Source organism: Atractosteus spatula, chromosome 10 (genome assembly GCF_055471065.1).
Source record: "Atractosteus spatula isolate fAtrSpa1 chromosome 10, fAtrSpa1.hap1, whole genome shotgun sequence".
In the NCBI taxonomy this organism is placed as follows: Eukaryota; Metazoa; Chordata; class Actinopteri; order Semionotiformes; family Lepisosteidae; genus Atractosteus; species Atractosteus spatula.
The window spans coordinates 8,657,577-8,729,603 of record NC_142715.1 but is presented as its reverse complement, the minus strand read 5'-3'; the positions used below and the strand labels follow the sequence as shown (position 1 = coordinate 8,729,603).

The 72,027-nt window shown below is 41.0% G+C and overlaps 4 non-coding genes across 4 annotated transcripts; 3 read left to right on the top strand and 1 right to left on the bottom strand.

Moving 5' to 3' along the window:
- The first annotated feature begins 7,623 nt into the window (after positions 1–7,623).
- On the top strand, positions 7,624–7,695 carry trnat-cgu (transfer RNA threonine (anticodon CGU)). Its single transcript has one exon. It is a non-coding gene; the product is annotated as a tRNA-Thr (tRNA).
- Positions 7,696–11,336: 3,641 nt separating this feature from the next.
- trnar-ucu (transfer RNA arginine (anticodon UCU)) lies at positions 11,337–11,430 on the top strand. The gene is made up of 2 exons: positions 11,337–11,374; positions 11,395–11,430. It is a non-coding gene; the product is annotated as a tRNA-Arg (tRNA).
- Positions 11,431–21,623: 10,193 nt separating this feature from the next.
- trnar-ucu (transfer RNA arginine (anticodon UCU)) lies at positions 21,624–21,716 on the top strand. Its single transcript has 2 exons — positions 21,624–21,660; positions 21,681–21,716. It is a non-coding gene; the product is annotated as a tRNA-Arg (tRNA).
- A 22,376-nt stretch (positions 21,717–44,092) lies between these two features.
- On the bottom strand, positions 44,093–44,205 carry trnal-caa (transfer RNA leucine (anticodon CAA)). The gene is made up of 2 exons: positions 44,168–44,205; positions 44,093–44,138 (listed from the first exon to the last, which is right to left on the bottom strand). It is a non-coding gene; the product is annotated as a tRNA-Leu (tRNA).
- Between the last annotated feature and the right edge of the window lie 27,822 nt (positions 44,206–72,027).

The window sequence follows — 72,027 nt, the reverse complement described above, 5'->3', positions numbered from 1 at the left end:
CTTGTGTACGTGTTATCTTGTGTTATCTACGTGTAGAAATGTGACAAGAACACATTGAACTTTTTCCATATGTGAAGAAAAATGCTAAAGAGCCTGAAAACTTTGAACATTTAAGTTTGCGTGCTTTATATACTGTATATTCTTTACTTTATATACTTGGGGTGGAGCAGTGGCTCTGTGGCTAACGATCTGCGCCAGTGGCTAGAAGGTTGCTTGCTCAAATCCCTTTGCCGGCGGAGGAATCCTACACCGTTGAGCCTCTGAGCAAGGCCTTTCACCCCATCTGCTCCAGGGCACCATACAATAGCAGACCCTGTGCTCTGACCCCAGGCTCTCTCCTTATCTGTGTGTCTCATGGAGAGCAAGCTGGGGTATGTGAAAAGATAATTCCTAATAAATTGTAAAGGGTTAATAAAGTGATGTTATTATTATTCCTTACAGCAGAGCAAGCAAATTGTTACAAAAAACACCAGCTAATGTCCACCAGCGGAATTAACATTAATATACTGTAAGGTGCTGTTACTTGGGAGTGTTAATCTACAGATAAATTAAACAAATGGCATTTATAGCTCTAAAGTGGTTAACATAGACGTCTGTAACAGATCTTTTCAGTTCATTGCTGTTCCTCTGACTTGGTGAGCCTTTGGAATTTTAACAGCGTTTTGCTTGCCTCTCATGTGGTCTGTGTACCAGTCCATTAAGAGCCGCACTATCACTGTGTCATGTGTGGTCCTACACAACTACACAGCTATCTACTGGAGTCGTCTTCTGTCCGTTGGTAGTTGAGAACAGATTTAATACGGAGCTGCGCAGAAATTTCTGTGGCAAATATCGCTGCAGAACTAGCCCGTGAACAACAACGAAGAGAAAAAGAAATACCACAGGGTTGCCCATAAGAGGGAAAAATAGAAATCAATTGTTCAAACAATTACAACAGTCTTCCTCTTACAGTGGTCTCATGTTATTTTTCTTGCCATAAGAACAGTGTGATTGTTCAACTGTATTGTTCCCCAAATGGTTGAATAATAATAATGATAATAATACTGGTGGTAGCTGATCGTTCTTGTCCGTGGCAGAGTGACCTGTGCGAATAAAGTATGTTGATTTATTCTCCACAAGGCATCGCTTTAGCGTGGGTTTTAACCCATTCAGAGCTTATTTCAACTAATGCCACGTTCCTTTTTCTAGGTCTTCAAATAGTTTACAATGTAGAGGTATCTTTAGTAATAAGAAAAAAGCTGCACCTCGGAGATCCATCTCACAAAAGCAAAGACTTCTTAAAGTGCACTTATGAGCTGTAGAACCTGAAGGAGTTCTCTCTCCTAGATATTAAACGTGCAGATAATGAAATCAGTGATTTACGATTTCCGCAACCTTCCAATAAATACATCTAAGACATGTAACAATCCCATTGTGCAGTTGCAGTGGTGCATTTGGTCAGCGTGGAGTGGAGAGTGGAGTCATGCTGAGGTTGTGAGTTCAAGCCTCACCTGTGGCAGTTTTGCCTGTGATTTCAGCTGCTGAAACTTGCTGTTGGATCTAGGTTGGTTCTTCTGTTACTTTTTCCGCTCGTTGGAGCTTTATTAATGCAGGCACACCTGCTTCCTCTGCATTTTATTTTATCGCTGCTCACAAACCAACATACTGCAGACACCTCTGATACTGTTAATGCTTGTGGGCCACGTGTTCCTGCTCTCAGCCTACTATACCATGTTCATGCGCGTCTAGAAACATTACTGCTCTAGTACAGGAGCGAAAGACTAAGCGAAATCACACCCACTTTGAAAATATCACGTTTGACAAAGCATAGGATGATGAGAATGGGATTCTTTGGATGTTTGAGTACATAAATCAAAGACACTGCGTTCAGCATATTCACATCAGGCACTCGGACAGAGATAAACCCAGAGAAAATCTTCTCACATTTTAATCTGTAACTGCAGGAATCAACAAATTGTTAATTATCTCAACTTCACTTACAATTTTTAAACAATTTACAAAGCCCACAGTGGACGACATTTGGCTCCGGCACACATCAGTTGCTTGGAATATCATTGTAATATTTAATTTGCTTTCCCGTCACACCACTTTTATTAATAATGAAGTTTATCAATACACGTTTATTTAAAACATGTCATTTATTATTGATACAGTTTCATTCTGTCTTTATTAGGAGCTGTATCACAGCTAATGCATGTAAAGCCTTCAGGATGCAATGGTGAGAGTTCAGTTATCCCAGGGAGTGAAGAGAACTGAAATTTAGTAAACCCATATTTTAATAGAGTGTAAATCTTCAAAGTGTTCTGTCACTTCAAAAGCATATCACAGGAGTAGGGATTGAACCCACTCAGACATTTGCTCATTGGGCCTTAAGTTTAACACCTTAACCACTCAGCCATCCTGAGCAACAGTTCAGCTGTTCAATTGCTCAGCCATCCTGGTTTCACCTCTCCAGCTCTGTGTTACACAGAATATATTTGTTCATTGAATATTTTAATTTAATATATTTGTTATATTTTTTAATGGAATGAGACTGTGCACTGGTGGTTCCCAGGGGAAAACAGGGTTATTGAGCCATGGGGTATTCTGAGAATAAATTGGGTGGGTGAATGTAACCGTGCGGTAAAGTAAAACAGTCCTCTTAGATGAAGCGCTACAGATGCAGCCCCTGAAAGTGTATAAGACTTACATTTATAGTACTGCTGACACAAATGGAGCCTCTACATCAGACCAAAATAGCGATGTGTTCGCTTAATTGTGCGTAGGATCTCCTCATGAATCTGTCTCATTCATCAGTGGAAATAGAAGCCATTACAATACGATACATGTTCACCTTCAACCCCGCAGCTGTCGGATGTGCTTGTTTTGGTACTATTTGCAATGAGCACCGAATTAAGAGTTAGGTGTCCATACTGGTATCTTTTAAACTGTGAGGGACATTGGGTTATATACAAACGGGACAGAGACACAGTAATACTCCTATATTAACATGTCCTGCATTTTAATTTACTGATCGGTTTGTGCTAATTATAACCACAACAATACCCCTGTGTCCTGAGCACCACACTGAGCACACGTTAAGCTGGTTCTCTGACTTTGTTCAGCACGACTGCTTGTTGCAGTTGAGCTCAGAGCTGGAGATGATCTCCATATTCTACTGCACTAACTAGTCCGAAACTTAGTACACAGTACACACTTTCTAAATGAAGTCAGGTTGTTAAAAAATTAAACCAGCGCCCTGTCAAAGAAACGTACCCCGGTCTCTCGCGCGACAAGCGACGTTGCTCAGCACTGTACTAACGAGGAGCGCTTGTCTGCAGCTGAGTGTGAGCTCAGTTTACTGTCAGTAGACATTTCCTCTTTTCCAAAGACTTTTTCACCTGCTCTCAGCTTTTAAAGACGGTCATAAACGCTCAAGAAGTAATTCATGTCAGTTTGAAGTCTGTTTCTGTTGTCTCAGCTCTTGATAAAGAAAAGCCGTGCGTGGGAGACTCCCTCTCTGAAGAAGTTTGCAGTCACCCTGCAAGGGAGAAGAGCCATCAATCACCGAGGCAACCACTGAGACAGTTAACATTAAACACGTGAAATGCGAGATGTTGTGATTTTTTTCCCGCTTAAGGCTTCTATCGTTTCCACTCTAACGAGAAAGACCTCTTTATTAGAAGTGAGATTTTAACAAACGTCTCCAGGGTTAACTGCGACCTGAACGCAACGCCTTAGACCACCAGCCATCTTGCCTGTGGTACTTAGAGCAGCGCTCAATAAAAATGATCAGAAACCGAAAGCGCTTCTTATGCGGATCAGTATATTCCGATACCACTGGTTCTGCAGAAGAAATAAGAAAAGCTGAACTCAAAGCAGTGTGTTGCCATTACGGGTACTCTGTCTGCAGCTGCTTTAAGATCTACTCACACCGTGTTGCCATTAAGGCTACCTAGTTAAAAAAAAACGTATCGTCACCTTTTTGAGCGTGATTATTAGACACCCGTTAAATCTCAACCGAGGTTTCTTGAGAGATCGTTCAGCGAGCGAGTAATAAAAAACTACTTCGCTTCCAACCTCTGCTGTCACTGTAAACTCGGACTTGATGTTCTGCAGATGTGCAGTGTGCCTTTCCTCTCGTCGTATTCAAGAGTACTCACTGTGTGAGCTCCTCACTGCGTGTTCTGTACTCTACTGTGATTTAATTTAGATGATTACGTGGAGTAGAGTGACAAGATCTACTTGAACATTTTCGGTTTGTGAAATGAAACACTAAATACACTACTGTAAATACAAGTAATGGACATTTAAAATAACCACAGTACAGCTAGAAGAGTGAAAGATAAAAGACTATTTAGAATGACAGTCACAATAGACTTAAGAACAACACAACCGCCCGCACAGGGACTTGAACCCTGGGCCCTCAGATTAAAAGTCTAATGCTCTACCGACTGAGCTATCAGGGCTCTGAAAAAAAGTCGACACTGTCGGGATCCTCGCAAGTCACGTGTTGCTTGTGCCGAAGAGCAGTCATACCTGACCCATCTGGAACGACCACTGACAGGCTTTATCCAGAAGCGACGGCACCACTCCCAGTAGAATGAGAGAGAAATACAGCATGACATGGGTAGTTAAGGGGCTCCCACAATCCATCTTTCCTCACATTACTGATTTTTTCCAATAGCATTTTGACCTTTTTTCACATTCAGATTTTTTTCACATTTAATAAAATCTTTTAATCAACAACATTAAGAAAGAAAACAAATGGAACATTTTTTGGAACAATAATTAAAAAATAAACTTTCAATGCCTTGGTTGTATACGTGTGCACACCCTTTATAAAGGGAGATGCAACTGTGCTGAAATTTAAAGAGCATTTCTGTAGAGAAAACAGCATTTTTCTGCCTTGATGTTAAGCTTAGGGAGCCTGTCTTTTAGAAATTCTATTTCTTAACACCTTGCACAGCCTCCCCACAGACTAACAAATATTTTTTGGAGAAATTGGCTCACACACCGGAAGACACTAACGTTTATCTACGTTAGAGTATGTGAATAACAGTTTAACCGAAAAAGTTTGCAATTGTGATTTTGTTAAAATTCAATAAATCGTCTATCAACAGTTAGAAATTATTAAGAAATTGTTTTATTTCATAAACTATAAGACAATTAAGAGAGTTTATAGGCCATATCCGTCGCTTATGTTCTTTTAACTCTAGCGTTCAGGATCCAAACCCAGGTGCGGACGGTTGTGTTTCTTGAATCTCTTGTAATCATCAAAAGTCGATGTGTAGTCCTTCAGTACTTTCTCGAGTTGTGCCATGGATATTTTATACGATCAATACTTGTCATGCTCTTTTGCATTTTCCTTAACAAACGGAAAAAGTTCAAAGTGTGTTTATGGCTGTGCTTCACATCTACACGAGAGCACTTGTACTGTAACAGTACAGGACACGCAGTGAGGAGTTCGTGAAGCTTTCAGTTTAGTGCGGAGTTCAGAAGGAGGATTCGATCGTTGAATGAGCTCTCAAGAAATCCCGGGTGAGATTCAATAGGTGTTTTCTGCAACAGCCACAACAAGTGTGAAGCAATCTCTGGGTTTCCTGAATTTGAACTAAATTATTAGTTCAATTAATTTAGGATTTAACAGTACTAAATGAGGTACATTTAAAACAGCAGCGCAACTCTCTAGCACGTCGAGTGTGCCTGCATTTAATTGTGTAAACCTGGCTCTCTCTGAACACGAGCAAAGAGTTCTCACTCAACAGAAGATTGCGATGTGAGTACTGTAATATAAAGCACCTGGAGGAGGCAAGGATTGATCGCGGGATCTCATACGTGCGATGCGCTCTACCACTGAGCTACATCCCCGATGGAAAAGTTTATGGAACAGATTTAGAGATGTGCAGAGAATGCCTGCAGTTTCCCACTTTCGCGTTTCCTCTACTGAAGAGTAAATTCATGTGAATGAAGGAAAGAATGAAGGAAGGAAAAATAATCCCATCGAAGCTTCAAGAGACTGGGCAAAAATTAATCTGTTATTTTTGTATCCAGTCACACGTGCGACGATGGTTGATTCCCAGACGGGAGAGAGCTTTTTTTCTACCTCCTTACTCGACTGTCTTTCAATTCTGTTTTAATTGAAAGCTTTTTGCATCTTTTAAGTGCTCTTAATTAAACTATGCATAGAAAAACAGCAGTACTGGTGATTTTCATGGACCGATGCACACTTGTTCTGTACAACTCGAGTGATAAAGCCCTGTCTGCAAATATTGTAGAAAAACGTAAAAGGGTGAAACAACGCCCCAACCGCAGGAATGGTAACAGGAAGGATCGTGTTGTTATGTGATAAGTCCTTTTGAGATATCTTGTCGATGCACACAGGCGGTAGAGCTGAATAATTTACTTTTAGTGGTGTTTTTAAACAAAGATGGAACATGTTATTTCTGTACCAGGAAGAAAGGAGCAGACTTTAACTTTAAGAGGCAAAAACGACACCTTATCAAAGCTAATATTAATTAAAATGACATCACAACAAAAGAGTGGAGCCTTGAGTGAATAAAGCCTTGAGTGGAGCCTTGAGTTTTCATTGGACGTCTGTGTCTCCATAACTTTGTAGGTGAGAGAGAGGATTGTGATAATTTGCAGGTGCTTCTCGGAAGTGCGTTGGTGGTACAGGCGCCTTCCAAAAAATTGAGTGGGGTTTGAATCCCAGCCATTGCAAACCCAAATCTTTTCAAGATAATCTGTGGTCCGCTAACACATCTTTTGAAACACTACAACAGGTAACACCCCGTGTGAAACATCATGAGCATCTGTTAAACCTCTCTACCTACCCGTTCCTCACAGAGACATGACGGGGGTCTAAAGGGACATTATGAGCCGTAGAATCATTTTATCATTCCGTACTTTCCTGTGCAGTCAGGCCAGTTCCACTTCAACTGCGCCCGACAACGGAGGTCGTTTTGAAAACAACGAGAGTAAAGGGACACTGCACGTCTGCAGAACATCACGTCCGAGTTTAAGGACAGCAACATCAGAGATTGGAAGCTAGGGAGTTTCAGGTCTGTGTTTTTATTAAAGTTTAAGTAAATCTGAATACCTTTTCAAGAAGTATTTCAGAATCCCAGTCAAATCCAGTACGAATGCCGCATAGATCTGCATTGTACAATTAGTATACTGTTTGTCCGTTGAATCAAACACGCCTTATGAAGCATTTCTAAAACAGGAGAGATCGTTAGGGAATGCGTCTTCCTGTAAAAATAAAATGACTTCAAGGGCACTATAAGCAGAATAGCTTATAGCTCTACAGAAGAACTATAGCCAGAGATGCCAAAGAGGTCGAGATTTCACCACGTGAGAGAAAGCATCTGAGAAAACGAAGTTGCGGTCGTTTCCACGCGTTATAAAACCACTAGGTCAAACAACAAGAGCTGAAGAGCCGCTGTTGAGAGTAACGCGGCCGAGCGCTCTGAGGAGCTGGCTTAAACCTCCAGCCTCTTCAGGAGCATCTGTTGGAGTCGCACTGCTACAGCGTATCTCCTTGTTAGGTATCCCTTTTATTGTTGTTGCTGCCTCCAGGCGATGTAAACCAGATTCAGAAAAAAAATAATTTGAACAACATTAGTCCTATGTTTGCTTGAAGGCGCGGTGGCCAAGTGGTAAGGTGTCGGTCTCGTGAACCGAAGATCGTGGGTTCAAACCCCACCTGTGCCTGTTTCATTTGTCACTGCTTTCCTTTAGTTTCAAAGTCTTCAAAAAACTCGCAATGTAGGAGTCTCAATAGGAAGAGAACATAACTGTCGCCAGTGATTAGTATTCTTGCATATCCTGCCTTGTTTTTTAGTCGACAAAGCTTGTCTCTCTTCACACCCATCTTCCGAATGATCGCCTCAGCATTTGGGAAGGAACGTGCGCTTGGTACAGCCCCCGCTCCATAGTCTGATCACAAACAGATCGGGTGAGCTGTCAGTCCAGGTTGGAAGTAACGTTCGAAAGCACTAAAAATCTGACTTAGGAACGAGAAGACCGTGTTTTTTTAAACGAGTAAACGATAAAATAATATACTGCCTGCATAACTATGTCAAGTTCAAGTTCAAGTTTATTGTCATTATACTTATACACAGGTATATGGTATAACGAAATGCTATTTAGCTAGCTCTCGGACATAAGTAGCACAAAGAAAAAAACACAACAACACAACAACAATACAATTGTATTACAAAAGAAAGACAGAGACAACAGCCGATGTGCAAAAAACAACAACAGGCAGTGTGCAAAACAACAAAAAGGTAACAGGTTATGTGCAAAAACATGCATCAAAAGAATGAAATAAAGGGATAGAAATTATGGGGAATGAGCTTTTGACATGTATGGTAGAGGTAGATTTTCAATGTGTGTTTGGGTTTTTGGTAAGAAAGAAGGCACTGTGAGGTTCAGATCATAGGTGAGAGTGAGAGAGGCTGGGAGTTTAATAGTTTGATAGTGCGGGGGTAAAAACTGTTTCTGAGTCTGGTAGTCCGGACCCGAATGCTCCGGTACCGTTTTCCATGTCATACTAAACGCCACAAATTGTGTTCGTCCAGTCGTATCAATCGTGCTAAAGTTACGGAAAATCGGATGCAACTGGTGCAAACAGCACCCATTTCTTCAGGATAGTCGAGCGGTTTAGAACAGCAAATTCACAGCTTCGTGTCTTTTAAGCTTTGTGTTTCGCTCTCCAAATAGAAGCACGGGTTCAAATCCCACTCCCGACAGTCAGGCGTTTTACTTTGTCTTTTTTACCTGCCTTTATACTGTTTCAGTCTTCTTGAGCTCGCTGACAATCACAGTACGAGGAAAACGGAGAAACTACTTAGCAGAAACATAACGGACAGAAAAAAGCTTCGTAAACACGTGAATGTGATTAGCAGCAGTAAGGTATGCATTCAAATGTTTAAGGCTGATTTATAAAAGCAGCAGAAGAAAGGTGCAGCACAATGCAATTTGTGAGAGTTCGCTGTTTTTTATGCTGCTTGGATTTCTTTCAAGCCTATGAAGTGACCCCCGTTTTATTTTCATTTTCAAACTTCAGAACCGAATAACAAAAAGGTTTCATGTGTGACAGCATTCCGTTGCAAATACCGTTTCCACGATGTATTCAGCGACGGGAATGAAATATTTTAGTGCTGGCTCAAATGCGAGGAATTTCCGAAAAGCCTGGAAAAGCAACGCTTGCAGTAAATGACAAATTTAAAGCGTATAGTCAGCATGAACAGAACAACGCAATGCTCTGTAAAAACGATCTGAAGCCGCAATTACTCTTTTATCTCGGGCAGTTCATTCCGATACGATGTTTCCGCAGTATAAATGAAATGCCGAACTCCAAACATGTTGTTGCCATTATTGTTACTCCTGCTGCTGTAGTTTTAAGCTTTAATCAGTGGGTATGTAATGTTGTAAAGGGGCTGGACTACTTTGTTCATTCCAAATTCCATTTATGCTTTTTTAATATAAGCATTAACAATACAATGCGTGCTCAAAAACCATTACTTATTAGCTTAAGAAGCGGCAGTGTTTTGACAAAGTGTGGTATTCGAACAGTAAATGCTGAAGTGTTTAATACTTGCTTGTGAGCAGATCTCCCTCGATTTAAACAAACTCTTGTTTGGCCGATGATTTCAGATGAAAATCTCAATCAAGTGGAAAGAAAGCTGAATTACGCAAAGGTCATATAAGGCACTGGGTATCACTGTTACGCCATCAGGTCATGCTAGGAGGATTGGGGGGATCAAATTGACACAGAGGGACCCAATGTGGGGGCTGAACCCACAGTTCTGAGATTAAGAGATTCATGCTCTATTGACTGCGCCTATATAACTCTTGTGCTACAGCAGTAATGTTTCTGGGTGTGGATGGACATGACATAATAGGCTGACAGCAGGAACACGTGGCCCACAGGCAGTGACAGTATCGCTATATTTGGCTGCAGTATATTGTGTTGAGAGCAGCAATAACTTTCCTGCGGAGGTGGGAGTGCCTTTAATACAGCTCTTTCAATCGGACAGAGTAACAGGAACTGACCTAAAGTTTCGGCTGTGGATCCATCTCCACATGGGGGAAAGAGACAGTAAAATAGCGATGAAGAAACAGAAAGATTTGTGCTCGCTGCAAAGTAGGAAAGAGGTGGTCAGACACATAAAACAGCTTGGTGATAATTTGCAGCGACAGTTTTATGTTATTTAGTACAAGGATTTCTCTTCATGTGACATAAGATGTGTAATCTGGGGATCAACTGTATGAGAACAGTTTCTTCTAAAGTCCTGTCAATTGACAGTGGAGAGCTAGCTGGTTCACATCTTCAAGAGGACTCTTTTCAAGGTGATTACAAGTTTCTCGAACAAATCTGTGTCATATTTTTAGCTACTTTTAGCTGTGTCATATAGTTTAGCTAATGAGCAACGAGAGTCTAAATGAATTCTCCCACCCTCCATTCGAAGATAAAACTCCATGTGCGAGTCTAAGTTTCCTTGAAGCTACTGATGTTCGTCATTATTGGACATTCCCGGTGATAATGACTAAGGAGCTCAATTTTTACGTGTTGTAGTTCAACATGTGCAAAACATTCGTATCCCCTGCAAATATCGGCAAGGTCAGTGATATTTTCAACAATTTATGCCATTGCAATTCGTGCAATTCATGCCATACTTTTTCGAAATGTATTCTGAAATGCCAGGATCAGAGGGTCATATTATAAAAAATTGGTGAATTAAAATTTCTTGTACTTCAGAGTCTGTTACATTGTCTTTCACACATCAGTGTCAGAACTGTGAGACATTTTCATAACCGGGGGGAAGGCCGTAGCAATAAGCAGAAAGTGCAATCACCTTTTCCCAGTGTAAGTCCGTGTTATGGTGAGTTTTTACATTGAAATTGAAGCCATTTCTCATGCTTTCTCTCAGTGTCAGGGCTGCAATTGCGTGTAAAGGAGGCGACTTGAAAATGAAACGTGTAATCACCTTACAGAGGGTCTTCACGACGGGGTGCATCAGCTAGTTCTCCATTATTGTCAATTTACTGGACTTCTGAAGAAACCTATCTACAACAAAAATACAAACTGCACAGTTTAAGGCACATGAAGAGAAATCTGTGTGCTGATTGACTCAAAAAATGTCGCTACAAATAATCTGCCAGGCTGATTTACTTGTCTGACCACCTCCCTCCGTCCCCTTTTGCTGTTAGTACAATTCGTTCAGTTTCTTTTCTTGTATTTTCCTTGCTATTTTACTGTTCCCCATGTGGAGATGGATCCACAACCGAAACCGTTTTCACCCTGTGTTTCTGCACCGTCAGTCTGTATGAGGAGCATAACTTGCACGGCTCCAGTGGTGCAATCGGTCAGCGTGCAGCACTTCTACAGCAATGCACAGTGGAGTCATGCTGAGGTTGTGAGTTTGAGTCTCATCTGGAGCAGTGTACTTAGCTACTGAAAGCACCTGTTGAGTTAAGATACTCCTAGGTACTTGATGGAGATAAATTAACATCAAATGAACAAGTAAAAGTTTACTTTGAGTCACAATCGAATAAGGCTCCACAGATGAAACATTGTGTTTGCTTCTTTTTTCAGCATGGAATAAACCTTGACTTTTTCCTTTGAAGCCCATGCATGCTGACGCAGCTCCCTACTTAAATTACCATCAGCTGTGTACCTCCAGCTGACCTGTACACAAATATATGAGAGAGGTCTACTGAGACGAGAGGAGGACTGAAGACTTGAAAAAGCTCTCGCATTAGACTCTGTGTTTTTGTTGATCCCCAGTTTTGTAATGTTCTTCTTCTTTTGAAGTTGTTGCGTTTGGTTGTTTTTTTTTCATAGTTGTTAGACTAATACAGGGATTTACCTAGGTTCCCGGAAGACTTCTCGTTTTGTGTTTGTTGTGTTTTCGGGTTACAACAATTTTTTTTCTATTGATAGGACCCCACGCATTACTATGGGAGTAGTTAACTTTAGTTCTTACATTGTACAGTACCTGAAATTACCACATAAACTACTACTCTGTTTCCCTTTTTTTAAAAGGCACAAGTGAAGTTTGTTTTTTCTTGGTGCTGATTGGTAGCTACAATGGGTCAATTGCAATAAACTTATATACAATAAACTCCGCTGAAATTTGTCAGCAGCTCTGTACTACACCTGTTCTCAATTGCAACAAACCTAAAATAACAGCTGCTGCCCATTAGATGTTACTGCATTAGGAGTCTAGCTTAAACCACCTCTTCATAGGTTTTAAGCAACTCGGTAGCGGACTAAGCAGAACAATTGATCACATTAGAACTGTCTTGAATGTAATGGAAATAATGTACTCATTAAGTAACAAGCTTATGCACCACTTGTGTCACGGACGTCCAAAGGGACTAACCGTGGGGAGCAGGAGAGCGGAAAAAGACCCATATGCGTGGCGGCGAGACGGGAAAAAGGCCCGGGCTCATAGTGCAAAGAGTTCAGGAATGCCGTATAGAAACCTATGCCCTCAGGGAGCGGACGTGGGGCGCCCTGGTGCTAGGCGGGTCTCAGGACATCCGAACGTCAATGCTGAGCGAGGACAGAGTGCAAGACCCGGAAATATATAGCCCAAGGGAAAGAGAGGGACAGGAAGGACAGCAGACCGGAAACCAGGGACAGGTCAGAGAAGGAGCGCCCTCTGGCTGCAGAGGGCGTGACAGTACCCCCCCCTTCATGGGCGGCTCCCGACGCCCATACAAGTAAATGAGCTGCCCAGCACTGGGGGGAGAAAAAACCTCATTTAACTGAAAGGAAACCTCCGGGAATCCACGGCTGAGAGCTACCCCTTCCTCCGGGGTATAAACCTTTATTGGGTGGAGGAAGGGGGGGTAGAGAAGAGCTCCAGAGACTTAAACAAAAAAGTACACAAGCACAAACACAACAGACAAAAACCTGGGAAAGACCAGGGAGACAAACCACACAAAACAGATAGGACCCAAAAACAGGTAGGAACCAAAGTTCCGAGACACAGGGAGCAGGGAGGAACAAAAAGGAGGGGAAACCAGGAAGAAAAAAAAATCAAAACAAAAGGCAAAAAACAAGAAAAAACAGCAAAAAACCCCGGGGAAAAATACCTCAGACTGGGCAAAAGGCACGTTCACATTCTAACGCTGATATCGGAGTGGACAACCTGAGGAAAGCCAGACCGAAGTCCGCTCACAGACACAGATGCCCGGAGTGATATCCAGCGAAAAGAATGGAGGAACAGCAGAAAGCTTACCATTCTATCACTGATATCGGAGAGAGCAAGACCAGGAAGAGCCAGGCACGAAAACCCGCTCCAGACACAGAAGCTCGGAGTGATATCCAGTAATAAGAATAGGAAAGCCAGCTCAACATTCAATCACTGATATCGGAGTGATCTACCCGAGGAAAGCCAGGTGCAGGACCCGCTCACAGGCACGGAAGATCGGAGTGATATCCAGCGATTAGAATAGAGGAACTGAAAAAAAAAACAGCCCAGAGAAAAAGAAAAAACTGCGGCAAAACAAAAAGTGCCGCTCGCGGGGTCAGTAAGTGACTCAGCATTCTGTCACGGACGTCCAAAGGGACTAACCGTGGGGAGCAGGAGAGCGGAAAAAGACCCATATGCGTGGCGGCGAGACGGAAAAAAGGCCCGGGCTCATAGTGCAAAGAGTTCAGGAGTGCTGTATAGAAACCTATGCCCTCAGGGAGCGGACGTGGGGCGCCCTGGTGCTAGGCGGGTCTCAGGACATCCGAACGTCAATGCTGAGCGAGGAGAGAGTGCAAGACCCGGAAATATATAGCCCAAGGGAAAGAGAGGGACAGGAAGGACAGCAGACCGGAAACCATGGACAGGTCAGAGAAGGAGCGCCCTCTGGCTGCAGAGGGCGTGACAACTTGCTTGAAAATTATTATATTTTAACTAAAATTGCTTTCCAGATACCACAAGTATTGACAATGAATGTTATCAATACTCGTTTTTATTAATAAAAGTGTTATTTACTAATAATTAAGTTCCATGTATATCTTTATTAGTAGCTGTATTACAAGTAATGCATATATAGTCTTTATTATAGTTAGTTTTCAGTTATCCTGGGGAGGGAAGAGAATGGAAATTAAGGAAATCAAAATGTAAAGGGCTTAAGTCTTCAATGTGTTCTGTCATAGCTGTGTGTTGTCATATCTGTCATATCTGGGTGTTAATTTAGTATATTTGATGTATTATTTATTGTGATTTGACACTACACTTGTATTTGACACTACACTACACTTCTCAGGAGAAAGCAGTAAGATTTTTTTTTATTTGAGGGTACAGAAAATTGTATTGTATGGCCAAATGTAAGGTTACGTTAAGAAACCCTTATTGTTACCTTTTGCATTGTTATTTATTTAAGACGGTTCTTCAGAATAGTGTCCCTTACGTATCTGTGACTGTGGTCCAACAATAACGGTGGTGAAATAGCCGGAATGTGCGGGAAGAAGATGGAGATGGAACAGGAAGAACACACTGCGGTTATGGTATTGGGTTTAAGAGCATTACGATCCTACAGTCTCCTGATCCGTAATCAGATGCATTATCCAATGCGCCACTGGCCCTTGTACCGCTTTCCTCAAGTGCACCACTGTGAGCTTGCGCCGCTACAATAATACATCGCCCCAGTCCAAATTTTCTCAATTAGGTGCACGTTTTCTATGTGTATTTAGTTAATAAGTCTTTCATTTTGTCTGTTTTAAAAATTGCATCTCTTTAAAACAAACGAGTTTATGTGTCGCGCTGAAATTCACACATGAGGGAATTCAAACGAAAGAAATCACAGAAAAGATTTCGCGCTTAAAAAGAAATCCAGAGTGGAGACGCTGGTGATAGAAAACAGAGCTTCATACGATGCATGAGATGCTTTACCTCTGAACTAAACTCGGCTCTTTAATCGTGTTAGGAAGAGTGAATAGCCAACAGTGTACATTTTAAAAATCAAAGCAAGACAATGAGACACGAAGAGAATTCGGAACACGAGCCTCTCCTTCATTGTTTAACGAGCTTTTGATGAACGCCTAAGTGAAAGACAAATTCACTATTTTCACTTTGTGATTAAAAAACACTTTTATCACACATTAAGCACTCCTGATGGTGTCGAATAGTTCTCTTTTCTACCCTCATCATTTGAGGATCCCCAGCTAAAGTATCTTTTTAAACTACAACAAAATTGCAATATTTTGAATACTATTTAAGTTTACATAGTCACATTCCCGGTGATATTGACTTAGGCGCTCAATTAGTAACTTCTTGTAGTTTGACTTGTGCCAAAAGTTTGAAATCTGTGCAACTATCAGGATGCTTAAGGACATCCAAAGAAACCGCATCACATTTAGGGGAGACGGTGTTGAGGTCGGATTATTTTGAAATGCGTCTCTGGGGACTTTTGATTTACCAATGTTATGTTTAACTGAAGGATACGCTGACTGACTGTGCCATAGAAACTAACGCACGTCACCTTTTTTCTACATTCACAGGTTTTTGGCTAAAGACAAAAAAATCGTTTTCGTTTCCTTGCCAGCTGGCAGTAATTCCTCTGCACTGACAAAACAGATGAGTATTTTATCTTTCGCAATTTGTATGGATTTTTTTAAAAATAAGTTGTTACAAAAATTAAATGAGCACTTCCATTAAATTTAATGTAGAAGCATGTTGCTGTCCATAATGATAAACTGTGCGGCAAGACAGGAAGAAAGGCACCAGTGGGATTCAAACCCATGGTCTTCTGTTTACTAGGCAGGTGCTTTAACCAACTAAGCCACAGCATTCTCTCACCCTCCTGTTAACCCCGAATCAGCAGGGTCAGCTTGTTGGCACGCCTGTCTCCATTTGGTGGTTTGAGCTGACGCTGCCATGACGTTCCCATTAAATGCGACCGAGAATACTCCAACCGGCGCGCCGCTTCGCCTGCTGTCGGAGAACTAAGCCATGGCACTGGCATCAGATATCCCTTTTACAGCCACTTGGACACATCTCAATTGCTCTGAGACACCTGCATTCAGTGTGCGCTGAGCCTGCTCGCTGAACAAGTGACGAGAAATGGCTTATGTCCAAGGAGCTCAATTTGCTTTTTATGTTCAACGGGGTGTCCACTACAGCCGGCACTGAAGTGCAGCACAGGATCTGTGGTTTGACATCTCCCAAGGTAAATGTTGAAATTGTAGGTGGAAGAGGAAAATTACCCTCGTGTATGGGGAAAGAAGCCAACTCATGTCCGGAAGGAGCTAAAGTGTGTATGGAGGTGGCCTAGTGGTTAAAGCAATAACTTCTTAATACATTATACTCTGCACAAGTAGGTTTGAACCCCATCCTCGTCGAGGAAGGGCTTTGACACATTTTGACCTTTTTAAACTTGGTGTGCTTTCGTTTCGTTTGGTCGCTAATATACTGTAACAGTAATATTTCTAGATGTGCATGAACATGGTAGGCTGACAGCAGGAACATGTGGTCCACAAGCAGTGACAATATCAGAGGTGTCTGCAGTGTGTTGGTTTGTGAGCAACAATAAAATAACTTGACGTGGAAGCAGGTGTGCCTGCATTAACACAGCTCCATCGAGCCGAAAAAGTAACACAAGAACCGACTTAAATTCAACAGCGAGTTTCTGTAGCTGAAAACAGAAACTACTCCACGTGATGAGTGAACTCACAACCTCGGCATAACTCCGCTTTAAAAGCACCCCAACCTGACCAATCACGCTACTGGAGCAACACAGCACAGTAGTACATTTTCCTCAGTGCTTATTCCCTAGCCTACCAGCTTCAAGACTTTTTTAAATCGATCGAAGATTCATTGGAAAAGGTTTGTCGATTGATTAGGTGGGAATCACACCCGGATTCACTGCTTGCAAGGCAGTTATGTTCATCATTATACCCAGGACTGGCGCCAGGGGAATGATCTGTAGCGGGGGGGGGGTCTGAAATCCTGAGGGGGGCAGTGATATTTTGGTTTAAACGGAGCCATTGCAACCATCCAAGTGAATTCTCGCAAGCATGCCACTGATTAGTATTTCATGTCAGAAGATAACGACAAGCAATCTGGTATTTAGCGATGAAGAACAGTTCCACGTTCATCAGAACTCACATGATTATTTTTGCCTGGAGCATCAACCATATGTGTTCATTTTTGCAACAACATCAACAGTAACGAGGTTCTGAATCATTAAGAAATCATTGTAAAACCAACAGAAAGTACAACAGTCCTAGTTATATAACAATTGTAAGTATAAGGATAAACTACTGCAAGGCATTGGTCCACCTGAGCAAATAAGGTCGTAATAATGTTGACACCCCAAAACACAGACACTATGTAACATGCTGTTCCTGGACGGATAGTCCTCCTGCACATCAAACAGTCCGATGTAGTAACTGTGAATTTGGGGTTAGTGTAGTTATCTGACCATTGACAAAGTACAACTATTTTTTACGGCGCAAGTTAAGTAAGTGAAAGTGTTCAAAAACTTTTTATCCAAACCTTTTATCCAAAACTGAGGGGGGTGGGACTGTTCAGTTGAGGGGGCGATTTTGGCATGCCAGTAACATTTTCACAAAACGTCCTAGAGTTACAAAAACACTTACTTTGTGTATAAAGTGCATTGTGTACACACTGTAAGGAATATCAGGGCTGTAGGGGGTCAGATCTACAGTATAGATGTAGTAAACACATTAGTGGAGACGGTGTGTCTGCTCTCTGTATGAGAGCCGGACAGGAAGAATAATCTGGTCTGGGAATAAGAGACCCTCGTTGGAAGAGCGGCGCTTCTCACAGGAGAGAATGAAAAAAAAATATTTTTCAGGGATGCTGATTTTTCTCCTTGGGGGAATTAAAAGCACTTATGGGGACTGACCTCGTGGTGCAACGGTAGTGCATCTGATACCCCATCAAAAAAGTGTGTGTTCAAATCATGTTGAGATCAGCTGATGTATGTTCAGGTTCAGCTGGTGCTGAACCCAGAAATTACACCGTGCAGTCCTGTTTTATCTGTACACCACATAGATAATCTAAATGAAATAACAGAGCAGTACAGAACACGCATTCAGGAAATTACACAGCAAGTCATTTTGAACACGACAAGAGAAAGGGCACACTGCACATCCGTGAAACATCACGTCCGACTTTAGAGACAGTTACATCACAGAATGGAAGTTTCAGGCCCCTTTTTCATTACAGGTTCAAACTAACTTGAAAGTTACAGAGTTTTAGGTCACTTTTGTATTGTAAAAGTGTCTGAAGCCTGTAAATATAATTTGCCCTTTTTTAAATTGTGGATGAAATCCAATCCCATGTACCAAGACCTTACAGTATATTCATGTTAATTAAAATGACTAACGCTATTGGACATTAGCTGGTGCTTTTTGTAACGATTTGCTATTTCATGCTGGAAAGAAGGAAACCCGACCAACGTTTGCTTTCAGGTGCGGTTCATTCACATAATGGACATCAATTTCTGAGTAGCCTGATTTAAAATCACACGAACCCGGTAGAAGTCGAACCTACAATCTCATGATGCAAAATCAGACGCGTTATCCATTAAACCACTGGCCAATCATGTAACTGAATTGCACCATGGTGAGTTCAGCGCTGCAACTAGTAATACACCATCCCATCTAAAATTTCTAAGTGAGAAACGTGTTTTCTACATTTTTATCAGTTTTAAAATATCATCTCTTTAATACAGACAAAGGGTTTGTGTGTCACTTTGAAATTCTGATTGACTTAGAATTCAAAGAAAAAGATGTTTTCTTCAACAACGCAGTGAAATTATGACATCTTTCACTCTACTTCTCTCTTGTAGTAAAGCAGACCTTGCAGTGTGAGCATTTACTCCAGTAAATTAGGTCATGTATCATGTTAAATCACTTCTTCAAAACAAAACATTTCCTGGTGCACGTTTTCTCCATGAAAAAAAATACATTTTTCCCTTACATGATTTCTCTTTTTTTTTTCCATCAGAGTACAGAAAGAAGAAAAAAGGGAAAAGCAGTGTCGCAAAAAAACTCCATCGCCCTTTGGAGATGTCAAGCTCATCGGATATGAAAAGTGCCCAATAAAAGCAATTTCTCTTCATTTATCTTAGCGTCGGGGCTGCTATTGTGTGTAGAGGAAGCAACTTGCTCAGCCAGCAGACTCACTGCTTACTGAATACAGGTATGTTTTGAGTGTCATGCTGATCGTCTTATAAATGCAAAAGAAACTTTTAAAGCTGATAAAGTTTTCCATTGTAATTTGCATGTAGCTACTGTACAACGTCCCTGGAAGAGAGATTTTATCAGTTGCACGTAATCGGTATTTTTTACTTTTTGTTTAGTACTGGAAATATATATTTTTTTATTTTTCTAAAGAAGATCTCAAGAAGTATTGCCAGGACCTACCTTTAGCACTCAATAGTGATATTAATGGAGTAGAAATGTAAGATAAATTGATGATCTGAGCTAAAATAGTCCTTACATGCCTCCTGTAACAGTGTTCGTATTCATAGCAAGTAATATTCTTTTTCAACCCTAAACGTTGCTATTGCATTAAGCTTTGTGCGACCATTAGAGGTTTCGGTAGCTTCTGGAGAGCGCACTTTTCCAAACTGAAACCTATAAGAACATTGTTCAAGGTACAGCATGTCCCAGAATCGTTCATCGGGACTAGGATTAATATCAATGGAAAGTACTTCAAGATTTAACTGAAATATTAAAAGAGTAGGAAAGCATTTAAAATAGAAAAAATCAGTTCAGATGATATTTAATTTTTGAGAAATGGGCACATACTGTACATCAGCTCAGTGAGCAGTGTGAGGTGCTCTCCTGGAGATGATGTTAAATTAGTTAAAATCATGTGATAGTTGAAAAAGCTTAATACTTAGTGAAACAGCCAGCACAAACGGTTGCGTTTGTGATTATGTCACTTCTCTACTATAGCAGCGTCGATAAAAGACCCTCTGAAAGCAGTAAAGCACTGCACAACTGAATTCATTGCTATTTGGAGAAATCCACAAACTCGTGTTTTTCATGTGCTTTAAAAGACAGCCATACTCACCGACAAAATAACGACACTGCTGCTGATTTTTTCCGAAGCACAGTTGACCTTTCTGAGCCAATTGATGAAGCTCACCCAGTGAATACTATAGCAGAAGGTGGAGGAAAGTGCAACTTTGTAACTACTGCAACCACAGGAACAACTGCAAGAAGCAGAATCAATTTCCCACCGAATGGTGGTGTTGTCTGAGGTAGGCGATGTGAACGTGTGCAGAGAATCCCACAATCTCTTCAAAACTTGGACAAAGTATTTCTGATGGAGCGCTGTGCGCAAAGATTGAATAAGCTTTGCTCCTGCCAATGATTCTGCGTGAAAAAGCACAGCATTCAAGTTTCAAAGACAAATACACCATGCCTACAGAACCAATTTTAAAAACAATTGCGGCACACTACGATTCACACTGACTCAAAAGTGATCACGGCAGATGTTGTTCCCTGCATAATGCTGAAAGGACCAAAGAGCATTGCTATTGGGAACACAAAATGAGGCTTTTTTATGCCTTGATGTTAAGCTGACAAAGACTATCTTGAAACACCTAGTTCAGTCTCTCGACAGACTGTCAAGCAAAGCTTTTACCCATTAAAGTCGCAATAGAAGGAAGGTCTTAACCCACCAACACTTAGCAGCGGCAAGATTCAAACCTAACCCAGCGAAGAAAATGGAGCACAAACCCAGCACTTAGACCACCCAGCCACACTCCCAAACCTTACTCTTTTGGAGAACGTCGGGTGGGTTCAGCTCTTGTTGTGCGACGCGTTGAAATGACTGCATCTTCGTTTTCCGAGATGTTTCCTATCACATCTTTGTCAGCTCTGAATATAGTGCTTTTTTGGAGCAGGCTTCAGACCTTTTATTTTATTTATAAAGGAAGGCGCATTCAAAAACATGTAATTCCTGTTTTAGAAATGCTTTGGGCGGTGTGTTTTATATAATGCACAAACAGTATTCTGATTGTATACTGTAGACCTGTGTAGCAATCATACTGGACGTGACTGGGATTCTGAAATGTTTCTTGAAAAGGTATTCAGGGCTGCTTGAATCTATAATAAAAAAGTGACCCGAAACTTCCAACCTTCCAATCACTGATGTCGCTCTCCCTAAACCTGTACGTGATGTTTTGCAGATGTGCAATGTGTCTTTACTCCTGTATTAAAAATGACCTCTGTTGTTGGGCGGAGTTGAAGGAGAACTAACTGCACAGAAAAAGTACGTAACGATAAAATATTTCTGCGCGTGAAACACATCAATTGTTCAGCATTTCAAAAATGTTTAATTGAATTGACAAAGAAATCCTCTCCTTAAACTTCGAAAAGGATTATCTGTTGAGCCAGCAGGCGTAACACTGCAGTTGCCCGTTTCTCACAGGTGTTTGAAGTTGTGGATAACATTTAGCAGGTTTGGCGCCGTGGCTTAGCTTGTTAAGACGCCTCACTAAAAACCAGGAGACCCTGGGTGCGAATCCCAGCGGTATCTATTCGTAGACAACAGGCCACTCATTGTCAATATTATGGAGCTTAAAGACAACGGGAGAAGCATGAGTTACAGCTTTCTGTAGCTGTTTTATAGGGCTACATATTGGTTGGCTCTGTGGCGCAATGGAGAGCGCATTGGACTTCTAGACTTTGATAGAATGAAGTCATTCAAAGGTTGTGGGTTCGAGTCCCAACAGAGTCATGTATCATTTTGATTCAACCTTTCAAAATCCTCTAGGGATTAGTGTTGATCCAGTCAAATAAAGGACTTCTTAAGAGTCCACAGTTGAAAATGAACCAGCAGCCACAAGAAAGAAATTAGCACTGGACTGTCATCACATTACTCCTGTCCTGGAGTCCTTGCACTGGCTTCCTGTCAACTTCAAAATCCTCACGCTTACCTATAAGGCTCTCCATGGCTTGGCACCTCAGTACCTGTCTGGGTTATCGCCCTACTCCCCACCTCACAACCTTCGCTCTTCTAATTCTGGTCTCCTATCTGTCCCCCAGTCCATCTACACTCTATGGGTGACAGGGCCTTCTCCTGTTTTGCCCCAAAGCTCTGGATCTTTATCCCCAAGGATATCAGAGAGTCACCTTCTCTAAACTCCTTCAAATCCAGACTCAAAACCCTCTTCTTTAGAAGATCCTTTAATGAACTATTCTTTACCCCTCTGTTCCTACTGTATTTAATACCACCATCTATTGTCTCCTCTAACTGTGTATTCTCATCCTGCTTATCTTGTGTATTTTTTTTAACTTTATTGGTTTCATTCTGTAAAGCACTTTGAAAAGCCACCTTTAAAGGCACTATATAATGTAAAGATTATTATTATTATTAATAATAATAATGAACAGTGCATTTAACACTGAGCACATGCAGTCCTTCTTTGCAAAGGATTGCAAAGGTTGGGAATTAGCCTTTCACTCGTGTTGTTGAAGACCGTATCCCGGCTTTGTTGCAGGAAATGTCTGGATGCCATCACCGGATCAAGGAGAGGATCAGGGTTTTGGGAAGTCTTTTTGATGCCTGACACTGTGTGTTTCCTGGTTGTAACGGGTGTCATTCTGGACCTAAACAACAGAGAACACCGTTGAAATCGCTGAACTGCCTAGCGGACAATTTGTCGCCTTCTTCTGACCTGTATTTAATGCGATTCTCTGAAAACTTGGCACGTTATATCTGTGCTACCTTTATGGAGGGCACACTCATAAGAATCATAGATTCGATCACAAGCATCTAAAAATGAGCATGAGAAAATGACATCACGCTATAAGGCTGAATGGCACAAATTCTCCTGTTCCTTCTGCAGCAAATGTGTGTTTTTTGCTTCTTAACACTGAGATAGTTGGAGATATTTGGCAGCAGTGGGATTCCAACTCACACCCCCAAAGAGACTAGAGCTTTAATCCAGCTCTAAATTAAAAACTGGGTGACTTGTAAGGGCTGGTAGGAGAGGAAAGGTATAAATGCTTCTTTTTTGGACAAAGTCTTTATCTTTACTAAAAGAAGGAAAGAAATATTTGATATTATTTTTTCACCAGTTGTTTTGATCAAATGATTGTAATGCAGTGCCATATTAAGGTATAATATGTACATGAACGTCATGTCTGAGTCGATGATGGCAGCTGAGTATCGCTGGAGGACAGTTCATCATGAGTGTGTAAGCCTGCATAATGAGGGAGAAGAGATCAGCCTCTCTGACGCAGTGTCCAGTGACACTAACCTTCTGTCCTACTATTCTCTGCTAATGTAGAGGGTGAATGTTTATTTAGGTGAATGTAAGGTTTCATTCTTGTAAAATATTTCCGAGCACTTTTTTTGTTGCTGAAAATTAATCCTGTGCATTTGAATGAATTCCGATATTGTCACCTAATTCCATACATTGTTTCATCAAACTAGAACATTTAGAGGAGCTCAGTTGCATTTATGAATTGCATAGTGATAGTATTTCTTTCCATTTAAATACTTCAGTCAAAAATGTAGAGAAGGTGCTCCTGTTTTCACCATTATAAGAACTGTGATGCACCAGTAAAATTTACTCTCATAAATGCATTGTAATTGTATTGTTCTGTTCTGTAACAATCTTGAGTGACACAAACCTTCTGTTTTACTGCACTACACTTCTCCAGAGGCCAGTTCAGCACACAAGGATCCTCAGTCAAACAAACACTGCAATCGCTTGATAAACGCCATTTCTCATCCTTTCTCTTAGTGTCGGTGCTACTATTGTATGCAAAGGAGGCGACTTGACAATGAAATCTTAAAGAGAGTCTTCATGAAGGTGTGCGTCGGCAAGCTCTCCACTGGCAATTGACTGGGCTTGTGAAGAAATCAATCTCATTCAACAACCATACAAATTGCACAGCTTAAGGCACATGAAGCAAAATCTGTGAGCTGATTGACACAAAACAATGTCACTTCACATTATCTGCAAAGTTGTATTGCTTGTCTGACCACCTCTTCCTACATTACAGTGAGCACATATATTTCAGTTTCTTTCCCCCATGTGGAGATGTATCCACTGCCAAAACTGCTGTCTGATTATTTAAATTATCTGTAAAACTGTTACATGACTTCATCTAATTGTAAATTTATAAGACGGTCTGTGAGACATTTGTGAGAATAGCTGAATCCCAGGGCTGGTATGGAATCACACACAGACAGGTCTTCTGTGTGATCTGAGTCCCACTGCTCAGAGCTACAGACTGGTCAAATGGTCACTATTGTAGACACGACCATCGGGCCATCGGCTACAAATAATCAATATACTGATCATAGTGTCTCTACTGGTGTTTATTACATAAATACTATATATAAATAATAAGATAATTCCACACTCATGTGTGTTATAAAACATTTATAAACATTTTGGGAGGCTGACATACAGTAAAGAAAGTAATACTGAAGGGCTGGAAGTCCTGGAAAGCGTTAATAGAACCTTCTTGCTTTCAACCTGGAACAGAGCCCACAACTGCCAGATCAGTGACCCCTGAGCCCAGTTCACAGAGCAGAGAACCAGGAGCTCTTCTATGTCTCTAAGAGGGCTGGGAGGAAGGATAAAAGGGGGAAATGTGACATGAGTCCAGGCTGTTCTGTCTGATATTGTTCATGTAGCAGCACTGATTGTCTGAATATCTTCTGGTTCTGGATTGTGAGGATAGAGAGCAGTACGGAGTTGAGATCCTGTCTGAGTGTGAGTCTGAGCTGTGAATCTGACTGAGAAGAGAATAATGATTTTTTATTCTGCCTGAGAATTTTCCTGAGAATTTTTCCTGAGAATTTTTCTTCTTTTCCAAGTGGTGTTACATCCCCTTCAGATACTCTGCACAGACTGCCAGAGTGAGAGAAGAGGAGAGAGAGATGGACAGCTGCAAAAAAATGCCAGTGATTTTTTCTCCTTTTAACGAAAAGTGGAGAAAAACAACAGCAGTGCATCTCCGTCGGCTTGATTTAGCTTAATACAAGTATTCACTTCCTTTTCTGTAGATTACAGCCTGCGAAAGATGAAATGAAGTTCTTGGTTACTCTTGGTCAGTGGAGAAGAAGTACTGCCAGCTGGCAGGAAAATGACATTATTTTATTTTCTTTAACTACAAACACGTGGGTTGTGAAAAGCAACAGGAATGTGTCCCTGTGCAGCTGTTATACAAAGGGCTGCTGGGTCAAATGCACTCAGGGACGTGCTTCAGATTGTGATGATGTAAACATAATCTCTGATAAAAATTGAAGGGATTTCTTTGCAAACCCTCTTGAATGTTGCAGGAAATGTTTGTGTTTTACTCGTGTGGAACTACAACAAGTAAACAATTAAGTACCTAAGTCAATGTCCAAGAAAACCATCTTCACGTGTGGAATTTTTCTTTAACTGCTGTTGGGAGAATTCATTTATACACCCGTTGTATCGTTAGCAAAATATTTTAAAATTAGAACACAGATTTGTTGGAGAACTTGACAATTCTTGACAATCATTATTAAATAAGCATTATATAAATGTGCGTTGATATTTTTAATATGTACCTTAATTGTAATATATGTAAACACAATTGCTTTGATATGGATGTTCATTTGAAGGATTTGAGGAAACTATCAAGGATGGCAGAACAACCAAAGATACATTTGGGCATCTGCTATTGGTAAAGATGAAATAGCACCGTAAGTGTGAAGCTTGCATACACACGAGAGAAAAAATCAGTTTTAATGCACTTCATTAAACTGATGGTGTGCTTATCAATCATGCATAAAATGTAACGTAGCAGAGAATGGTTTCGATCCATCGACCTCTGGGTTATGGGCTCAGCACGCTTCCGCTGCTGCACTCTGCTATCATAGTGTGATTCAACACAACTGCTTTATCCTTGCTTTCTAAAAGTACGCCCGAGATGAAAAGTCTAAACGGTAAACGCAGACGTCACTTTGAGCACTTGGTGTTTTGTAGTACGAATCATCACCCGCTGCTCTACATGGGCGTGTCTTCAAGATCGTTGAGAACCAAACCTTCTGCTTTCCGAGGCAACTGATTCTTTCGTCGTTAATTCACAAATCTTCAATGAGAATCAGTGAAATGAAAACCAAACACATGTACACACTCGCGTCCTAGCGTGAAAGAAAAATGATGGAAGCATTTGAGAAATAACAAGAGTAGTCCGAACAGCTCCAGCCTATCAACTGCTCTACAAAGTGATCGCTACCTCCACACCCAGTTTATAACACTGAAAATGATTCAGGAAGCACAGCAAAGTTCTAAAAGCAGCGGTTGAAAAGTATCTGGATACATAAAATGACAATTTCTCAAAAGTAAAATCTTCATCTTTTAAATATTGTCATCCATATATTTTCGTTTTTCTCTATTTTTACATAACACGCTTTCGAGAAATAGACTGTCTTGTAATGAAGGCTGCATTAGAAAATGTGTATCTAAATTAAAATCGGGTTTATGACTTTTGCGTTATTCAGCTTTCTTAGCACTTGGGTCTCGATTCAGATGAAAATGAAAGTGTAACGCTTACGGCCGACAGGTACTGTGTAAGAGCTGGCGTACCAGAGCAGGTGACGTCACCGCCCTTCCCTGTGATAGCAGGACCACAGCTACTGGGCTGAAAAGAGATCTCTCTTTAGCTCACGGGGCTAGGTCGCTGCAGAGAGACGCGGAAGTCCCGGGTTCGAGCCCCAGACGGTGTGGGGCCGACCTGATGCGGCAAGGGCGCCCGCCTGAGCCCCCGTTGCGTTACAAAAGCAACAGAGGAGTAAGTTTTCCTTTTCTAAATCAAAGGTGATCTGCTCACAAGGAAGTATAAAAACTTCAGCGTTTACATTTTGAAGACCCCAAATTGTCGAAACACTGTGGCTGTGATCTTTTTTCAGGTTTCATGAAATTCTTCACATATTTGAAATATTTTATTCGGGTTCGCCTAATACACGGTGCAAACCTTACCTGCAGCAAAACGATGTGGCACATGAAGCCGTTTTGTTTATCGGTTGTAAGGATTGAGGAGCGTACTACAAATCGAGCAAGCGAAAAGAAAATTAAACAGGAGTCACTTTTTGGATTGCTAATCCATTGTGCTCTGCTCGTCTAGGTTCAAATCCCATCCTTGTCATGGTTAAGGCCTGAGACGTGTGTGTTTTTTCTAAACGGTGTTTGCATTCGTTTCCTCTTTTACTACTGTACTGGAGCAGTAATATTTCTAGCGGTGGACGAACATGGTATCACAGGCTGACAGCAGGAACACGTGGCCACAAGCTGCAGTACTGTACATTGGTTTGGGAACAGCAATAACTTTCCTGTGGAGACAGGTGTGCCGGAATTAATACAGCTCTTTCGAGCGGAAAGAGTAACAAGAACTGACTTAAACTTACCAGTTATGTTCAATAGCTAAAAACACAAAACCAACCTCTTCAGTGGTTGAATCTAAATTACAGAAGCCAATGCTGCCATCAAGGAAAAATAAATAAAATCCTGAGTTATGTAGTTTTGAGACTAAATATCTGACTTTCAGCTTGAAGCGGTACAATGGATTCCAGGTCACATTCGTTCTTGATTCAGGATATATTAGAGTGTGCTAATGGTTAAAGCTGTGTTTACATGAGGTACAAACGGTAACCTTTTAATTCCGAGAAGAAAGTCAGATTGTGCGCATTTCTCAGCGTGCACATTGTCAGGAACACTAAACCCACAGTGCCAGCAAACCTTTCGATAGTCTGTAGGTACTGCCATTGCAAATGTAACAGGTTGTTCATACACACATATGATATCGTTGCTATCTCGTAATTAGGAGATAATTTGGTATTTCTTAATTAAGATAACTCAGGATTTTTTTCCTTGGTGGCAACAATGCGCTTCTGCAATAAATCATAGACTCTGCTTTCAAAATAGCTGCACCAGGCACTTGGACACAGATAAACACGGATTTAAAATTCAGGAATATGAATAGTCAATTGCTTACAGTTGGGTTTTTTACGTTTCGTATTTAGCGATTTGTGTATCAATATTTTAACAATTCATTAAAATGCTAACAATGTGTAAAATAAAAACAACAGCACCGTTAAATGCTGGGGAGACGGGTAGTTTTTTTAACAATCAGATTCCAATCTCTAATGCTGTGTGTGAGAGCTTACATAACTTTCCTTTTCTCACATTTTCTGACGACTATTCCAAAGGGGCACCCTGTCAACTCCTAATACTGTACTTTTAGAAAATTGCCTGCGTTTGATTATTGTCGTTTTATTTTTTAAAAAAGTTCAATATTGATCATAACTAAAGAAAATAATGATCACAAACAAAAAAAAAGGGCTGAAGATGCGAGTCGCTCTTGAATCAGAGCTGGGTGACACGGGCTTCTGTTCTGATGTGGTTGTACGAGAAGCAGGAGGAATCGCTTCAATCGTATGGAGGATGAATCAGGAGCGAGACATGTCAATCAGGCAAGAGTTGAACCTACAATCTCCTGTTGAAAAAGCGTTATCTATTAAGCTGCTGGCCCTGGTCTTATGACTTAACTTCACCATAGTGAACTCAGCGTCACTACTAGTAATACATCACTTCCAGTCCAAAATTTCGAAGCAAAAAAATATAATATATATAATTATACGTATATATAATATCTTTAAAAAAGACAAAGGGTTTGTGTGTCACGCTAAAATTCCGCTTCATTTTGAATGCAAATAAAAACCATTTTCTTCCAAGAAATCATAATTTTTTCCCATCCTTCATACTATACATGTCTCTTGTAGTAGTAAAGCATTTTGATTTAAACCAAATAATACATTAAAGGTTTCATCTATACACTTATACTTACTCTGCTATGCAGCGGAGCCTGATACACGATACCGTCCGGTTTTAGCCTCACAGACACGTCCCGACTCCTGCTGAACGATCACCGATCAATAACATTTGAACTCTGCTCCTGCGCTCCAGTTCATTTGCGAGAGGAGAAGACACTGAAATAGTCGTGTGAAAGTGGATTGTGCACCTGCGCCGCTGCTGTAGTAGTATCATGCAAATACCCATACTAATCCGCCACACACTGGAAGCTCTGAAAGGCAACGTAAATATTGCTCTGCCAGTTGGTGGATTACGTATACACGCTATATTTCAATTTAAATATAAATTGAACCTATCAAAAAAATCGATTTTAGATTCAAAATCGATTAATGTTAAAACTGATAAAGCTAATGCTTTTTTTCAGGGATATATCTGCTTTATTTAAAAGAAGGCTATCGCGATTGTGAAAATTAGATAAGGTGTACCAGCACAGGGAGTGAGAATGAGCTCAGTCCAGCTCCCAGCAGAATCCGTTCTGGTTTGGTCACTGTCAGACTGTTTGGATCGCAATGTGAAAAAAAAAAATCACTCTCATCATGTGACTTCAACTAGAGGAAGGGAAGATATCGTGTTTAAAAAAATCAGGACTGAAGATAATGGGAACAGAATGCGGGGCCTCACACTTATCAAATTATAAAATAATAATTATTAAAATATCAGGTTGTTTTATGCAGCATTTTGTGCATAGTACGTCTTATTTATCTTACAATAAAACAACAGCCTACTGTAGGTCACGCATTGACATATGCACGAACACGCGAAATGTCTCACTCCTGATTCAGCTCATGCTCCATAGGAGTGAAGAGATTCCTCCTGCTTCTTGTACAACCATATCAGAACAGAAGCCCGTGTCACTCAGCTCTGATTCAAGAGCGCATCTTCAGCTTTTTTTTGTGATCATTATTTTCTTTAGTTATGATCAATATTGAACGTTTTCGAAAAAAAAGAAAAATAATCAAACACACAGGCAGGTTTTCGAAAAGTATTAGGAGTTGACAGGGTGCCCCTTCGGAATAGTCGTCAGAAAATGTGAGAAAATGTAAGTTACGTAAACTCTTACACACAGCATTAGAGATTGAAATCTGATTATAAGAAAGTGACCTGTCTCCCCGTCGGTAATCAAACCCCAGTTTCCCGTGTGACAGGCAGGGATACACACCACTTTACTAACTAGGAGCGCTTGCTAGCTAGGCATTTACTCTTAAGGCTACTACTGTTTCGGATTTTGACTTTTATTTTCATTCCTTCCAGAGGAGCGCATGAAAACGAGTTTCCAGCTGTGCCATCCTCACTCCTCCTCTTCTGTTGTCACAGCTCCTCCTTGTGCACTACCAACACCCATGGAGTCGGTTCTGTCATCTTTACTAATTAGGTTTTCAAAAGCTGGAAGTAGGGCACAAGACACGCGAATGCTATAAGCATCCTTATCTGCTTCCAGCTGCGAAATGTCATTCGTGGACGCTGAAGAATTGATTTCCAAGGCAGCAGTTTCAAGCAACTTAGCGTTTTAAAAGTAGAGTAGTGCATTTCCATGTTTATGCAGGCACACGACGACGTAAGGAGATTGCAGTACTCGGCAGGACTTGAACCCGCACAGGGAGACCCTGATGGACTTCATGTCCATCACCTTAACCACAAAAACACAGCAGAACTCTTCAAACCAGATGAAACTGGCAACTTTAGTGTTCCCATCTCTTTCCACTACAGGCTTCCGCTTTACTAACTGAGATATCGGAGAAGCGAAAGCTTATTTTACACATACAGCCCAATCTCAAGGTTGTGAATTCGAGCTCCATGCTGGCGAGAAATTCCATAGGTAATGATAAAATTTACTTGCATGATAATCAATAGAAATATTAAGAAACTATTCCCGATACCAGTTTCACACTGACTTTGTAGGTGAAGTGTTCTTTATGAGAATAAGGTTTGGTATGCGATCAATAACAGCACCGGAAAGAAAAGACCTGTCACTAAGGGAATTCACTAAGTGAAGCCAAGACATAATCAGAAAATAGACATCAAGAAAATTTTAATCCTTTTGCATATTCTTTAGTGTTTTTATATATACATACCGATAGACGTTCAAGGCGTTCTAGTTGCTGTACTCTTCCTAGATTATCTAAACAAAATCACAGTACAGTACAGGACACGCAGTGAGGACCTCACGCAACGACTACTCTTGACAACAACAAAAGTAAAGGCACATGGCACATCTGTGGCACATCATGTCCGAGTTTAGTGACAACTACCTTAGAGATTGTAAGCTGGGAAGCTTTTAGATCACTTTTTTAAAGGTTCAAGCAGACCTGAAGAGACATTTCAGAATCCCAGTCAAATCCAGTATGATTGCTGGATCCCTTGAATTCATCTGAACTATAGTAAAGCTCTGCAGTCCATGATTAGAATACTGTGGGTGTGTTGTATAAGCCATACCACCCAAAATAGTTTGAAAACAGGAGATGTATTCTCATTTAGGAATGTGATATAAAATGAAATGGTCTGGGAAGAGTCCTACGTTTGAACAGTTCGAAATAGACGTAAAAGGGTATTTACAGACTCTTTCAAAATGTAAGAACAAGCTGTGCGGAACTTATCTTTATTTACCTTGTGTAATAATTTTTCATAAAGTGTAATTGTATTATAGCATGTGCCCCTGAAGATGTTATTGATATGTTATATGTGCTCTTGTTTGTATTGTATGTATTTTTGTTGTTCACATAAAAAGTTTTAAAAAAAAATTTTCAGATGTGGCTGCTGTAAAATTAAATGACATCAAGGGTGCTGCACACAGAGGTCTGAACCCTGCTCCACAGAAGAACTTTATCCAGAGGTGTTAAAGAAGTCGAGATCTCGCCATGAAAGGGGAAGCATCTCAGAAAAAGCAGGTGCAGTCGGTTCGACGGTCATAACGCCACTAAGTCGGATGACAAGAGCAAAAGCCACCCGGCTTTCTTCGGGAAAGTAATGAGACAAAGAGCCTTGGACTGGCTGAGCAGTAAAAGGCGCTAGATTAAGACTCCAGTCTTGTCAGTGGTGTGGGTTCGAGTTCCAATGCTACCAGGTGCTTCTGTCGAGACCCACATTCAATTGACTTCAACAAAAAGGAGAGAACTGCTTTTTGGCAGTCTCTCGAGAAACTAAGCAAAGTGTTTAAAGATACCTTGTCAGCTTGATATCAAGGCAGAAAACAAAAACCTTCTTGCGTCTTCTCAACCCAAATGCGCTTTGCCACCTTTTGCGTTAAGCAGGGAAAGACGTCTGCCGAGATCACTTTTGTGTCAATGCAAATCGTAGTGTGCCCTCCGTTTTAATGTTGGCTGTGCTGGCGTGCTGCTTCTGTCTGTGAAACTTGAATGTTCTGCTTCTTCACACCGAATCGTTGGCGGGGGTTGAGCTTGTTAAATCTTTGCGCATCGCGCTCCTTTGGAAGTACTTTGTCCAAGTTCAAAAGCGATCGTGGGACTTACTTCATACGTTCAAAAAACATACCTTTGCAAGATTTCTGTTTCATCTTTCGCACGCTTTATAGATTTCTTTCAAAACAAGTTGTTCCAGAAAGGAAACGAACACTTGCATTCACCTGAATTAAAAGGGATGGGATTTGCCCGTAACGATAAATTCTGTACAGTAAGACAGGAAGAAAGGCACCGCTGGGAATCGGACCCAGGATCTCCTGTTTACTAGGCAGGCGATTTAGCCAACTAAGCCACGGCGCCGACAAAGTGCTGTCCTTTGACAGCCACTTGGACACGTCTCAACTGCTCTGAGACATCTGCGTTCGGTGTGCACCGAGCCTGCTCGCCTTGCAAGTTGCCTCATTTACATGCGATAGCTCCAGCACTAAGAGAAAGGATGAGAAATGGCTTTTATCTGGCACTTTTCATGTCAGAGGATCTCAATCTGCTTTCCGTGTACAAGAGAATGTCCAACTCATGTAGCTAAAGACGTAGACGACAGTGCTCCGCTGAAATCTTGATCTCACAACCCTCGGCATGACTCCGCTGTGTTCTGCTTTAGACAAAGGGGGGAAAAGACTTCTTTCATCACACGTTTTGCACTGTTTACGGTGTTTGCAGTGCTCTTTCTTAAATGAAAACAAGGAATCGGCACCATATGAGGTGAGACTAGATAATATTGGAACAAGTAGCCTCGCCATTCCATGCGTGACGTGAGCAAAGTGTAATTCCTGTCTTTATAGTGTGCTTGTTAGAGACTTAGCTGGCACCCAGAGCGCTTTAAATCCGGGAGTCAGCAGCCCAAGACAAGAGAGCTTCCTTCGTCTATGTTTTTTGCGTGAAGGGGGGAAACCATGCATGTGCTGCAAACGATCTTAGTATCGAAGTGCCGTCCTACATAACCGATCCGAACAATCTGCTTTACAGAGGAGCAATGCCGGAGCTTATCGTTGGCAAACTGAAGACCAGGCCGACCTCTTCTGTGACTCTTGAACACTGAATCTCAAGGTTGTGAATTCAAGCTCCACGCTGGCGGGAAATTCCATAGGTAATGATCACATTTCCTTGCATGCTAATCAAAAGAAATATTAAGAAACTTTTCCCGATACCAGTTTTTTACAAAAGTAAAGGCACACGGCACATGTGTGCCACATCACGTCCGAGTTTAGTGACAACTACCTCAGAGATTGTAAGCTGGCACAAAACAAAGTTTCAGATCAGATCACTTTTTTTTATCAAAGGTTCAAGCAAACCCAAATACTTTTGCAAGAGACATTTCAGAATCCCAGTCAAATCCAGTACGATTGCTGGATCCTTCGTATTCGACTGAACTACAGATGCAGCCATTCAAAATGCGCGGTAAAAACCCGCGGTACAGTAACCTACCCACAAGCCACCGCGGGGCACCGGAGGGCACCGCAGGGCAAGTGATTGGCTGGCCAAAATGACCGACAGGGGCACTCGTGGTGCATTGGTTGGTAGTCCAAAGATTTAATCATTTAATGTCTTTACTGTGCACATTTTAATCCGCTTAGTTTTGAATATTTATATGGATTTTACCACTAAAGGGAAATGTTAGTAGCTGAGCATAAAAAGAAGAGGAGCATAACGCATCTGAAGGTCATAAACGATATTAATTTAGGAACATAAACATTACTGTATGTATGTAAACTGTACTGTGTATGGCTGGTCTTGGTAGTTTAAAGAAAAAATACACACCAGTCTTCCATTTCTCCCTAAACATTTTAAGCATGAAAGTTTTATGAAACGGTACCCAAATATGCGATTGCTGTATAGAATGAATTTTAATTTAAAAAAGTTATTTAACATGAACATTAAGCTGTTTACATCCTCCGCCTGAGAACAGTCACCCGTTGCTACCCAACGCAGAAACACAGCCACTAACTAGCAAAGAGAGGACATTAGCTACCCAATATGATAAAGAAATAAATGATTATTTTATTTATTTCTTTTGCACATTTATTTGAACATTTCCATCGATTGTACAAGCACTTGGAAACTGTCCAATCCCTAGTTCATCAGGCATTTTACCGGTCTGGCGCCGGTCTGTGTCTTCCAGGATATAATGCCAGCGAACTCTTGTTTTTATGTCCACTATAACAGACAATCTCCTTTGCTTTTAACCGAGCGTTTAATAATTTCCTAAAATGAAAATGATTTACTTTATTTCCCTCACGGGATCAATAAAAGTATCTATCATCTGTCTAAACTATGGGACAGAATTCTGGGGTCTCCCCATACCAGAGATTATGGTAGGGCTTCAGAATGGTGATTGGCTGACACCATCTGACACCCCTCTGATTGGAGAAAAAAGACGTGCTGGTTTGCTATACATACTGTACCCGGAAGAGGATTTCTTTCTATTCAAAACGTGTATTTTAAAAGTTTAAGAAGTAAAAACCTTACAGCGTTCACAGATTTCTAAACTGATCAGGATCGTTATCTTTGTCTTATGCATAATAATGTTCACCGCTCTGTCCAGCAAATTAATAATAAACTTTATTTTATATAGCGTTTTAAACGAATAAGTAATTAGATTGCTCATAAACCTAATCACTTGCTTTTTCTTTTTATTTAGGCTCAGATTTCAACTATAGATCTAGTATAGTATTAATAACTATAGTATTAATAACCATAATAACAACCAACCAACAAAAACAACCATATAAACATAATACCAACCAAAAACATAGATAACAACCACAATACAAAATCAAATAATCAAACCATTTTACTCTCGCAAAGTCCTCCAATTATCATAATCCCGCCCCTTATGCAAAACCAAACCTTCCTCCCATCCCAGTTTATCCTGTTTATCATAAACAAAATCCACCTCAATTTTCAACATAAAGCATTACACAAAATCAATACCTCAACAACGATAATTCACAAACAGCCAGAACATGTAACTACACACTCCCAAACATACCTAATTTCCATAGCCCCGCCCCTTATGTAAAACCAACATCCCTCCCCTGTTCTCTCTCTCCCCTGGCGGTTGTAATTGTTTTTATTTTCAAATAAATTTTAGCAAAGTCATGTATTTTAAAAATCTTAAGATTTTTATATTTATGTCTTTATTTAGTGGTTTCATTAGTGACAAAGGCTAAACTTTCTTGGAAAAATGTCTTTTATGTAAACCATGTTTGCTATTAATTCATTCAGGGCTAAAATATGTTCATTGTCTTCTAATGAAAGAAGGGTTCCTTTCGCCGTAGTCGGGAGCCTAGCCTTTAACTAGTAAGTACTGTATTTACTGGGTTTTTGAGGGGGGGGAGGTGTCTTTCGCTGGAAATCTCGCCTCCTACTTTGAAAATACCCGTGAAACCGGTTCAATTCGTCACAGCCAGCACTCCTGCAGAGACGGGGGTTGTACTTGCAGTGTATACAGTACACGCGTTATGCTCTTCGTTAATGTCTGTGAAGTTTTATTTAATCTCTGAGCCATACTGATTCTTCTGGATGCCAGTTTCCGCCAGGGAGTAAAAAAAAAAACACACTATGGTATTCTCTCCAATGCAGTGCAGTTAAAAACATACCTCTGATGCTGCTCCTAAATGAATATCGTTTATGACCATCAGAAGCTTTATGCTCCTTTTCTTTTTTCCAGTGGATTGAACAGGGAGAGGCATTTCATGATGTACTTTTCACTGATGAAACAACAGTGGCTCTGGAACAGTTTTCAACCAAGTCGTTTTATAAAAAGGGGAGATATGTACACGTTACTGAAGCTAAAAGTTTAGCCTTTGTCACTAATGTAACCACTAAATAAAGACATATAGAAATCCCTACGTTACAGACTGTATATGGCTGGTATTGGTAGTTTAAAGGAAAAATACACACCAGTATTCCACTTTCTCCCTAAACATTTTAAGCATCAGAGTCTTACATGTGGTTATTTCGGAAACGTTTGTACGTGCTCCTTCTGACCATGTTACTGTTTACTGTTACTGACCATATTAAGTTTAAGTGCCTGTGGGCACTTTTCCTGTCCGTGGGGGGTGGACCGTCTTTCATTAGAAGGTTAGTCTGTTCTACTCTGAGAATGCAGAGGGGGTGGAAAGTGCCCGCGGTCATTTAATTAGTATTAAAATTCACACTGATTCCCTTGCGAAGATACGGACATAGGAATATTCGTGCGTGGTCAAAAAATGGCATAAAAACGACAAAGTGAAGGCTGTGAAACATTCACAATGTACTTTATACACAAAGCAAATATACCCCCCCCCCCTCTCAATTCAATTCAAGCTGCTTTATTAGCATGACAGATGGGTACAATCAGTGTTGGGTATTTACTTTGCTTTGAGATGCCACTTTTAAAGGTGATATATAAAATCAAGGCTTTAACTTGCTTTAACTCCGCAAGTCTGAGTTCTTGTGTCTGTCCTATCCGAACCCGAAAGTATTACAATATGTATCTTTATAGCAGGTGGTGTACAGCTTTTAAGTATAGATTACACTTTTCTAAAATGTATTTAAAAAATAAAAACGATTACAATCTAATCTTTCCACGTTTGATCCCAAAATAAATCTAAACGGGGAGAAAGCTATGCTGAAAGTTTATTAAGATACTTAGAAGACAAAGATATCAATTTATGTTGCATTTGTCTGATTGTGAATCAAAAAACACATATATTTAAACCCGCATTTGCGATTTAAATCAAAACGTTATTTAAATCAATATAAATGTTTATATTGTAACACCTAGGTGACTATTCATTGTTATTAAAATGACTTAAATTCGATCATGTTGTGATATTTAGAAATATAAATTTGTTTGGTGCGAGTGAGGTTTTATTTAATCTCTGACTCAGTGATGGCCTGGCATGGTGAGGTGCGCTGGCAGCTATGTGGTGTTACGCAGTGGTGGCCTGACACGGTGAGGTGCCCTGGCAGCTGTATGATGCAGTGGTGGCCTGGCACGGTGAGGTGCGCTGGCAGCTGTGTGATGCAGTGGTGGTCGGGTATGTAGAGGTGCACTGGCAGCTGTGTGTTGTGATGAGTGGTGGCCTGGCACGGTGAGGTGCGCTGGCAGCTGTGTGATGCAGTGGTGGCCTGGCACGGTGAGGTGCGCTGACAGCTGTGTGGTGTGGCGCAGTTGTGGCCTGGCACGGTGAAGTGCGCTGGCAGCTGTGTGATGCAGTGGTGGCCGGGCACGGTGAGGTGCGCTGGCAGCTGTGTGATGCAGTGGTGGCCGGGCACGGTGAGTTGCGCTGGCAGCTGTGTGGTGTGACGCAGTGGTGGCCTGGCACGGTGAGGTGCGCTGGCAGCTGTGTGATGCAGTGGTGGTCGGGTATGTAGAGGTGCACTGGCAGCTGTGTGTTGTGACGCAGTGGTGGCCTGGCACGGTGAGGTGCGCTGGCATATAATGAATATATTCATGTGCATCCAACACACAGTTCAACACTAGCAACTACACAAAATCTAAAATATGAGCTCTACTTGCCACTTACAATACCAACAGTACCAGCTAACTTTAGTAGTGACATTTTCATGGATCTTTTTAACAATAAAATTTACAACATCAGACTTCAGACACAATTAAACAGGCCTCAAAAAAGTCTGGTACAAACATTTTCAGCATGGTGAAACATGGTGAACATTTCCACCACTGCGTCACACCACACAGCTGCCAGCGCACCTCACCGTGCAAGGCCACCACTGCATCACCCAGCCGCCAGCGCACCTCACCGTGCCAGGCCACCACTGCATCACACAGCTGCCAGTGCACCTCACCGTGCCAGGCCACCACAGCGTCACACCACACAGCTGCCAGTGCACCTCTACATACCCGACCACCACTGCATCACACAGCTGCCAGCGCACCTCACCGTGCCAGGCCACCACTGCATCACACAGATGCCAGCGCACCTCACCGTGCCATGCCACCAGCTGCGTCAAACCACACAGCTGCCAGCGCAACTCACCGTGCCCGGCCACCACTGCATCACACAGCTGCCAGCGCACCTCACCGTGCCAGGCCACCACAGCGTCACACCACACAGCTGCCAGCGCACCTCACCGTACCAGGCCACCACTGCGTCACACCACACAGCTGCCAGCGCACCTCACCGTGCCAGGCCACCACTGCGTCACAACACACAGCTGCCAGTGCACCTCTACATACCCGACCACCACTGCATCACACAGCTGCCAGCGCACCTCACCGTGCCAGGCCACCACTGCGTCACATAGCTGCAAGCGCACCTCACCGTGCCAGGCCACCACTGCATCATACAGCTGCCAGGGCACCTCACCGTGCCCGGCCTCCACTGCATCACACAGCTGCCAGCGCACCTCACCGTGCCAGGCCACCACTGCGTCACAACACACAGCTGCCAGTGCACCTCTACATACCCGACCACCACTGCATCACACAGCTGCCAGGGCACCTCACCGTGTCAGGCCACCACTGCGTCACACATATTTCAGCGCCATATATTTCATGGATATTATGGAATATAATGGATGGATATCTTAGTTATCTTTCTAGTTCACAGGTTTGCATGCATAATTTAATTTTGAAAGCCACTGAGACATCAGGTACTACTGTTGTATTTATGAAAAAGAAACAAAACAAAAAACATACTAACAACTGTGCCATCCTACTCCTTAGTTAATACATTTTATTATTCCTAAACAGTTAACATTGTTAGCAAAATATTTTGAATTATATTTAACCCTATTTTTTCTTTAGTTTTGTATTTAACTTATTATATGATAGTCAGACTTAATGTATATTTGAACAATGAAAATATATTTTTACAAGATTTTACATTAAGCACTTAAAATTAATATGGTTAATAATAGTAAACTGTAACATGCTGTAACAAGATCGGTTAAACTGCGAAGAAAATGCTTTCAGAGAAAATGTTTCAGGTGTGAAGAACATAGATCTCCAATGCAATTTCAACCAAACCTGTTCCCACACACCCTGCCCCCACTACCATTAGAATATACACAAACATTTTAGCGTTTCATTCTGAGCAGAAGACCCTCACACGTGAAGAGTGCTGGCTGTGACGAATTAAACCGGTTTTACAGGTTTCAATCACAGACCATGTGACATGGGACTCAGTAGACTACAGTAACACCGTATTTGATAACGCTATAAAAACGCTATAAAATAATGTGACTTGGCACAGTACAAAAATAAATGCTGACCATGACTTTAGAAGCATAAATTGCCTTACACTCAATTTAAACACAAGCTGTCTTTAGCCCTCTAAGCTGGTTCATACAGAAATGTAGAGATCCAGGCTCAGAACACACAGCTTCATTAGCGAATACATATGCAGGACAACTACAGAAGACGTTTTACAGAGGATGGATTTTTAGAAACATCCCATCAGACATCCCATCATATTCACAACGTGAAATCTAGAAAATAATATTACGTAACCAAAATCCGCAATATGGAAACAGAACCTGTGTAATTGTTGATAGATGATGTACTCGTAACATTTTTTCAAGACGAACTACAACATTTAAAAAATGACTTGTATGTACTTGATATCTCTAATCAATCCACGGGTCCCAGCACAAAACGAAACTAAAACGCATACCGTTTCGCGCTTCTTATTAGTTGCTCAAAAGTAATTTGACCGTATGAAATGCATAATATAAACCTAGAAACATATACGTGAGCAGTACTTAAGCACTGTAGTATCGGTGTTAAGACATACCTCTCAAATACTGTAAATCAAGTTAAAAATATCTCAAGACCGATTCTGGTCATAATGAAACCATGTTTCGTGTATGTTTTCTTTAAAGTACCGAGACCAGCCATATACTGTATGTTTATGTTCCAAAATTAATATCGTTTATGGCCTTCACACGCGTTGCAGTATGCTCCTATTCTTTTTATGCTCAGCTACTAAGATTTCCCTTCAGTGGTAAAATTAGATATGAATATTCAATACTTAAACGGGCACAGTTAAGACATTAAATATACATATACATACTGTATACAGTACAGTTTGCATACGGTAATATGTTTATGTTACGCGATTAAAAAATAAATAAATAAAAAGTCCAGCACCAGCTGGATTCGAACACACAACCTGCCAGTTGGTAGTCACGCACCTAGACCAGTAGGCTACAAGACAGCTCGCATAAACAGGCAGGCGAAACAGCCCTACACAGCCCTGCCGCAGTACACGGATATAATCATACCGTTATTAAATTCTTGAGATACGCGATTCCATATTATATTCCTTTTTAATCAAATTCTAAAAGTATGCTTGTTGACTCCGGTATCACGTTAGTTAAAGACTTCGAAGCTTACAATGTTTAGGGAGAAATGGAATACTGGTGTGTATTTTTTTCTTTAAAGTGCCGATTCCTGGAACACCCCTCTGAAGTGGTTCCATAAGAAAAGAAAGCGTTGATAAATACAAGTGTCTTTTAATACACTCTTTGCTGTGCTCTTGAGGATCCTTGTGATATTTTAAGCTCTAGTTGAATGATAGGTGTCGCATTTTAAATCATTTTCGTAGTAAGAAATTATTAAACGCTCTGTTAAAAGCAAGGAAGTTTTTATGCCCGTTGAAGTAAAACAAAATGCCTGACAAAGTATGGCTTGGACAGATTCCAAGTGCTTGTACAAATGTGCTAAAGAAATTATACTTTGAGTATACAGCTTGTCCAAAGTCATCCATTATTAATACTATTAGTAATATCTTCAGTAAAGGCTTTTAATGCATAAATATTTCTGATAAAGGTAAGTTGTGTACTTTTGTCCAACTGAGCAATCTTGCTTTCATAAAATATACCAACATTTTAATGACTGATGATTAACATGCTGTAATACACAGTTCAAAATTAAAGGCTCAAATGCTGTACATGAGAGGTTAAGCTCCCCCTGGCGGTTTTACAAGGCGACGCCGGATAGTTAGTCACGTGACACACGTGAACCGCGTGATACCCCGGTGGGCGTGTCGCGGTATGCCGCGAAATACCTCACCCATTTTGAATGGCTGCATCTGTATAGCACAGATCTGCAGTCCACCATTAGAATACTGTGGGTGTGTTGTATAAGCCATACCACCCAAAATAGTTCGAAAACAGGAGATGCATCCTTGTTTAGGAATGTGGTATAAAGTGAAATAGTCTGGGAAGAGTCCTACGTTTGAACAGTTCAAAATAGACGTAAAGGGGTATTTACGGACTCTTTCTAAATGTAAGAACAAGCTGTGCGGACCTTTTCTTTATTTACCTTGTGTAATCGTTTTTCATAAAGTGTAATTGTATTATAGCATGTACCGCTGACGATTTTCTTGATACGTTATATGTGCTCTTTTTTGTATTGTATGTAGTTTTGTTGTTCAAATAAAAAGTAAAAGACACAACTTTCCGGATGCGGCTGCTGTAAAAATAAAATGACATCAAGGGCGCTGTACGCAGAGGTGTGAAGCCTGTTTCACAGAAGAACTATATCCAGAGGTGTTAAAGAAGTCGAGATCTTGCCATGAGAGGGGAAGCATCTCAGAAAAAGCAGGTGCAGTTGGTTCCACGGTCATAACGCCACTAAGTCGGGCGACAAGAGCAAAAGCCACCCTGATTCTTCTAGGCAGGTAATGTGGCTGAGTGGTTTAAGCCTCTGGCTTAAAGTTTCAGTCTTTTCGGAGGTGTGGGTTCCAATCCCATTGCTGCCTGGTGTTTTTGTGTTAAAACCACCTTCCTACTGTTTAGGAATCCAATGGGGGACATGTGTTTTTTGATAAATGGAGCAAAAGCTATTTTATCAGCTTAACATCAAAGCAGGGAAAAAAAAATGTTTCGTCTTCTCAACACAAATTCTCGTTTCCACCTTCAGCAGGGAAGTTTGTCTACCAAGATCACTTTTGAGTCAGTGCAAATCACAGTGTGCCCTCAATTATGATGTCGGTTGTGTTCCTTTTATCGTTCTGCGTCTTCAAGTCGAGTCGTCCTCAGAGGTAGAGCTGATAAAGTCTTTCTGCATAGCGCTCTATCAGAAATAACTTGTCCAAGTTCAAAAGAGATTGTGGGTTTTACTTCAAGCGATCACAAAGCATACCTCACATGTCAGATCTAAGTGGGGAATTGATTCTGTTTTTTCTATGTTCTGCTAGAGTATCTATTGGCTTGCCTTTATCAGCTGTGTTGGAAAGATAATCTGTGCTTCGTCTCAGAAAAAATCATCAGTACGGTCATTTTATTCTGTGCGTATGGCCGTTATTTAAAGTATATAAAAATCACGAGTTCATAGATTTCTCCAAATATCAACGACACCTTGTAAACCTGTGATAAGAATTCCTTCAATCCAATAGTTTCACTCCAGGGAAAAGGCAGGGAAACATAGAGAATTCTTATTTAAAGACAACATCCGTATTGGATTGCATGTAAGCAGGCATCACTCAGAATTCCTAATATGATTTTGAATTCAGTTTTGCAGTTCTTTAGTGCGTTACTAATTTTCAGAGAGTCTTTTATTGACCTTGCTGAAGCAGAGAAGCGACATAATAACAAATGTGACCAGTTTTTTTGCTGTTTCTGGTTAATAATGATTATTATTTTGTATTTTGATTAATATTTTTAGTAGCGTTCTTCCTCAGCTTTTAAGTTATTTGGTGAGCAAGAACCACTGAGAACGAGTCTGAATATGTGAGCCCATTTCTCAAAAAATAAAAAAATAAGTTATATAAATCAAACCTTTTCTTCTGTAGTAATTTCATTTGATATTAAAATTAGTCCTGATTTACAATTTTTGGACATGGTTGATCTTAATAATTTTGTAATAAGTTTCAGTTTAGGAAAATCATGACCAGAAGCTACCAAAACTGGTAATGTTCACATAATGTGTAATGCAATAGCAGCAGTTGGGGTGGGAAACAAAAGGCATTTTTTGGTATGAATCCTAAAACTTCATAGAGGGCATTCTAGGATTTCTTGCTTCAGATAAAGCTGTCAATACATCATAGATTTCTACTCAATCAATATCAGCAGTGTTATCACTACCGAACGCTAAATATAGATCCTGGCAATACTTCATGAGTTGTTCGTTAGAAAATTGTTTATGTTTTTTTTAACATATTTTCAATACCAGACAAAAAGTCGAAAGTTTCAATTTCATGCAACTGATGAAATCTCTCTTCGATGGAAGTTATATGTACAGTACATCCAAAATACTGCGGAATCAATCAAATTTACATGTTTCTTGTGGATCCAGAAGATCATTTTGAGACTCAAAACATGCCTGTCTTTTCTTTTTTTGAGGACGAAGGAGTAGCAGCAGGAGTAGCAGTAATGGCAAGAACATGTTTAGAGTTCAGCACTTCTCATTTCTAATGCAGAGCCATCGACTCGGAAAGCACCGCCCACGATAAAAGAAATTGCAGAATTGGTCCGTTCATGCTGCCTACACACTTTGAATTGCTGGCATTCTCTGAAAGCGTTCCTTTTTGAGGGTTCATGAAATTCCTCACATTTGAGCCAACACTAAAATATTTCATTCAGGGTCGCCTAATTCATAGTGCAAACCGAATCTACAGGGGAATGCTGTGGCACATGAAGCCGTTTGTTATTCTGTTGTGAGGTGTGAGGGGCGGAATGCAAATCGAGTTGGTGAATAGAAAATGAAACAGGAGTCACTTCTTGAGCTACGAATTCCAAAAAGTATGAAAACCTGTGCATTTTAACAGTGCAGAATACTCACAAATTGCACTGAGTTGCTTGCTTTCTTCTGCTGCTTTTGTATTTCAGTCATTCACTGTCAGCTAGCACTGGAACAATTCAAGAGAGGTAAAAACAGAAGCTGTCAGGAGTGGGATTTGAACCCACACCTCTATTTGGAGACCAGAACATCCAAGCCAGCTGGAAAGACACAGGCTCTTGAATCTGGCACCTTAGACCACTCAGCCACCCTGACAAGCAAGAGCAAGGGGTGTGCTGAATGCACCAGTAGTTGACTAAACTGAGTTTCTTCCCTGAAATTATTTGCTTGCGAAGAGCCAAGTTGCCTTGAATGGATCTTGGAAATCAAATATACAGATGGATTGTTATTCGGTTGTGAGTTTTGAGGGGCATATTATAAATTGAGTTGGTGAAAATGCGCTTTTTGTTAGTCTGTCGGGAGGCTGCACAAGGTGTTTAGAGGGAGAACGTCTAAAAGGTAGGCTCTCTATGTTTAACATCACGGCAGATTTTTTTTTTCTCAATGGAAATGCTCTTTGGCGCTTTCAACTTTACATAGGGAACAACGTCTGCCGAGATCACTTTTGAGCCAGTGCACATGGTAATGTGCCACCAAGTACATTTAATATTGGCTGTTGTAGCGAGCTGCTTTTGTTTGTGAAGCTTTTACTTCTTCAAGCTGAATTATCGGCAGGAGTAGCTTATTAAATCTTTGCTCATAGCGCTCCATCAGAAATACCTTTTCCATGTTCAAAAGAGATCAGGGGATTTACTTCATACTTTCACATAGCAAACCTTATACGAAAGATTTAAATGGGGAATTGATTGTGCTTCTTGATGTTGTTCCTGTGGTTGCCTTGGTTACAATGGTGAACATTCTTCCATGTTCTGCTAGAGTATCCACTCGGTGGGCTTTATCAAATGGCTCGGATAGGTCATCAGTTCTCCGTCTCCAGAAAAATAATCAGCACTGTCTTTTTTCTGTGCGCATGACCGTCTTTTAAAACATATAAAATCACAAGTTCATTGATTTCTCCAAATAACAACAATACATTTTAACAAAGCAGTTAGCATTCCTCCAATCCAATAGTTTTACTCCAAGTAAAAAGCAGCGCAATATATACGTAGTGAGATGATATTCAAAGATTTCAACGTTCTTAATGGATTGCCTGTATGCAGATATCGCTCAGAATTGCTAATATGATTTTAATTCGGTTTTTCTCTACTACTTTCAGAGTCTTTTATTGACCTTGCTGAAGCAGAGAAGTGACATAATCACAAATGTGACCAGTTGTGCAGCTGTTTCTGGTTAATAATGATTAATGCGAAAAAAAAAACAGCTCCTTGCATTAAGAGCAAGAGAAACCAACGCGCTCGCTTGTTGAGTTGAGTATTTTCCGAGCTACTCTTCCTTAGCTGTGTAGAGGTTTGATGTGTTTACTGAGACAATTATTAATTGTAGCAGTAATCACAAGGTGGTTCGTTGTGGCTTTTAGAAAATCAATCGTCAGAACAACTAACAACGCATACACACGGGTTCAACACACGAGATACAGTTATTAATATAAATTGTGCACCAAACATATACCAGTCTGCCTGGATACAAGCGACAGACCTTACTGTGAGGGTTATCAATATACAAGGTATATAATCTCGAAGAGATGCAAACACAAAGAGATACACAACAGAGAATATATGTCAATATATATCGTTCGGTTACCAAATCGCTAATCAGTGTTATTTCCCACTGTTACTCTAAACTCGGAAGTAAATGCATTACTCATGAATTAAATTGATAACAACTTGTGTTGAGGTACAATTGAATTCTCGAGACGCAATGTAGAACATGGGGTTTACTTATCCACTGTGTATGGATTTGGAATCTCCCGGCACGAACACCAAACCAGCTGACAGGCTCTGTTGCAGCCTCGGTTCCAGCGGTTGTCCAATGGGCGTTGTCCCGGCGTCCTCTGGCTACCGGCCAACTAGTCGAGGTGCAGCTCAGAGTAGGACGGGCGGAGGAATCTAACTGCGGCACGCAGGGCAGTCGTTGCTCCGAGGGGATCTACCAGCAGTCCGGCTGGCTAGTAGAAAGTCTCTATGCACAGAGTGTGACCACGAGTCCTCACAAGTCACTCTTTTTCCCGGGAAGAAGCTGGTTCGTTCCCGGACCAGCGCTGCTTCTGAATAAGCTATTCAGGTTGTCGACGAGGGTCCAACTGTAGGCTGCCATTGATCAAGCGGAGCATTCACGTTGGTAGAATTCTGAGTACGTACGGGATCCTCGGCCTCGCGCTTAGAACAAAGTCCAAGTCCCAGTGCAGACAACAGCAGTTGTCACGTGATTGTCTCTGAGGATGCGCGAAAATGGCCAAGGAGAGCCCCGATCTGAGCTTGCGCTCCCTTTTTGACCAAGACCCAGATGTGTGCTGATTGGTTGAGAGTTTGGCGGACATTGGAGACCCACGTGGTATTACCACGCCCTGCCAGTCCCTGATTGGTTGGTCAAGATGAGATATAAGTCACTTACTCTTGACACTTAGGAATGCAGTCCAGATGTCCATTCGGCACTCCCTAGACTGATAGGCGCCAATGGATGACCATTGAACATGATAGCCAGGCTTAGCTAAGTGCATCTCCGTTTGGGAGCTGTCCCTTATCAAAAGAAAACATCTTAAATCAGCCTGCATGAATACTTTCTCTGTGGCTGCACCACAGAGAGGGAGAGTGAGATGAGGCCTCATTTAGGAAAGCACAGCAACGCTTAATTCTGTCTTATTAACAAGCATTGCCGCTACAGCTGTAAACTTATTTGGCGAGCATGGACTTCTGAGAAGGAGTCTGAATCCATCAAGAAGACAGGAATTCTAATATCGCACTGCCGTCTTGTGTACAAAATATTTGTTCAGCTCTAACATCTGTGTGCGTTGATAAGGCATCTCAAAAGGACGTATTAAATAAGAAAATGATCCTTTCTGTTACCATTCCTGCGGTTGGAGTGTTGTTTCACCCTTTTACGTTCTACAATATTTACAGACAAGGTTTTATCACTGGAGTTGTACAGAACAAGTGTGCATCAGTCCATGAAAATCATCAGTCTGCTGTTTTTCTATGCATAGTTTAATCAAGAGCACTTAAAAGATGCAAAAGATGGATTGTGTTCTGTGAGCACCTGCACATCTCTAAGTCACTTCAACAGTCTCCGATGTCAGGGATGTAGCTCAGTGCTGAGAGCATGCTTTGCATGTATACGGTCCCCGGTTCAATCCCTGGCATTTCCAAGTGCTTTATGTTACTGTGCTCACATTACAGTCTTCTGTTGAGTGAGAACTCTTTGCTCGTGTTCATAGAGAGCCAGGTTTACACAATTAAACTCGAAGTGCTACAGTGTTCTCTGCAGTTTTAAATGTAACTCCAAAGCATTTAGTTCTGTTAACTACCAAAGAATGTGAACTAATTTAAAGTCACATTCAGGAAATCCAGAGAACGTCTTCACACTTGTCGTGGCTGTTGCAGAAAAAACCTCACCCGGGATGTTGAATCTCACCCGGGATTTCCTGAGAGATCATTCACCGAGCGAGTCCTCCCTCTGGATTCTGCACTGAGCTGAAAGCTGCGCGAATTCCTCACTGCGTGTCCTGTACTGTGTAGCACAGTGACAAGAACGCCTTGAGTTTTTTTCCGTATGTGAAGGAAAATGCAAAAAAGCATGAAAAGTATTGATGGTATAAAATATCCATGGTACAACTCGAGAAAGAACTGACGGACAAAACAATGACATTTGATGATTACAAGAGAAACACAACCGTCCGAACATGGGCTTGGATCCTGACCGCTTGGGTTAAAAGACAAAGCAAAGAATATAACCTGTAAATGTCTTCATGTCTTACAGTTTATGAAATAACACAATTTCTTACTTTCTTAATAATTTCTTACTATTGATAGATGCTTTTTTTAATTTTAACAGAATCACAATTACAAACATTTGGGGTTAAACTGTAATTCACATACTCTAACGAAGAGAAACGTTAGTGTCTTCCGGTGTGTGAGCCCATCTCTCAAAAAATAAAAAAATAAGTTATATGAATTGAATTGTTCTATTTTTCAGGTTTGCATAGTCTTATTCATATTTCAGTTAAACCTTTTCTTCTGTAGTAATTTCATTTGATATTAAAATTAGTCCTGATTTACAGTTTTTGGACATGGTTCATCTTAAAGAATTTTGTAATAAGTTTCAGTTTAGGAAAATCGTGCCCAGAAGCTACCAAAACTGGTAATGTTCACATAATGTGTAATGCAATAGCAGCAGTTGGGGTGGGAAACAAAAGACATTTCTTGGTATGAATCCTAAAACTTCATAGATGGCGTTCTAGGACTTCTCGCTTCAGATAAAGCTGTCAATACATCATAGATTTCTACTCAATCAATATCAGCAGTGTTATCACTACCAAACGCTAAATATAGATCCTGGCAATACTTCATGAGATCTTCGTAAGAAAATCCAAAAAAGTACAGAAGCAATCAACGTTTTTTTTGGATCGAGAAGAGGATAATTATGAGACTCAAAATATGCCTGTCTTTTCTTTTTTCGAGGACAAATGGATTATTGAGGTGTAAAGATCGGTTCAAAACCAAAATCATCTGCTATTGCTGCTGTTTCTTTGATAGTTTCTTCAAATCCTTCAATTGATCATTGATATCGAGGAATAATATTATACAAATTGTGGTTTTCTGTGAATTGCCAATTTTATTGTAATTACATCTTCGTTTACAGATGTCTTGCATGTATCACAAGGTATAATAGTCGCAGTGTGTCCTCAGCTAAAATGTTTTAAAAAAAACGACAAAAGTACAATATGCTTAACAACATTTATGGTTATATCTATATTAAAATGAAGGTAAATATACCAAGATATTAAAAAACAATTTTACAGTCCTAACCTTATAATGCTTGTGAAGTTTTCCAATAAATCCGAACTGTAATTTTGAAATATTATTGCTGAGAATGCAAAGATAAATACAAAGATCAAATTCAATGAGTGAAAATACAAAAGTAGTTCACTAAACTGAGTTTCTTCCCTGAAATGATTTGATTTGCTTGCGAAGCACTAAGCAGCTTTGAACGGATCGCGGGAATCAAATATACAGATGGGTTTAGAGTGTGCTTTCCAACTTTTGTGTAACATTTTCCTTTGATAGGGCGGAGTTGTCTTCACAATCTGGGTTACATAAAAAGGAGTGACGTCAGTACAAAACAGCTTTCCTTCTTGGGGAACAACGGTTGTGTTCCATATTTCTAAGTATTTTGGTTTCAAGATCTCAATTTAGTGTGAAACATAAAAGCCAGCTGGATAAATCTCTTACACGTCATTTACAATGGCCTTTCAACTAATAGCCCGTGCAGGGATCAAACCTCAGCTGATGGTACGAGTTGCGTAAGGCTCTGCAACATGCAGATGAGAAAATAATCTCTGCTTTTTCATTATATACACAGTGAGCTATATTTGCGAGCCTACTACCCCCTGCGGGCTCCGTATTTGATTGTGGTACAAGACCGGCCGTGGAGATGAAGTGAGACGGGTTTGTACATTAAAAGGCTCATAGCGTCCCTGGAAGGGCTCAAACCACCACCCTTTTGGTTAACAACCGAGCCACAAAGACTCATGTACATCTTAACACTCCTCGGTCTCAGTGAAAGTGATACACTCCGTAAAATTTCCGGAGATTAATTTGTTTTTAAAGGGAAATCACAAACAGCGGCCGAGATCTACTGGAGTTTTTCATTCTATACTGCGATTTCTGTAGGGTACCCTGTGAAAATATGAGTTTTGACGAGAAGGGATGGACATAGAAGGTCAGAAGGCTTGGGGAATTGAACTTTAAGGTGAAGACTGCGGGTTCAGCAGCAGCAGAACCTGATCAGTATCAGTTGACTCCGATATACTTTTAAAATTAACTTCGGGATTTAGAGTCAGACGTGCTACCGTTGCACCATGGGGTATTTAATTAAAAAAAAATAGAAAAACAGTCAGTGTTCCTGGATCTGTTATCAAGAACAACACCTGCACAAGAGCTACGCAGGAAGAATAAAATATGGTCTGGGATGAAGAGACTCTCTTCGGAAGAGCGGCGCTCTTCACAGGAGAATTTTTTTGTGAAGCTGATTTGTCTCCTTTGGGGAATTCAAAACAGCTGATACCTGTGACGTTGTGGCGCAAATGTAGCATGTCTGACTCCACATCAGAAGGCTGTGTGTTCAAATTATGTCGAGGTCTGCTTTTAGTTTTTCAGGTTCTGCTCGTCCTGAACACGGAATTCACACCATGTAGTTGAGTTCTATCTGTACACCACATAGATAATCTAAATAAAATAGAGCCCTACTGGACATACAGTTAGGATCTCACACAGCGAATACCCTTGAACACAAGAGAGAAGGCACAGTTAACATCTGCGAAACATCACATCCGTCTTTAGAGACAGCTACATCAGAGAATGGAATCCCGGAAGTTTCAAATAACTTCTTTTAATACAGGTTCAAGCAAACCTGAAAGTTAGGGAGTTTCTGGACACTTTTGTTTTATTAAAAAGTGTCTAAAGCCTGAAAATGTAATTTGAAAAAAAAACGCTATTGGACATTAGCAGGTGCTTTTTGTAACGATTTGCTATTTCATGCTGGAAAACAAAGGAAACAGACCCAATGTTTGCTTTCAGGTGCGGTTCATTACATAATAGACATCTATTACTGAGGAGCTTGAATAAAATTTACACGAGCCAGGTAGAAGTCGAACCTACGATCTTATGATCCGAAATCAGACGTGTTATTTATTAAACTGCTGGTATTTTACATAACCGGAATTCCCCCGTAGTGTGCTCAGCGTCGCTACTAGTAATATACCGCCCCGCCTAAAATTTCAAAGTGAGAAACATGTTTTCTGATTTTTTATGAGTTTTAAAATATTATCTCTTTAAATCAGACAAAGGGTTTATGTTTCGCACTGAAATTCCGATTGATTGAGAACTCAAAGAAAGACTGTTTTCTTCCACAACACCGTATAATTATCACATCCACCAGACTCCCCAACCTCTCCAGACCTTGCTGGGTGAGCATTTGCTCCGATAAATTAGGTCACGTATCATGTTAAATCATTTCTTCTCAACACAACATTTCCTGGTGCACGTTTTCTCTATGAAAAAAAGACATTTTTCCCTTGCAGGATTTCTCGTTTTTTATCAAAGCGTGCAGAAATAAAAAAGAAGAAGAAATAGTGTCGCAAAAGAACTCTGTCGCCCTTGGGAGATCTCAAACGCATTGGACATGAAAAATGCCAGATTAAAGCCAGTTCTCTTCGTTTCTCAGTGTCGGGCCTGCTATGTAAAAGAGGCAATTTGCTCTGAGCGCAGGTTCAGCGCTTACTGAACGCAGATGTCTCAGAGCGGTGTGTCCAAGTGGCTGTAAAAGGTGATGGTTGTCCTGTCACCGTAGCTTAGTTGGTTAAAAAGCCCTAGGTTCAAATCTCAGCCGTATATTTCTTCCTATCTTGTAGTACAGAACGTACCATTTTGGGCACTCACAAAGGGCTTGATTTCGTTAAATGCATGTGTTCATTTTCTTTCTGGAAAACTTGTTTTTGATGAAATTCACACAGCTTGCGAAACATGAAATTCAGGTCTTTGTTTTTCAGTGCAGAAGAAATATTACCGGCCGGGAAAAAATAACGGTAATAGATTTTTTTTTTTGATTCGAGAAAAGACTCCACCAGTCCGTCTCTGGGGCGCAATCGATTAGCGCGTTCGGCTGTTAACCGAAAGGTTGGTGGTTCAAGTCCACCCAGGGACGGGTTTCTTTTGCGATGTAAACATTGTTTTCGCATAGGTCGATTGGATTTCTCAGCTAAACCATAGCCATTTTAATATTTGTAGGAAATGCGACTGTTCAACACGTGTCAAAAATGTCCAATAATGCCCAACATCGCAACTCCCCAGAAAACCATATTCACCCAAGTAAAATGATCGTCGAATCGTCATTTATACTCCCGTCACATCCTCTGCTGAAATATTTTAAAAATACAATGCAGATTTGTTTGAGAACTTGACAAGCATTGTTTTGTTAGCACTGTGCAGTTGGATTTTGATATTTTGACATATTTACCTTAATTTTAAACTGTTAATACTGTACAATCTATTGCATTTGTGTTGTAATATTAAAATATGTTAGCTGAGGATGCAAAGGGGTGAAAGGGAAAGGTCATAGGGTACAGTAACAACAAGGTTAGGATTGGTGGAGGTGGTGGGGGTGTTGATGTTTTTTCTCTGTAGAGGATGATTGAGTTTTTTATCCTTCTCTGAAGTGAGAAACTGGAAGAGTTGAGAGATCTGATGAGGTTAGTTATAAAAGGAAGTTGATGTGGAGCTATAAGCTGTAAGAATTCCTTAATGTCTTTGATGTTGTCATCAAAGATAAACTGCAGTAAGCAAAGATAAAAAGAAAATTATCTTTGTATACTGCCCTGTCTTTCTAACACCTGAAGAAGGCTCCATAGCCGAAACGTTGTGATTCTTTTCTTCTCTTTTCAGCATGGAATAACCCTTTACTTGTTCCTTTGCAGCCTACACATGCTGACGCAGCTACTCACCTGATATTTAACATTCCTATAATCACAACTATGAATATCCACTGTGGGTCATTGAAGCATATTTTATGTCATACCGAAGTGTCATAATCACTGATTTTTTTTTTCATTTAGAAAGTAAGAAAATGATAAATCACTATGAATTGCATTTAGCCTGTTTTGATCTAGATTTTCTATATACTTTAACATGCCATGTTCACAATGTCACAACTCAGAAATGCAACAGTGAAGTGTTGTAATTACCAATGTACATAGTGTCGGAACATTGAGATGTTTTGGTAATGAGGAAGGAGGGACATGCCATGTTCACAGGGCATGTTCACATGTAAAAAAATGGCACAGTAAAATTTCCTAAAGTTCAGGATTTTGATAGTCTGTTCCATTGTCTCTCACACCTCAGTGTCAGAATTTTTAGATGTTTTTATAACCAGGGGGTAGGTTTATAGCAAGAAGCAGAAAGTGCCATCACCCGTTGCTCATCCTCGGTTAACCATATATTCTCATATGCCATGTTCTAGATGTCCCATTTATATTAAAAAGTTCTTGTAAAATGCAAGATTTTAAGACTTTTTATGATCAGAAGGCAAGGTCGTGGTAAATATGCAGAAAGTGCCTGTGAACTTCTGTTTTGCCTTTGTCTTATTTACTTATTGTGTTTGTGTTATTGTGAGTTTTGAAAATTGGTTTACAATTTTCTGAAATGTGTTTCACACAAAAATGTTATTTGGATAGTCACTACTTACATATTCCCATTTACTGAGGATAAATACAGTAATCCATCCCGATTAGTACTTTTAAAAATTACTGTAAAGAGCCATCTACAGGCGAAAGGCGGCATAACATCACAGCAGCAGCATTTAAGGCAGAAGAAGAAGCTGGCGAATAAGAAGCCAGCTTCAGCCTCGTTAATGCAATACCATTGGGTGAAGTGGAAAAATATTTCTTGCTCTGAATCCTAACATTTTTATAGGAGGTGTTCTAGTACTTCTTGCCTCAGATAAAATTGTCAATACACTTATTTCTACTCCATCAATAGCAGCAGCGTTATCGGTACTGAGTCCTAAATGTACGTCCTGTCATCATATAAAATGTCAAAAGTTTCAACTGCATTCAACTGATCAAATTTCTCTTCGATGACAGTTATAATTTTATCCAAAATACATCCGAAACAAATTTGCACTGTTTTTTTTTTATCCAGAAGAGCATCATCATGAGACTCAAAATATACCTGGTTTTTCTTCTTTCCAGGAGGAAGGATTGTTCAGATGCAAACATTGGTCCAGAATCAATGTACTCTCCTATCGCTGTTGCTTCTTTAAATCCTTCATTTGAACGTCGATATTGAGGGATGATATCGTACAAATTGTGGTTTTCTTTTAAAGCAAATTATATTAAAGTATAAGCCTCTGTTATACTGTAGTTGTCTTGGAAGTTTCGGAAGGTATAATATACCCCCTTGTGCCCTCAGCTAAAATATGATAAAATACAACAAAATTTATTTACATAGAACAGCACTTATGGTTACATGTATATTAAAATTAAGATAAATATACAAAAGTATTAAAATACAAATGTACAGTCCTAACATAATCATGCTGTCCAACTGTCTTTTTTGCTTGTCAAGTTCTCCAACAAATCTGTGTCGTAATTTTAAATATTCTAACTAAAGATGCATCGAGAGCATAAATGAATTCTTCTGCCAGCCGTTCGAAGATCAAAGTCCTTGGCTGAATATGATGTCCTTGAATGTTGGTCATTATTGGCCATTCCCAGTGATATTGGCTTACATACTTAATTGTTTAACAAAAACATTCACATTTCCTGCAAATATCAAGTGGGTTAAGGTTTTGCTAAGAAATCCAAATAAGTAGAGATGAGGTTTACATTGCAATAATGAGAAGTGCATTTCTGGGTGGGCTCAAACCACTAACCTTTCAATTAACAGAGACTCACGTGTGTCCCTTTTCTCCATTTGCAAGCTTAAAAAAAAGAAAATAATGCTTCTTTCTTACAAGCCTGCGATATACAAGGCAAGATTTGTATTTCATCTTTCACAAGCTGTATGAATTTCATGAAAAGCAAGTTGTTCCAGAAAGAAAATGAAAACTTGCGTTAAACAAAATCAAGCTGTACGTAATCATCCATAGTGATACATTTTGTAAGACAAGACAGGAAGAAAAGCACTGCTGGGATTTGAACTCAGCATCTCCTGTTTAAGAAGAAAGCATGTTAACCAAATCAGCCAAAGTGCCATCAGTGGATCAACACCATGTCTGAGTCAGTGATTGCAGCTGACTGTCACTGGAGGACAGTTCATTGTGAACAAGTCAGCCTGCATAATGAGGGGGAAGAGACTGACCTCTGTGATGCAGTATCGACAAATACTAACCTTCTGTCCAACTGTTCTCTGCTGCATTCTGGATTAGCAGGTAAATATTGGTTTCCATGAATGTGTAGGGGTTTTGTGTATTTACTGGGACAATTATTAATTGTAGCAGTCAGTCACAAAATGATTCTTTGATGGCTTTTAGAAAACCAACCTTGCGGGTTAACTCATTAACACACACACAGAGATACTAATACACTTATTAATACATAAAATGTGCATATAAACATAACAGATCTTAAGAGTGTGGGTTAGCAGAATACAAAAGTATATATTAAATCACGAAGAGTTCCAAACCAAGAGGGACATACATTCAGTATACCATTCATTTAGACTGTTTCGTAAATGAACTGGGATTACAACTTCTACACTAGATACTCAAAAGCAAGTACATCACTCGTAGGTATTAGATTGATATCAATTGTGGTTGAGGTAACAATTGAATTCTTGAGCTGTAATGCAGAATGTTGAATACTCATCCGATCTGTGTGGATTCAGATCTCCCGCAGACACAAAGAAGCAGTGGCAGGCTGTTGCTGTGTGCAATCGGCACTCTCTGGCTCGGTGCCAGGCAGTGGCCGGTGCGGCTGGCGAGAAGGAGATGAGGGAGAGATTCCTGCTGCGATGCGCTGCTGATGCTCTTTGAAGACCGGCTAGTTAGTGTTGGTTGAAACTAGCAGAGCTTGTGCACATGGAAAGTGACTGCGGGTCCAAGCCAGTCACACTCTTTAGATGGGAAGAAGACCAGTTCATTCCCAAAGTAGCGCTAGTCCTGAATCCTGAGATTCAGCTGTCGACAGTTCCAACCGTAGTTCACTCATTGATCAGGCGAGCTTTGGCGGTGGAGTACCGGTGGTTCACAAGGCTGTCAGCTGGGCTAACCTCGGGCAGATCTTTTTGTTAGGGGCACCTTCTGGGCATTGTGCTGCCTTTTTTATCTGGAGAAACTACGGTAGTTCAGTGGCTTAAAGTTCCGCGGGCATACGAGACCCACGTGGGGTTACCCTGCCCTACCAGTTCCTGATTGGCTGATTGAGGTGGAGGATGAGTAACAATGACCTCTGACCTTAGGGTTGTAAACCTTGGGATGAGACTCTCCCATGGAATCTCCCAGACAGTAAGGCGCCAGAGATGACAGAGATGATTTATTAGGGTGGCTGGTGAATCTCAGCCTTGGGAGCTGTTCCTTATCAGGAAACTCTATCAGCTAGAAAAACAGCTTAAATGTGAACCAGATGGAATGGCCTCTCTGTATCCAGCTGCACTGAGATGAGGGAGATTGGGACTGGCAAGGGAGCAGCAAACTTAATTCCTGTATTTTAAATAAGCCTTGCCTCTACAGAAGTGTCCTTAGAAGAAAAACATCTTCTATGATAGTGGTACAGTCCATCACGCCCCTCCTATAGCCTTTAAAAGAGAAAAAAAACTGACAACAAAGTATGTCTATGTGTGGTAATCAGCCAGGTCTTACAAACATTCTTAAACCCTTCCACCTCCTTTCATTGCAAATGATTTGTACATGTTAGAAGGTTAATTTTGGCTTCTGATATTATGGTGGATTAAGAGTCCTGGAATCTTTGTAGAAGGACAAAGATGAAAGAAAGGGCAGTGTAATCATGGCCGAGAGAAGGCAAATGTTGGATTATCTGCTTGGAGTGAATGGAGCAAAACGTAGGCAACTCCTTGAGCAGAACCTGCTTCATCCTTCAGACTGGGGTTTCTGAAGATTCACAATCCAACGGGACAACGACCCCAAGCATATAGCCAAGACAGTACTGGAGTGGCTTCAGAACAAGTGAGTAAATGTCCTTCAGTGGTCCAGCCATAGCCAAGACTTGAATTCCATTGACAATCTGTAGAAGTACTTGATTCCAGTTCACCCATCCAACTTGACAGAGCTTGAGCAAAACTGCAAGGAAGACTGGCCGAGCATTCTGAACTCTATATGTGCAAGACTGACACAGGAAGACTAAAAGTTCTCATTGCTGCAAAAGGTGCAAAGCACAGAGTATCAACTGAATGACAAGAATGACAGGTGGATACTTCAGTAAGCCAAATATTTGTTTGTCTTTTGTTAAGTTGTTTTGTTACAAAAATGAAAACTTTTTGCTCCCTTTAAAATGTTGCAGCTGTCGTGTGCATCACCAGAAAATCAATTTCAATGCATTAAAAAATCTTGTTATCCTTCTGATCATTAAAGTGCCATTGCCCCAGCACTGTATAATCTTACTTTGGACGCCTGTCTGAAGTTGGATCCATTTCTAAGAATGGTGACTCACATATCCTCATGCTCAGCTTTGGCTCAACCACACGAACTATGAAGTTAATCATCTGCTTTTGCTCCAAGGGTTTATGTTACTAGGCTCTCTCCTGGGGATCCTTGTGTTCAAACATTGCCCTTATTGTGGATGATCCGTGACAAACAGAATTCTGATACCTCACAGCTCAGATTCTGACTGGGCAGACTGTCATTGCCTGGTGTGAATGTGTGCATACCTGTTTCTGTGCATGTTCTGTGGCCTGCTGTACAGTACATCACAAATGAAAGGGAAATGGAAAACTAAAATAACAACATTCTCTCTGGAGACAGGTGAGAAGAAAATTGAAAGTGTGTATTGTTACACAACAGCAGAGACTATGAGTTATGCTATCATGAGAGTGGTGATGGATTTTTTTCATTGCTTATTTTTGCAGGTTCTGTACATTTGAACTTTCAAAGTGACTAAAGTAAAGGAGTTTTCCCTTTTTACCACATAATTCCCCCACACTAACAGAGAGCCTAATTCCAGCCAAGATTCAATCACTGTCTCTCAGGCATCCCATCAGTGGATTTCATGACTTCAGAAAGCCATCTTCACCAGTGGAGAACTCAATGCTCTGAGGTTTACTGGTAGAGTCTCACACTGGGTAATGTTAGATGTTGATAAATAATGTCCTATGGAATTCTACTATTGATAAATTCTACTATGGAAGTGCGATGTGTCCTGAAAAAAATCTTCTATGATAGTGGTACAGTCCAGCACAGCCTTTAAAAGAGAAAAAAAACTGACAACAACAAGGTAAGTCTGTGGTGTAATCAACTAGGTCTTGCAAACATACTTAACCTCTTCCAGCTACCAACATTACAAATGCTGTTTACACATTAGATGGTTATTTTTGGCTTCTGATATTATGGTGGATAAAGAGCCCTGGAATCTTTGTAGAAGGACAAAAGACGGAAAGAATGGGCAGTGTAACCATGGCTAAGAGAAGGGAAATGTTGGGGAGAGCTTTTTTCATACACTTTTTATCAGTTTTTCCAGCCCAACAAAGATCAACATATATGAGCAGGCGTCCTGTGCCAAATCCAATCTGCCTTCCTTCCAAGCATACAGGAATGTGAGTGAATTAAATATTGACATATGAAAATACACAAAAATATGCAATCACACATATGCAGTTTGAGCAAACATAAGACAATAACCAAGTACCACAAACTACCAGGCATCTAGTATCATTAGCAGTTCAGGTGGGGAGCTGCGTCAGCATGTGTAGGCTGCAAAGGAACAAGTAATAGGTCTATTCCATGCTTAAAAGAAAAGAAAGAAAACAAAACATTTCAGCCATGGAGCCCTCACACCTGAAGAAGGCTCAACGGCCAAAACGTTGTGTTTTCTTTCTTCTCTTTTCATCTAGTGTCATTAGCCTTTTAACAGTTCCTGTCAAAATAAAATAGAAATGGATAACATTCTAGAGAGAGTTTGAAATACCAAGGTACAATTTAAACCATATCTCTTCCACTACAACCACAATATTTTGGAGAGATCGTTGAACCTCACTGTTCTGACATGTCCGTTAGTCTCCGTCCTGCTTCAGCAATGAATGTGGCGGGGCACATTCTGAGGGAGATGAGGTCAATCAGGTGGCAGGAAAACCACGCTATGCTTTTTTTTGAGATCCTGAAAAGGACAGAGGGGCCATGTATATGTGTGCAGCTGGATATGTAATTGCAGGTGGCGTAGCAAATTCTGCTGAAGCCCCACTGCCTGGTGCGGACTGTGCATGTTGCAGCAGAATTGTGCATGTGAGATCAAGGGGGCATGTCATGTGTTTCAGCACTTCGCTTCCTTCAGGTAGCACGTGATTCCCTGAGTCCCAAAAATGTGTAAGTTCTTTAGATGACCTGTGGACCGATCTTTCACGATGAAGAATTCCTTAAGAAGAATAGATCTCGGCTCACCATCCCAATGCCTCCGTCTCAAAACAGCAACCTCCCACTGCCCTTAGTCTGCAAGGCAGTCCTTTCAAGTGCGATGACGACGCCGGGACCTTCGTTGCCTATTGTACGAGCTGAACTTTTGTGCTCATCAATTCAATGCTCTTTCCATCAACTCATCTTGTCCTTTGACGCTTCGTGTTTTGCGCTCCTTTGACTATCGGCATATCGGGTGACTGCAAACACTGAAGTTCTTGCTTACGGAGAGTGGAACATTGTTTTGAAGTGATCGCTGTTCTGTCATGTTGACGCCAAGTGAATCTTTCTTTGGCAACATGGGCAGGCTGACAGCAGCGCGAGCGAAAGTAATGGCAAATTTCTTGACTTATTTCTGAATGTGAATGTTCTTTAGAAAAGGGATGCGGCATTGCTTCTCCCCCGTGTAAAGGTCACGCATTCCAGATGTGGTTATGAGCGAACAGTTGCCGCAAGTGTTTGAAAAGAGCAAGAGAGGAAGCAGCCCTGCCCCGTGTGAGGATCAAACTCATGACCTTCAGATGAAAAGACTGACACGCTACCAACTACTCCAACGAGGCCAGCTGCAGTACACATGCTGGAAAGTTTGCCTCACATGGATTTCAGTCGCCCGTTCCCTAATCTTTAGATGCCCTCTGCTGGATGTTGCATTTGCCTTTTGATCTCACCAATACTTTTTTGGTCTGTTTCTGTTGCGAGTCCTTCTTTCAGATCTCACCTAGCACAAGTCTCTCTGGCTGAAGTGGCCTCTCTGCTTCAGCATCGAGCCCTCACTCAGCCATTAAAAACGTCACTCGGACTTCTGACATGCTGACATGAAATGTCAAGAGAGAGTGGCGGAGACGCTTAAGCCAGAGAGAAGATGAAAAGGGGGCGTGGCTGCGAAACGCTTGACAGCTGCACGACGCTCACCACGCAAGGCGTGACCACAGGCTAAAGGACACCTTTCGGCACATCAAGCTCTAAACACACACCTGGAGGATGCGGGAATTGATCCTGCTACCTCACACATGCAACGCGAGTGCTGTACCATGCAAGCTAACCCCCTCACTGGGGCTTATGCCTCGGCGTCGCCTAGTGCTGCTTGTTCCCCTCTTACCGGGCGCAGTTCACTGCCCTTCGTCTGCAAGGCAGTCGTGTAATTGCGGCTTTCTTGACTTATTGATGAAGGTCTGACTGGACGAGCGAATGACGCCTCTCCCCCGTCCTCAAGCTCACTGACAGATTGAAACGGAAAGTGCTGCGGTGGCTCGTTGGTTTAATGGCATGATCCTCGCTTGGAGTGCGAAAAGTCCCGGCTTCAACTCCCGGACGAGCCCTTGTGTGCTCCTTTCCTCCTCGTCCACAAGACTGAGAACTGATATCCACATCACCTCGCAGTGTCTGCTTATGGCAAACAATGGAATGTGACTAATGACTGAACGAGCCTGGTGAATACTCATCATGTGGCACAATGAGAGAGTGCAGTCAGCTGTCCAAGGCGGCAACCTCATTGCTCGTTCAAAAGAACACATACTGAAAACTCATCACCACTATGTCGTAGATGAGCACTGCGATCGCTTGTTGTCATGCGTCCTTACTTGGGAAATGCAGAAGCAAAAACTTTCTGTTGAAGTACTCAAGTTACGGGGCATCCTGCAGACTATGATGTGCTCACTGACAGCTTTCAAGATTTGAAGGAAAACTACGAGCTTGATGGCTCAAGTCGAACGAATGTGTTTGTTAAGCAATCGATGATCAAAAGCACGTCTTCTAACAGTTCGTGAGAGTATGTTCTAAAGGTCCCTGGCTCGATCCCGGGTTTCGGCATTTTGTTTCATCGCGCCCTTTGTTCCTCTCTCCAGCGCCCCTTGCCTAAAATGAGGCTTCCCTTTCTCAGCCTGAAACGCAAGCGAAACACCAGCAGTAACCCCTACAGGTTTCCGTAGTGTAGCAGTTATCACGTTTGCCTAACACGCGAAAGGTCCCTGGTTTGAGACCGGGTGAAAACACCCTCTTCTTGCACGCTCCTGCACTTCACAGAGGTCTTGAACCACCAGTCATTTGTTCCTGATGTGTTTCCGGTGCCTTCATGCACCAAACGCACGTTCCTTCTGTACCTGGAGCCGATCATTTGCAATTGGGCTGTGCCGACAGACCAAGACGAGCTCTGTTGGCTCAAAAGCAGCGCAACACCTGCAAGAACAACAGAATGATTAGCATCCAGCGGGGTCCTCTTAGTGAGCCCAAGATCTCATCAAGAATCGACTCCAGCAACAGGGCTGGGCGCGTTGTTCCATACTCCGACCACTCTCGGTGTAAACAGGTCCCTCCTGGTCTCTGCTTGAAATGCACTTTCCTGCGTTTGCTTTGGTGTAACTGGCTTCCCCTGCATGGGCGAATGTGAAGAAGATCCTTAGTAAGTCATTGAAGAAAATAGAGAAGAGGTCGGAGTGGCCTCTGTCGTTCATCAACGATCCAGTCAGGCAGTACTCCTCTGTAAAGCGCCGTTCGTTCACAATGATTGGCTTTTTTTTGCCTTCATTCGTGCATGTAGTAAAAGCAGATGCCCCTATTCTGCCGTGACCTGGATTCAAAACGGGGTTGTTGCGGCAACAACGCAAAATACAGACAACTATACGGTCACGGCGAGTTACCGAGACACACACGGCTCCACCCTTTTCCGCCCCTGAATAGCATTGGCGAGTTGAAAAGCATTCAATTCACATCGAAGAGCATTGGCCCCTGAATAGCATTGGCGAAACTCAGCACTGGGCCACTGGGCACAATTTCTCACTGTTTCCGTAGTGTAGTGGTTATCACGTTTGCCTCACATGTGAAAGGTCCCCGGGTCGAAACAGAGCGTTTTCATCGATGTGTAATTACGCACTAACTGGAACCCGGGGGACCGCTGTGTGCACATGTTCACAATGCGAGAAATACTGTACTGTTCAATATGGCTTCATGTGAAAAACCTGTATATGACCTTAGGAAGCAGAACAGTGCAGTCTCCAATTACCCAGACTGTAAGCACAGGAATAAAGCTTTGTTTGATTTCTGAAACCCTTCCTTTACGTCCTGTTTTCATTCAGGTAAGGGTCAACTATATTCACAATACTACTGACAGCAGGAAGATTAAAATATTCTTTACTCAGCAGCTTATTAAAAACAGCTCCCATGATGTTCAAACTGACTTTTTACACAGAACACTGACACAGCTTTGTGTTCTGAATCACTTTTTCTCGTGCTTTTATTTAATGTGGCACAATGCACTGGGATAGGGGTATTCTGTTCACAAACCAATAGCATTTAAACCACAGCACCCACAATGCTGCAAGTAAGTGTTTTGCACACTAAGCAGGTCCTCTGACTTTTCCCAGCTTTGTTTTGGGCTGTGGAACCTTCTTTATTTTTTAAATGATTTTCTAAAGATAACACTACAGGTAATACACTGGGATAGGTGGGTCTGCTTCGTGGCTCAATATCATTTCAGGCACAACAGCCACACTCCTGAAACCAAGTGTTTTACACACCAGGCAGCCCCCCTAACCTTAGACAACCCTGCTGTGGCTGTGGCCCCTTTCTTTATTTTTTTTATGATTTTTTGAAGATAACACTACAGGTAATACACTGGGATAGGTGGGTCTTCTTCATCACTCAATAGCATTTCAAGTACAAAAGCCACACTGCTGAAACCAAGTGTTTTACACACCAGACAGCCCCCTTAACCTTAGATAACCTTGCTGTGGCTGTGGCCCCTTTCTTTATTTTTTACGATTTTTTCAAAATGGCACCATTAGACAGGCGGTACATGGGGATAGGGTGGTGCTATTTACGAGTCAATAGATGTGGAGCACAGCGACAAGAACACCTTGAACTTTTTCTATAAGTGAAGGAAAATTCAAAAGAGCATGAAAAGTATGGATCGTATAAAATATCCATGATACAACTTGAGAAAAAACTGAAGGACTAAGCAACGACTTTTGATGATTACAAGAGATTCAAGAAACACAACCGTCCGCACATGGGCTTGGATCCTGAACGCTTAAGTTAAAAGACAAAGCGAAGGATACGAACTGTAAACTCTCTTCATGTCTTACAGTTTATGAAAAAAACAATTTCTTACTTTCTTCATAATTTCTTACTGCTGATAGATGATTTATTGCATTTTAACAAAATCACAATTACAAACATTTTGGGTTGAGTATTCACATACTCTAACGGAGAGAAACGTTAGTGTCTTCAGGTGTGTGAGCCCATTTCTAAAAAAAAAAAGTTTTATGAAATTAATTGTTCTACTTTTTAGGCTTGCATAGCCTTATGAATATTTCGGTTATATCTTTTTTTCTGTAGTAATTTCAGTTGATATTAATATTAGTCATGATTTACAATTTTTGGACATGGTTCATCTTAAATAATTTTGTAATTAGTTTCAGTTTTGGAAAATCGCACCCAGAAGCTACCAAAACTGGTAATGTTCACGTAATGTGTAATGCAATAGCAGTATTTTGGGTGGGAAAACAAAGAGTATTTCTTGGTATGAATTCCAACACTTCATAAGCGGACTTCATATAAGGACTTCTCACTTCAGATAAAGCTGTCAATACATCATAGATTTTGAATCAATATCAGAAGTGTTATCGCTACCGAACGCTAAATATAGATCCTGGCAATACTTCGTGAGATCTTTGTAAGAAAATCCAAAATACTACAGAAGCAATCAAAGGTATACGTTTCTTTTGGATCGAGAAGAGGATAATTATGAGACTCAAAACATGCCTGTCTTTTCTTTTTTCGAGGACAAATGGATTATTGAGGTGTAAAGATGGGTTCAAAACCAATCATCTGCTATTGCTGCTGTTTCTTTGATAGTTTCTTCAAATCCTTCAACTGATCATCGATATCGATATCGAGGAATAATATTATACAAATTGTGGTTTTCTGTTAATTGCCAATTTTATTGTAATTACATCTTCGTTTACAGATGTCTTGCATGTATCACAAGGTTTGATAGTCGCCGTGCGTCCTCAGCTAAAATGTTTTAAAAAGTACGACAAAAGTACAATATGCTTAACAACATTTATGGTTATATCTATATTAAAATGAAGGTAAATATACCAAGATATTAAAATACAATTTTAAAGTCCTAACCTAATAATGCTTGTGAAGTTTTCCAATAAATCCGAACTGTAATTTTGAATTATTATTGCTGAGAATGCAAAGAGAGTACAAATATCAAATTCAATGAGTGAAAATACAAAAGTAGTTCACTAAACTGAGTTTCTTCCCTGAAATGATTTGCTTGCGAAACACTAAGCAGCTTTGAACGGATCGCGGGAATCAAATATACAGATGGGTTCAGAGTGTGCTTTCCAACTTTTGAGTAACATTTTTCTTTGATAGGGCGGAGTTGTCTTCACAATCTGGGTTACATCAAAAGGAGTGATGTCAGTACAAAACAGCTTTCCTTCTTGGGGAACAACGGTTGTGTTCCATATTTCTAACTATTTTGGTTTCAAGATCTCAATTTAGTGTGAAACATAAAAGCCAGCTGGCTAAATGGTCTTTCAACTAATCGCCTGTGCAGGGATCAAACCCCAGCTGCTGGTACGAGTAGCGTAAGGCTCTGCAACATGCAGACGAGGAACTAATCTCTGCTTCTTCATTATATACACAGTGAGCTATATTTGCAAGCCTACTGCCCCCTACGGGCTCTGTATTTCATTGCGGTACAAGACCGGTCTCGGTCTCGGTGAAAGTGATACACTCCATAAAATTTCCGGACATTCATTTGTTTTTAAAGGAAAATCACCAACAGCGGCCGAGATCTATTGGAGGTTTTTTTTTCATTCTATACTGCGATTTCTGAAGGGTACCCTGTGAAAATACGAGTTTTGACGAGAAGGGATAGACATATATGGTCAGCAGGCTTGGGGAATTGGACCTTATGGTGAAGGCTGCGGGCTCAGCAGCAGCAGACCCCGATCAGTATCGGTTGACTCCGATATTTACCTTAGTGTCGGTATACTAAGATGTTTTGGTAACGAGGAAGGAGGGAAAAAGCAAATTGGCAGAATGTGTGCTATTTTTTTGACTATAAATCCCCACATGCTGTGTTCAGAGGGTCATTATTAAAAAAAACGTAACAGTAAAATCTCTTGTACTTCACGATTATGAGTGCCTGTTACATTGTGTCTCACACCTCAGTGTCAGAATTGTGAGACGATTTTGTAATCAGCAGAAATTGCATTCACCTTTTCCCAATGCATTCTCACATGCCATTTTCTCACATGCCATGTTCAGAGGGTCATATTTTTAAAATGGTACAGTAAAATGTCCTGAAGTTCAGGATTGTGACAGTCTGTTATATTGTGTCTCACACCTTGATGTCAGAAATATGAGACGATTTTAAAATCAGGAGGGAGGGCCCTAGCAATATAACAAATATTGCATTTACCATTTGCCAATGTATTCTCTCATGCCATGTTCAGAGGGTCGTATTTAAAAAACAGTACAGTAAAATGTCCTGAAGTTCAGGATTTTGATAGTCTTTTCCATTGTCTCTCACACATCTGTGTCAGAATTTTTAGACATTTTTATAACCAGGAGGTAGGTTCACAGCAATAAGCAGAAAGTGTGATCACCCTCTACTCATCCTCAGTTAACCATATAGTCTCATATGCCATGTTCTAAATGTCCCATTTAAAACTGCTATATTAAAATTTCTTGCAAAATGCAAGAGTTTGAGACTTTTTATGATCAGAAGGCAAGGTCGTGGAAAATATGCAGAAAGTGCCAGTGAACTTATGTTTTGCCTTTGTCTTATTTACTCGTTGTATAACATGCCAGATTGTTTTATTGTGAGTTGTGTTTCTGAAATGTGTTTCATACAAAAATGCAATTTGGACAGTCTCTACTTACATATTCTCCTTTACTGAGGATATGTACAGTAATACATCTGGATAAGTATTTTTAAAAATGACTGTAGAGAGCTATCTACAGGCGAAAGGCAGCATGACATCACAACAGCAGCATTTAAGATGGAACGAAAAACGGGAAGAAGCTGGCGAATAAGAAGCCAACTTCAGCCTCGTTAATGCAATAGCATTAGGTGAGGTGAGGTGGGAAAAAAAAGCACATTTTATGCTTCAAATTCAATAAATTTTATTTATTATGAATGTGCCTGAATTTTTTCAGTACTTTAGAGGGTTCTGCCATTTTAGATGTTATGCTGTTCCTGTCTGATTTATCAAATGTGTCATTTAAATCTCCCGTCATTTCTATATCAGTCTGAAGGCCTTGAAGTAAAGATTGCAATTCATCCAAAAATGCAATTAATCCAAAAAAAGTTTCCACTGGTGATACATACAAAGAAAATGAATGTACATTATCCCCCAAAATCAACAAATTAAAAATCAAATACCTCCCTCATCTGCAGGTGGAGAGAATAATGTCAGAATAAATACAGGCTTAAAAGTCAAGAGCATTGATAGTCCTATTTTAAAATGACACTAAAATGCTCACAATATATTAAAAAGCTCTGTAAAATAATAAAAAAATAAAACAAGGTAAAAAGAAATAATACACAGTTATAAAGCTCAGGAATTATCAATGGGAAGTTACAATGGGTTGATATGATTTAAAAAATAAAATGTTTGAAAAAAATCCACTTACAATATGCTAAAAATGGCAAGAATACTTAAAACAGGTGTGTAAAATTAAAAAAAAATAAAACAAGTTAAAAATAAATACTAAATGGTTTTAAAATTCAGGAATGTGATTGGTCAGATGCTTACGATGAGTGTTGCTGGTGTTTCGTGTGATTTACCGAAATGAAAAAAAATATTCAATTTAAAAACGGCAAGAGCTCGTATGAAAAAAAAGTTCTTCAGTATCTTTGTTGTAACAGCTGCGCCAGAACTAGTGTATTCATACCTGTATACATCAGAAAAGTAGCTGAACTTGACTGGTTTATATTCAGTTATATGCATTGGGGACGAAAAGGAGACTTACATGGATTTTATTAGGTTTTAGGAATCAGAAAATTTATTTTTACATGTTTATGCCTACGAGCAGAAATAACTTCCTGCTTTCAGCGCTTTTATTGTTTCTGCTTGTAACCTCGAACAGAGAAACCCAGTACTGACTCACAGAAACGCCTCGGAGTTTCTGTGTTTCTGGGATTTAAGAGGGATGTACTGTATGAAGACAGTAAAGGGAGTTTTTTTTTCCCGCTGTAGAGTATGAAGGCGGTGTGACGAGTCTGGAGGGTGGAGACGCGCATTCCGCACGGGGAGCGCAGAACAACGAGTTTCCCCTGCAGCTCGCCGAGTCCTGTCCTATATAACCGCTGAGCCTGGGATACACTGAATCTCTAACCAGCGTTGGCGATGTAAAGGGTTAAACCCAGAAGTCGAGAGTGGAGTTTTTGTATAAGTGTAAGATTAAGGGAATAGGGTTTTGGGGTGTTTGGTGCACAGAAGAGGTTTCGGTTTAGGTTTAGTTTGCTTTTGACACATTTGTAACGGCCATGGCGGCCTGTAGAGTCGGCATGCGCCGTTACTTTTGCGCACGTTTGGTGTATAAGGGTGGTGAGGGTTCGGCTCACTCGGGTGATATTTCACGGTTGGACTTTTCAAGGAAGGTGTTACAGAAAGGATTAAGGCATTAGATGTCAAATGCTTAATCACTTTGCTGAAGGGAATTGGTTTTGACATTAGTTTCAATCGGCGAAGTTACTGGAAGAATTTTGGATGAAAATAGAGGAGAAAAAAAGATGTGGGCCTGATTAGAATGTTTGAATGGCAGAAGCTGATGGATCTTTCTAATGTGGTGTGAGCCTGGTCAGTACCTGGATGGGAGACCTCCTGGGAAAAACCAAGGTTGCTGCTGGAAGAGGTGTTAGTGGTGCCAGCAGGGGGCGCTCACCCTGTGGTCTGTGTGGGTCCTAATGCCCCAGTATAGTGACGGGGACACTGTACTGTAAACAGGCGCCGTCCTTCGGATGAGACGTAAAACCGAGGTCCTGACTCTCTGGGGTTATTAAAAATCCCAGGGCGTTTCTCGAAAAGAGTAGGGGTGTAACCCCGGCATCCTGACCAAATTTCCCAATGGCCCTTACCAATGATGGCCTCCTAATAATCCCCCTCTATGAATTGGCTACATTACTCTGCTCTCCTCCCCACTGATAGCTGATGTGTGGTGAGCGTTCTGGCGCACTTTGGCTGCTGTCGCATCATCCAGGTGGATGCTGCACATTGGTGGTGGTGGAGGGGAGTCCCCATTACCTGTAAAGTGCTTTGAGTAGAGTGTCCAGAAAAGCGCTATATAAGTGTAAGCAATTATTATTGATTAATAGGACTGTGATTGTTCGCATGTTTAATGAGATGGTGATGAAGGAAGATGTTGTGACATGGTTGTCTAAGTATTGTTTAGTGAAAGGTGAGCTTCAGAAAGTCTTGGATGATGATGGCATCTGGAACTGTTCATGGAGAGTACCTGTTTCATTGCATGAAGACAAAAAATGGTTATGGTGGATTTAAACACATTCCTTCTTTGATTGGATTATGTGAAAATAGAGGCCTTGTGTTCTACCAAGGGCAGCCAAAACCGTGCAGGAGATGTGGGGAGCTGGGTCACTTTGTGGATGCCTGTACAAAGGTGGTGTGTGGTAAGTGCAAGGAAATTAGACATGCATATACTGAATGTACAAGCGTGAGGAAATGTAATCTCTGTGAGTGTGAAGGTCATGTGTTTAAAGACTGTCCAAATTCCTTTGCAAATAGAACAAAACTGGGAAGACCGATGCAAAAACAGGAAGAGTTTGAAGAGGTATTTAGGGCTGGAGCAGTGGTTCTGGATCAGGAACTGGATGTGGTTGACGTTGAAGAAAGTGGTGAAAAAGAGAGCGAGGGTTCAGAATGGAGTGAAGGAGATGAGGCTGAGGTAGAAGAGAATGATAATGTTGCAAAAAGTGAGGTGGAATCTGAATTGATTGGTAGCATCTCTTCCAATAGCCTGCCACCTGTGGAGACTGAAAGTGCTCAAATGAAATGTACAGAACAGAGGGTGCAGTCTAAAAGAGACATTGGATTTAGAAAATGATTTAACTCCGAGCAGAGTGAGGGAAGATCATTTTCCGAGTCCTCAGGTAGGTTCTCCCATGGGTTTAGATGTCTCCAATATATGTGATCTTACTGACCAAGCTTTAGAACCAGAGACTCAAGGAGGGCAGGTGGAGAAATATCCTATGGATTGTGGGGGTGGTGGAGGAGGAGACAATTAAAGCAAAAGGGGGGGGGGGCTGTATAGTAGGTGTCACCTACTGAATGATTGTAGCCAGAGCTTTTAGTCTCCCCTGGTCCTACTTTAAGTATGGCTTTTAATATTGTGTCCATAAATGTGAGAAGCATTCGCTCCAAGTTAAGGGCAAGGACTATACTATCATTTGTGAGGAAGGTAAATGCTGATATTGTGTTGTTACAGGAGTGTGGGTTACCCTTTAAAAACTGCTATAAGGATATGGAAGAACTGTGGACATTGGGCCCATCAATCTGGTGTGGGTCCAAAGAAAATAAATCTGATGGTATAGCTGTTTTAACTAAAAATAAGATGGTAGAGGTACAACAGCACCTTGTAATGAAACCAGGGAGAGCACTGGTGGTGTATCTGGGTTTCATGAAGGTCTAATTTAAACTCTTAAATATATATTGTCTGAGTTGCTCACATGACAGATATGTCCTAATTCAGGAACTGAGTATATTTATTGGGATGGGATTTTAATTCTCTTTTAGAAAGAGAAGGCAGAATGACGGGCGAGAGACGGGTCCAATTTGATAAATCATCAATATTATTGCAAACATTATGTAAAGATTTTAAGCTGAAAGATGGCTTCAAACTTCATAGTCAGGGGAGGGCAGGTTTCACATGCCACAAATCTAATGGGACCCAAGCCTAACGCATTTTGTTTTGATACGTGATTTTACTTGCACGACCGCAGGCCTAACCCCTGTTTTTTTTCTCTGACCATTGTCTACTGTCATGTACACTTTCTATTCCAACGGCTGTTACTGTGGGGAAGGGTGTGTGGAAGCTCGATATTTTGCTTCTGGAAGGTGAGGAAGTGACGCACAGGTTCAGGGAAAGATATAAGGAATGGCGGTCTTTGTATGACCTGTTTGGCACAAGAGCACAGTGGCTGACCCTGCGCTCTGACCCCCAGCTTCTCTCCCTGTCTGTGTGTCTCATGGAGTTAGAAAGACTACAAGCTGTGCAAACTTCCAAATCTGTAACATCATTTCAAGGGTGTATGATAGATCATTCACAAGATCAAATGGCTGTTTATTATTGTAAGAACTGTAGTTCACTACTGTTCTTTTGACTCTTGAGCTTGCATTATACAACCGTTGAGTGCATTTTAAACCTAAGAGATATCCAACTGATTCAACCTGTCTGATGAATGTTAAATGGGTTGTGACTTTTGGCAAAGTTTTTTGCAACATTATTTGTTTCATGAATACCATTCATCTCTATAACAACTTTCCTGTACCCTGAACATATGTTTTAAATTGCTTGATCCCATTTGGCGCAACCTTTGCGTTGTACTTGTAATGTGTTGTTTGCATTAGGAGTGTGTTTAATAAGCAGAAAAGAAGCCCGTTTCTTCTATTGCTTCTGATCTTATACAGTGGTCAGAATCTCTCATCCAAAAGCTGATGAGTGGGAGGGGGGGAAATTAGTGCAGATGCACAATCCATAAAAAAACATTAAAGAGCATAAAGGTTTTCATCACATGGACTTGTTTGACTGTTTAGGATTAATGTTTTGGTGGCAGATCAATTAAAGGACAACAACCAGAAACACTGGTTCTCACACTGAATGCATTCTCCTTCAGTAATCTTTTTTACCAACAGGTAAGTGGAGTTGCCATGGGCACCAGAATGGGACCCAGCTATGCCAATATCTTTGTTGGCTGGGTAGAAGAACGTTTCTTCGCTTCCTACACTAGCTATGTCCCTGACCTCTTCAAGCGATATATTGATGACTGCGTCAGTGCCGCCACATGCTCCAACGATCAGCTTAAGTGCTTCCTGCACCATTTCACCAACTTCCACCTGTCCCTCAAATATATGGTTAACATATCTTCCACTACTCTTCCGTTTCTGGACATCAACTTCTCCATCAACTACCCCAGACTCTCCACTTCTGTTTATTACAAACCCACGGATTCACACAGCTATCTCTTGTATAGCTAATTTCACCCCAAACATACTAAAAATTCTCTCCCTTTTTCACAGTTCCTTCGGCTACAACAAATATGCAGCGATGACATCGACTTCCAGAACCAAACCCTCAAAATGTACTCCTTTTTCAACAACAGAGGATACCCCAGCAGTGTTATTGACAGGGCCCTTGCCCGAGCCAAAAACACCCCTTGGACCATCAACCCAATCAGGAACTCCCACCGTAACAACCGCATTCCTTTGGTGCTTCCCTAACACACTTCCTATCCCCAGGACTGTTAACGAGAACTTTTCCATCCTACAGGATGATCCCTCCATTGGGGCCCTCTTTTCTGACCGCCCCATCATCTCATATCGCCAATCACCTAATCTGCGCAACCTTCTTGTTCACAGCTCCCTTGACCGCCCTCAGCAACCCTCCACACCAGGTATTTTCCCCTGCAACAGAGCTCGCTGTATCGCCTGCAAGTACACATCCAACACCACACTCATTCAAGGCCCCTCAGGACAATTCTGGATCACCCAGATGGCATCTTGTACCTCCAGCAACCTTATTTACTGTATCTCTTGCAGTAAATGCCCAGTTTCT